General features: G+C 33.2%; 8 protein-coding genes and 2 pseudogenes across 9 annotated transcripts; 4 read left to right on the top strand and 6 right to left on the bottom strand.

The window, feature by feature from the left end:
• Positions 1–4358: 4358 nt before the first annotated feature.
• LOC120137649 (PLASMODESMATA CALLOSE-BINDING PROTEIN 5-like) lies at positions 4359–5438 on the top strand. Its single transcript, XM_039153348.1, has 3 exons — positions 4359–4920; positions 5023–5050; positions 5130–5438. Exons 1-3 carry the CDS (start codon positions 4584–4586, stop codon positions 5296–5298), a joined length of 534 nt encoding a protein of 177 aa, XP_039009279.1. The 5' UTR covers positions 4359–4583; the 3' UTR covers positions 5299–5438.
• Positions 5439–6872: 1434 nt separating this feature from the next.
• LOC120137928 lies at positions 6873–10331 on the bottom strand (annotated as a pseudogene).
• Positions 10332–14797: 4466 nt separating this feature from the next.
• LOC120137930 (protein trichome birefringence-like 39) lies at positions 14798–19089 on the top strand. The gene is made up of 5 exons (XM_039153567.1): positions 14798–15117; positions 15188–15359; positions 17311–17486; positions 17801–17959; positions 18650–19089. The coding sequence occupies exons 1-5, from the start codon at positions 14831–14833 to the stop codon at positions 18939–18941; spliced, it is 1086 nt and encodes a 361-aa protein (XP_039009498.1). The 5' UTR covers positions 14798–14830; the 3' UTR covers positions 18942–19089.
• A 1676-nt stretch (positions 19090–20765) lies between these two features.
• On the bottom strand, positions 20766–25135 carry LOC120137932 (vesicle transport protein SFT2B-like). Its single transcript, XM_039153568.1, has 6 exons — positions 24882–25135; positions 24385–24438; positions 22962–23035; positions 22061–22178; positions 21871–21929; positions 20766–21304 (listed from the first exon to the last, which is right to left on the bottom strand). Exons 1-6 carry the CDS (start codon positions 25029–25031, stop codon positions 21226–21228), a joined length of 534 nt encoding a protein of 177 aa, XP_039009499.1. The 5' UTR covers positions 25032–25135; the 3' UTR covers positions 20766–21225.
• Positions 25136–26733: 1598 nt separating this feature from the next.
• On the bottom strand, positions 26734–28492 carry LOC120137934 (peroxidase 47-like). The gene is made up of 3 exons (XM_039153569.1): positions 28281–28492; positions 28003–28190; positions 26734–27419 (listed from the first exon to the last, which is right to left on the bottom strand). Exons 1-3 carry the CDS (start codon positions 28479–28481, stop codon positions 27359–27361), a joined length of 450 nt encoding a protein of 149 aa, XP_039009500.1. The 5' UTR covers positions 28482–28492; the 3' UTR covers positions 26734–27358.
• Positions 28493–30544: 2052 nt separating this feature from the next.
• On the bottom strand, positions 30545–34431 carry LOC120137927 (PHD finger protein At1g33420-like). The gene is made up of 5 exons (XM_039153564.1): positions 33968–34431; positions 33191–33317; positions 32867–33082; positions 31679–32278; positions 30545–31486 (listed from the first exon to the last, which is right to left on the bottom strand). Exons 1-5 carry the CDS (start codon positions 34296–34298, stop codon positions 30676–30678), a joined length of 2085 nt encoding a protein of 694 aa, XP_039009495.1. The 5' UTR covers positions 34299–34431; the 3' UTR covers positions 30545–30675.
• A 7303-nt stretch (positions 34432–41734) lies between these two features.
• On the top strand, positions 41735–57121 carry LOC120137929 (protein SUPPRESSOR OF GENE SILENCING 3-like). Of its 2 annotated transcripts, XM_039153566.1 has the most exons (8): positions 41735–41873; positions 42495–43496; positions 43625–43919; positions 44084–44328; positions 45143–45300; positions 45481–45706; positions 54087–54092; positions 57110–57121. In XM_039153566.1, the coding sequence occupies exons 2-6, from the start codon at positions 42510–42512 to the stop codon at positions 45680–45682; spliced, it is 1887 nt and encodes a 628-aa protein (XP_039009497.1). In that variant the 5' UTR covers positions 41735–41873; positions 42495–42509; the 3' UTR covers positions 45683–45706; positions 54087–54092; positions 57110–57121. The 2 variants fall into 2 exon arrangements, with proteins under 2 accessions (XP_039009497.1, XP_039009496.1); XM_039153565.1 differs by lacking the exons at positions 54087–54092; positions 57110–57121 and having other exon boundaries at positions 45481–46007.
• On the top strand, positions 47206–50327 carry LOC120137926 (putative pentatricopeptide repeat-containing protein At5g08490). The gene is given in 2 exon segments (XM_039153563.1): positions 47206–49654; positions 49657–50327. Coding segments are annotated over 2 exon segments (2613 nt in total). The 5' UTR covers positions 47206–47295; the 3' UTR covers positions 49911–50327.
• Positions 51527–52054, bottom strand: LOC120137933 (annotated as a pseudogene).
• LOC120137935 (acyl-coenzyme A thioesterase 13-like) lies at positions 56839–57646 on the bottom strand. The gene is made up of 3 exons (XM_039153570.1): positions 57473–57646; positions 57238–57378; positions 56839–56982 (listed from the first exon to the last, which is right to left on the bottom strand). The coding sequence occupies exons 1-3, from the start codon at positions 57641–57643 to the stop codon at positions 56839–56841; spliced, it is 456 nt and encodes a 151-aa protein (XP_039009501.1). The 5' UTR covers positions 57644–57646.
• Between the last annotated feature and the right edge of the window lie 5839 nt (positions 57647–63485).

Raw genomic sequence — 63485 nt, 5'->3', positions numbered from 1 at the left:
ATCGGTTCCCTAAGTGTAAAATTCAAATATTTTGACAGTTGAACAGGGGGAATCGGTTCCCTCCGAGCATTCTGGAAATCTCGGAGCCAAACCATTCATGGGGAATCGGTACCCCCTTGAGGGTAATCGGTTCCCTCTGAGCAATCTGGAATTTTTGGCTTTGAAATTGTTCGAAATACTTTGAAAGATTATTTTGAAATTGTTTTAAGATTAAAACTTAATTTTACACTTAAGTAAGGATTAAAAATGTTTTTTGAAATATTTGGAGTAATATTTTGATATTCGAATAATTATATCGAATATACTTAGAAAATTATTTGGAAAATCTTAAAATTCATTTAACTTAATTTGTTATATCGAAATATCAAAATGTTTTCAACAAAATGTTACAGGAATTATATGTTGATATGGTATATAAAGAAATTAGTGATGATAAAATGAGAAATGATAAGCATGTTAATGATGTTATATTATATGATATGTGTATGTATGTATATATTACAGAAAAGAATATATGATTTGGTATGATAAGGTAATATCAAATGTTCATGCATTGTAGAAGTTACAGTTAGCATATAATTATGTTTTATATGCCTCAGTAAGTCAACGACTTAGCGTGTGATTGTTTCACACGTAGATTTGGAAAGCGAAAAAGAGAAGAGTGATAAAAGTTATGCAAGACATGTCAGTTTCTCATTTCCAAAGATCAGATCATAAAAGATATGTATAGTATGTATTTTGTAATAAGGATAGTGGTTGGCATGTAAATAAAGGATTAAATCAGATATGTTCTAATTGGTTTTGTAAAATCATATGATTGAATTTTATAATGTTTGGAATGTGTATATGTAAATGGAAATTTTATACGGATGAAACCTCATATTTTTATAAATTTATACGTATTTTACGGAAGTAATGTAGCAGTTTTGTAGTAGTACTGTAGCAGGGGAATCGGTTCCCCTCTTTGAATCCGGAAAATTTTAACATTCGGGTACTGTAGTAGGTACTGTTCAAATTTTTATAAATTTATATGTTTTTGACTCGAAATTTTATACGAAACATAATTTAATAGAATATTGTGGTATTTTCTTAAAATGAGTTCAAATATTTTGATATTTTTATAAGAATATCGTTTTTAAAAGTCAATGTGACATCTCGGACTCGTATTCGGGTCGGGTACGGGTTGGAGTATTACATTTAATGGTATCAAAGCTACGGTTTAGCCGATTCTAGGCTAACAACGAAGTTAAAAGTGTTTTAAAAAGTATACATGCCAACACAAAGTGAAAAATTTTCTGATCTGATAGTGTAAGGAGTATATTGTCTTGATAATAAAGTTAAAGTGTTATGTTATATTAGATGTATGATAATGAGAGTTTTCAAAGTGAAGCAAAAGGCAATAGAGTGAAGGTAATAGCATTCACCTGCCCTGGCCACGCATGGAGAATAGCGAAAAACCTCAGGGAGTGTCTGTACAAGATTAGAGAATGTTTCATGATGTTGAATGATATTATGATGTGTTTTCAATTTTATACTTCTATAATTCATAGAATGAATGTATCGAAATAGTTAAAAGAGTTAATAGCACCCGAGTTCAAGGGTGAATTTGAGAAATGTTCCATTGTTTATGGACAATTGATTAAATGATAGGAAGATAATGTTAGAAGGTTTTTATTTCTTCAAATTGGAGAAGTTAAATTGAGTAGTTTAGTTATTACATGGGCAATCTAGAAGTATGGTGAAAAAATATCACCATAAGAATGCTAAAAAATCAAGTGATGTGGTTATCCTTTGTAGAAGAGTTCAAGAACCAGTACATGAATTATCAATTCATAAAACAAATGAAGCTCGAATATATGAGCTTGAAGCAAGGAAATTACACATGCATATGTATGAGTATAAGTTTAATAAGTTACGCAGATGTATTGTTGAGTTGATTCTGATTAAGAATGATAGGAATGATACATGTGATTGGTCGTTTACGGCTTACACCTTAAATTAAAAATAGTGTTACGGGTTTTGAATTTGTTCTCATTTCAAGAAATGTTTAATCGCTTTAAAGCTCTAGAGAGAGCTCGGAATAAAAGGATTGGAGAATAAAAATCTCAGATGATTAAGAGAATTAGTGCTTCATAAAGTTAAGCGCCATCAAAGAAAGATAGAGATTATGGTTTTCAACTTTAAACCAGATATGAATTAGTTGTATTCTCCGCCAGAAAATAAAGCTAATCAGTTCAGATGGATTGGAAATTATAGTATTAAAGGAACTTTATCGTTCTGAAATAGAATAGTTCCTTTATAGCATGAACAAGATAAAGTGGAAGAGATTGATATTAATTGGAGAATATTAAAAGACCAAAGAATGGTTAAGAATAGATATATCAGTGTTCAGTTAAAAGACAAAGGTAAATGGAATGGTTGAATTAGAACCAAAGGAATTGTATTATGGATGAGTGAAAATGAAGTTTTGATAAGTGAAGGAATTAGAGGATGAATTATTTTGACCGTAAAGAATATATATATGGATAGTTTGATGAAGGTTTACGTTTTGATTGAAAAAATTAGTTGAATAATAAAGTAGTGTGATAGTGAATGTATTAAAGTTAAAGGATTTGTATGTTTGACAGAAACTAAGTATTGATAGAAAAGTTAAAAAGATAAAAAATGAAAAGTATAAATGATATGAGAGGAATGTAAAAGCATAAGGGAAAAGTTAATGAAATAATTAAAGAAATGAAGTGAAGTTTATGATAGCACGAAAGATTTATTGAAGAGGTGATATGTAAAAAGGAATAGTAGACATGTAAATAGTATTGTAAATAAGCAAGAGTGTGAATATGATAAGGGATTTGCATTATAGATGGAAAGAGTTAGCAATGGCTAACAAAATTATGTGATGGAAGTGTATTGGAATTATAAGATATTATTAGGTTATGATAACCAAATACGAAGTGGATTCGAATACAATGTATATTTTAATTATGTAATGTGATTTAGTGAAGGAGATAAGGATTCGAATGTTCAAGAGAATATAAAGAGTAATAAAAAAGTTTAAGAATGAGTATGTCGGTGAACAATTTATAAGATAAAGGAAGTTATAACGTTTGATTTTGAAACAGATGAATAATACTGTGTGTGAGTAAAAGTCCGAGTTTGAAAAAAATTGAGTAAGATACCGTTGAGGAAAATTTTACTGTTAATATCGTATTTTACTGTTCATAAATATGTTTTTGACTCGAAAATTTATACGAAACATAATTTAATAGAATATTGTGGTATTTTTTTTAAAATGAGTTCAAATGTTTTAATATTTTTATAATAATATCGTTTTTAAAAGTTATTGTGACATTTCGGACTCGTATTCGGGTCGAGTACGAGTTGGGGTGTTACATATAGTCTTAATTTGAACAAACTGCTTTGATGCTTTCATTGTGAAAGGATTCTCATAGTATTTTAATTGTAATTAACGGTGATAATCACTTAAAAAAATTGATTATCCAATTTTGGACAGTATTGATAATATGATTACTGGATTTTTATTCAAAAAATAGTTACTGAAGGATAAAATTGGTGGGGCAGTTATCTTCTATGCAGAAGTTATCTTCTTGGCCGCCGGTTACCATCGTTCTATCTTTGGGGGAGCGGTGGTGGCCGTACACTGCCATCACCCTATCCTTTTGTTCTTTTTTTTTTCGTTAATTCGTTTTACTTTTATTGGTTTTTCAATTTTAGTTTAACATGGTTTAATAATAATATTTTCTTTTGGTTCTTTTCTTTTTTTTAATTAATCATTGATCTTCGATGTATTGATTGATTAATTCAGATCATGTACTACATAGACGATGACGACCTTCGTAACCCAGTTTAAGTATCACGGCGACCGGTGTTTACAAACTTCTTTTATTTGTCTTCTTCTCGGTCTATGATTATACATGATTTATTATTTTCTTAATGCCTTGTTTCTCTATTAATTTGTACAAAATAATCCGTTGGTTATCACGTTTTTGTGTTGGATGAAATTACTATTAAGAGGAGATTATTTTTTTCGTTGGTCATTTTGACATTTCTTAAAAAAAATTATTTTATGTTTGGTTTTTGAAGCCGTTGATATGATTAGTTTATGTATGTCATTATCTCACTTAATTATGTTTTTGCTTATCAAGATATTATTGGACGATCATTGTTATATTTTACTTCTAATAATTATGATTGTATTTATTCAATCTATAATTAATAAGATGTTAGTGATATAATTTTCGATAAATGAATATCATGATATTATTTAAAAAATAATTACTTAATAAAAATGGTTGATCCGAACATGATAATCCAAGGATAAAGACCTAGGTTGATGGAAATACTGAAAGATAACAGAGACGCTACTCGACAAAGCACAACTCACAAAACGGTTCCCGAGTTCTGAGTGACTCAATAAATTTACTCTTTCGTATCCCCAGATCTCCTCTTTCTTCTCCGATTTTCCTTTGTTTTTTTTCCATTTTCCTGAGATCTCCCAACAGTCACTTTTCTCCCAGTTTTCTGTATTTAACATTATTACGAACAAATACAAGTCCCATATTACCATGTCCCCGAATCTCTTCCTTCCTCTAATCCTGTGTCTAGTTTTCGTGTCGGCGACGCGTTCGACGGCCCAGCGAGGCGGCGGAACGGTGGTCACGGAGCTTTGGTGCGTAGCAAAGAACAACGCGGAGGACACGGCGCTGCAGGGAGCGCTTGATTGGGCGTGCGGTCAAGGCGGGGCGAACTGCAACCCTATCCAGCAAGGCGGACCCTGTTCCGACCCAACCGATATCCAGAAAACGGCGTCTTATGCCTTCAATGACTACTACTTGAAGAACGGCATGACCGACGATGCTTGCTCCTTCTCCAACAATGCCGCCCTCACTTCTTTAAACCCCAGTGAGTTCTTTCTTCTTCTTCTTCTTCTTCAAATTTTGGCCGATTAGTGATTTCACAGTTGCCATTAAACCCTTTCATTTGCATGTGAATATTTTGTTTCAGGCTATGGAAATTGCAAGTTCCCTTCCAGGTAATGCTTTTCCCTATTGGGTTTCGAAAAATTGATGGGTTCTTTTTCTGGGTACTGAGTCAATTTATTTGAAATGCAGCAAGACAGTGAACAATGCAAGCATCTCTGAGTCAACCGGAACACTGGGGGTGGGGCCGGATTATACAGATCTGAGTGCTTCTCATCGCATTGCTCAATCCTGGCTGATTCTTGCTCTTTTCTTTCATTCATTTTGTTACTGTAAGGATCTTCCCACTAGCTTAGTGTGAAAATGAAGATTTAGTTTAGAATTTTGAAGCAGCAAAGGCAAATGGTAATTGGAGGACAAGTCGTATTTATTTGAACTTTTGGGTTGGATATTTAGTTTTGTCAACCTATTTAATGAATCTTTTTGCAAGTGTTTTCCACCTCTGCTTGCGGGCTTAGTTGGACTGTTAGTATGAACATCTTTTAGTTATTAAAAAAATGATTTTTTTGGGTAAATTACGTTTTTAAGTACCTAAACTATCAATTTTTCAAAACTATATTTAAAGTTTATTTTTTATTTTATTTTAGTGACAGTTCAAAATTCAACTTTAAGTTTTAAAAATTTTGGTACTAAAATAGACCAAAACTGATAGTTTAAGTGCTAAACACATTAAATTTTAACACGGGCACTGAAATGAAATAAAAATTTAAACGTTAGACATAATTTTCAAAAGGCATAATGCAAACAAATACCCATAACATTTGACACTATATGCATTTTTGCCCAAATGATTTTGTTTTTGAAACAGTTGTACCCACAACGTTTAAATATGAGGCATAAGTCCCCCATTTGATGGAAACTGTCAGTCAACTGATGGTCAACGGGTCTATCTGACTAAGCATTCACATATGGTCATCAATGATGACGGGGCACTCTCCTATTGGCGCGTATTTGATAGAAGGGATGAAAGGCTCCTAAACGCGGTGAATGAGATTCAAACCTGGTGCAAGGGCGTGAAATGTGATGGCCCTTGCCACCAAGCTAGACATGTTACTCGATAATTATGTGTAAAAAACTACTAATAAACCAAAAATAAATGTCCATGTTAAAAAAAATTGATACACTCGTTTAGCATACATATATGCTTCAAACGGTATTTACCCCAAACCCAGGTATCCCCAAATACAAATCAAACCAAATTCCTAATCGCATTTCCCCTTTCAATTTCGACTCCATCAAATCTCCTCTACAATAACGAATTTTCCTTCAAGCAGCAGCCTCAAACCGATTACAGAAGCGTATATTTTGAAGGTGAGTTGATTTGTTTGAATGGAATCATAAATTACATAAAATCGCATATCCCCTTTAAATTTTGACTCCATCAAATCTCCTCAATTTCGAATGGGTTTTTGATCGGTGACCACATGTGAATGCTTAATCAGATGGACCCGTTGACCGTCAGTTGACTGACGGTTTCCATCCAACGAGAGGACTTATGCCTCATATTTAAACGTTGTGGGTAAAACTGCTTTTAAAAAAAAACCATTTAAACAAAAATGCATATAACCCCAAACATTAGGGGTATTTGTTTGCATTATACCTTTTCAAAATATTAAAAGTTTAGGTACTAAAATAGATTAAAACTAATAATTTATGTACTAAATGCATAGTTTACCCTTTTTGTCTCTATCCATTTTTGTGTTTGTGCAATGACGACTTTTGTTTCAATTTCTTGCTGCAAAATATACCATACACCGAATCATTATTCCTAAATAATTCTCACATGCTAGCGGACTACATTAGATTATATTCCTAAATAATTCCAATATTCTAATTCGTGCCCAATTCTGAACCAACAGATAAGCAGGCAGAATCAATAAATCGGATTTCGCAGATGATTTCATGCGATGCAATTGTGAGTGATATTACAATGCCATTTCCGTGTATAACATCCTGAATCCTGAATCTGCCACCCATCTTATAAATAAACAAATGTTCCCTAAAACTATTATTAGCTTCACCAGCAGCGTTAGCAACGTACAAGTGCTCCACGAAAAAGAAAAAGAAAACCCCAATTCTCTTAAGCATTTGACACATCTACCCGTATTATACAAAATAGTCCACATCACGATGCCGTGCTGCGCCAGAAACACAACCCCGCACTCTGCAGTGGCTAAATGGCTGGCTGATGTCCCTCGACGTCCATGTTCAAAGGCACTGAAAGTTCTCCACCTAATGCAACTTCAAAAATCATAAAACGGAATCTGCAAAGCTTCAGGATCTAAATGGATCGGCACCCTACCCTAAATTCTCAGATCAGCCACTGCAAAGCATAGAAGAACATCACATGTTAGTAAAACAAACCTTGAATTGCACCAGTAGTTGGAAGTTCCGAAAAGCATCCATATAACACCATCTCCATCTTAGCAGTTTTAAGCAAGTACACGATCACCGGGACTTTGATGCAACATCCCAAAAGTACAACATTTGTAGCAAGTGTTATAAATTATAACAGAATTCTTTACTTGGCCAAAATGTAATGCTTGCATGCAATGACAGTTACCACCATTTTCATCAAATGTAACTTCATACTATTCAAATGAACCACAATATAAACAAAATTCGAAGATGCCACTTGAACACAAGCAAATAAAACCAAGGAACTTTGAAGAATCAAGTCAAGGAACATTTCACCATACCTGAATAAAAAAAAATCAAGACCTTGGTGAATGTCCAGTATCAGATTTAGATGCTGAGGAGCTTTCGCTATCAGAATCTGCAACGAAATTATATATGTTTAAAACAAGAAGAGAAAACAGGGGGAGGGGGGAGAAAAATAAATCTAGTTAGAAACAAATCACACTACCACTCGATGAAGATCCAGAATCACTGCTGGAGCTACTCGAACTACTTGCCCTACTAGCATTATCTCCCTGTTTACCCAATTCAACAGTTGATGTGAACATATTCTGATCATCTGTAGATAGAAGTAAGACAATTTTAGTTATCACTTATCAGTCCAACCTAGCATGAACCAACTAAAATACCATCATTCCTATTATATGAAAACTTACTAATTCTGGCTTCCTTTGCCACTTCAATCAAAACAGGCATTGGGGACTGCAACTAAATAAAATATAAGCATTCAGAACTCTTGGAAAAAAATTATTTTATAAGAAACTGACAAAAAAGCTTTACCTTCTCTTGCAAAGTCTGTTCAGCTTTTGCTCTAGCTTGAATGGCAAGTTCAGCTTTTCTCTTGTTTTTGCTTAAGCTTTTCTTGTAGTTGGTAATAAATCTATCTAGCTCCCAAAGAGTCTCAGTATCCACACTGTCAATGTCCACCTCAATTTCATCATCATGTTGGAAGAGAGACGAATTCCTTTTTTTAATAATCTGCACGATGTTGTCCAGCTTCTCTGAAGGCAAACTCTGAAGGTTGGTGCTAAGCTTCTCCTTCTCTTCGTAAGTCATATCCCTCTTATACAGATCCTTTGCCTTAGGCTTTTTGGAGTAGGTATCCTACTTGAAGGAGTAGCAGCAATGACTTTTGGCCTCAGATCAGGGCCCATCATTGACTTTGGTCTATCCAGGATCCTTCTCATATCGAGTGGTGGGGGAAGCATTGGAGGTGCCTTTCTTGGAGTTGGCATAGCAAGACTAGCTTCATATTCCATTGCAAGTCTCATATCTTGAATATAATCTGTCTCTATAGCAGCCCATTTGTCCTCAAATATCTGTGACAACTGCTCCGCCATAATATGAACATCTTGTCCCTTCGGATTATATGTCATAGCATTGCGAAATGTTAGTCTCACATCCTCTGCAAATTCTCTTGGCGACTTGTACCAGTTATTGTTAAGCCTTGATTTCACAGCACCCAAATCCATGGGATGCTTAATAATAGTATAGTAATCATGCAAACCCAAACCTTTGACATCAACAGGGGCATTAAAGACCCAACCATGCTTATGCTTCATTAGTCTTTCAAGCAAAGAGCTACAGCTCTTAAAGCACTTGTTACCCATACCAAAGCCACGATTTAATTCAACTCCTCCTCGCTTCTTCCCATTTAATTTCAACTTTTGTTACTCTCTGCTGAGGGAAGCTTATCTTTTGCAAGCAAAAACTCTGAATTCCGATAGAATTGGTTGGCCTTAGGTGTTCTCTTCTCCTTCTCCATATTTTCACTCACACCCTGACTAATCTCCAAGGAAGGAATATTCAACTGGTTCAAAGGCCTTAGATGCTTGACAGGCTCCTGAGTAATACCGACTGAAGTCACCTCTGGTTGAACCCTCTTGAATCCATAATCAACGCTGTCATTCACGGGAACATGTGAATTACTAATCTGCGCTTCTTTAACTTCAATCCTCTTCACCAAATTCCTCACCAAATCAAGCTCACTCTCCAACTTCCTCCTCAGTTCCCGCATCTCATGCTTCGACCTTGAAGCCAATTTGATCTTCAACCTGTTTTCTGAACTCGGCTTCACGGCTCCATTGCCAGCCACAACATGCTGCTTTTGAGGACTTGAAGAGTCACCAGACACAGAAGTATCTAAACGGGGTGCGGGCTGTTGGTGAGCCGAATCACTATGCTCTAAAGGAAGAGCCTGTGCTGGTGCTTCAGCAGAATTGTTGTTGTTCTTGTCATCACTGATACTTTTGTTCTCGTCATTCGTGTTCTCCTCATTGTGCACAATTGTGGTGACGACACTGTTGTTCACAGCAGTGCTACAGTTGTTGTTGTCCTCGTTATTAATGTCGTTGCTTTTGTTGTTGACGATATTGTTCTTGTTGTTGCCATCCTTGGCCGTGGTGATGTTGTTAGCGGTGATGTCGAGAAGATTATTTTTCTTGGGACCCTTAAACGCTTTCCTGGTGTAAACCTTGTTCTCCATGTACCGCTGCCTCTCTCTGTTTTCACCATCTTTACCTTCTCCAACTACCGTTCCCGAAGCCATACATCTAATAGGTTGGAAACCCTAATTCCCCCTTCTCCAGAATCCAGACCCAAAGAAGAAGAAGAAAATCAACTTTCCCCGATTAATCCAAATTAGGGATTAAGTTTAACCACCTCCGTTCCAAAACCCTAATTTCACCTCCAAACTTCAGATTTCCCACAAAGAAAAATACAACAAATTTAAATAACGAAACCCCTCCTCGATCTACAAAATTAAAACCACAACCATCTTTACAAGCCCAAAACAGAATCAAATTTCATAAAGGAAACAAGGAAAAGAGAGATTTCTCAACGCCTGACCTTCGCCGGTTCGATATCAGATCTTCGTCTGAGTATCTTTCTCTCTCTAGGGAAATTATGTTAGTTTTTTTTCCCTCTTCGTATTCTTTTTTCTCCCTCTCTCCCTCTATCCTTATCTTACAGCTGTACGGTGGAGCGTTCCCTCGTGGGTCCAACTGACTTGAGAGAAGCGTGTGGGTGCATCGAGAGAAGCGTGTGGGTGAATCCAGAGAGCCGTGCTGCCCAAGTATCATAGCGGGGATCGACTCACGCTCAGCTGCTCATCGTGTTTAACACGAACCAATTGAAAGAGCGGGGTGAAGACGACGTGAAGTGGAAGTTTAGTACTAAAACATGAATTACCCATTAATTTAGTAGATTTAACTAAATTCTCTCCTGAATTCCCTTTTTCGGTTAAATTAGTCCTGATATTTTTTGATCGAATTGTCTCATGAATTTAGTAAGTTTGATCAGTTTATCCCTTAATCTTAAAAGACACGTTTAATACCTAAACTACTTGAGATCCGATATATTTTTAGGGTAAATTATATATTTTATATTTAAATTATCAGTTTTGATCCGTTTTAATATTTATATTTTAGTTTTTTTAAAGTTATGTCTGACGTTTAATTTTCATTTTAGTAACTTGTCCTTAAAAAAATTAATGCGTTTAGCACCTAAACTATCAGTATGATATGTTTTAGTACCTAAACTTTCAAAATTTTCAAAACTTAATGTTAAATTTTGAACGATAGTACTAAAACGAAAAAAATGAAGTTTTTAACGTTATACTAAAATGAAACAAAAATTAAACTTTAGGTATGATTTTAAAAAATTTGAAAGATTGAGTATTAAAGTATATTAAAACTGATAATTTAAATATTAAATGCATAATTTACCCTATTTTTAATGGTCCTGTTGCTCTTGTTATCCGGGCTTGAAATCATACTTAGAACGCTAAATTAGAATAAACTTAATATGTATTTCCTAAACATGAATGCTTGTATGCTTCTCATAAAATAATATATTATTAACTGTCATATTCTTTTTTATAAGCAATTTTTTTCCATTCACAGTTAGGGATGCCGTAAACGAGTCAAGTCAAACTCAACTGTTGTTGAGTTAAAACTTTGAAATGAAATTCAACTCGACTCGAGAATTCGTGAACCTAAAATTTTTAAATTTTACTCGAACTCAAAATCATTATTTGAAGCTCATAAAAGCTCCAAAAGAGGAAAAAAAATCTTAAACATAACTTGAATAAAGCTACAAACTCAAGCTCGAACCTAAACCTTAAATACATGAAAATCTTATACTATATTTTTTTTAAAAAAACCAACACATAAATCTTAATATTATTAATAATTTATTTTTAAATAAAATCTTAATATATTATATTTCTAATATGCTCACTAGTTTTTCGAGTCGAATATCAAATAGTACCTTTCGGTTCGTTAAGAACTCGAGTCGAATAGACTATTTATCGAGTTTTGATCAAATCTATCTCATGTAACTCGCAATGTCTCGTTTAATTTACAGCTATATTCACACAAAAATTAACTGACCTTATTCTTATATATAATGGGGTAAGGGGAGGTAGGATACTAGGCTACCCCCAACGTCAGATTGAGAGCAACTTTCGTGGGAGACCTCCAATTATGAATTATCTACCGTAAAACTCGATCTCACGACCACAAAATTAAGAGCTTTACAACTATATTCACGGTCATTTCTAAACAAGAAACTCCAATATCTTCTATACATCTAACATGAGTAAAATTTGTGTTAGGCTGAAATCTTTCAATGAAAAATGTACTTATAAAATTTTACTAAAAATATATAAAAATTTAAAATTTATAAGAGAATGATAGTCGTTACCTGACCCTTAGTCCATCATTGTCTGCACAACAAACACCTATTGTGTCATTCTCACATCAAACTTTGTTCCCACTACTAGTGTTGTACAACCAGTTGCTACTGAAAAAAACGACGTCACCTCAAACCAACTGAACCATGCATTAGTCTTTCAACTATTCCCTTGGAAATAGGCCTTACATATTGATTACCTCAAATAACTATGATGGAGGCAAGATTTTACGTTAGTGGCGGATTTTCAAAATTTCAAAAGGAGTAAATTTATAAAAAATTTAAAGAAAAAAAATTTATTAAAATATATTTAAAATATATAATAATTTAATTTTTTTTCTGATTTTATTGTCCCAGTCTACTCCCTCAGTCCTTTCCTTTTAAGTTCAAACTTTACAACACTACAAAAATCGATCCTTTAGCTCATACATGTTACTCGAAGACTGTTAAATAAATTTTGAGTTTAAATCATTATGTATGTAAAAAAAAAATTATTGGGAGATTTACTTACTAAAATCAGATATACGACATATGTTAGTCTATGTTAATCAAAACAAAACCCTAAATTCGAGAAAAAATAGTAAAAAAAAAATTGGTGTGACAATATCTTTGCCAAATATAATACGGTAAGTTCTAGGTATCATTCCAAGTTCAACATCTTGAAATTAATACACGCTGATCAAATATAATTTAGTTCAAACTTGATTTATTTACAAATTTAAGTTAATTCGGTCAATTAAACTGGTTCTGTGTAGAATTTAATTTTTAAACATTTTACCACTTTTAAATGTAGGGAACGAATTTATATTTTGGTCAAACTAAGTACTAAAACTATTATATTGAATCATTTTTTGTCCTATAATTTTTCAACTATAAAAATGATTTTCGGACAATAAAATGTTGACATGTCACACAAAATTAGACACTTGTTTTGACAAAAATAGTTTAGAAGCTTAAAGCAAAAAAAGACATAGTTTAGGGACTTATTTTGACCAAAAAATAATTCAAATACTTAAAGTGGTTGCATATAATAGTTTAAAGACTTATTTAGACAAAAGACCCAACCTAAAAGGTTAGTAATTAGGTTAAACCCTAAATCAGTTCGTCTAGTAGGATGAGACACTAGGTCCTTTAAGCAAGGTCAGAGGTTCGAATCCTGACGTTTGCGAATGGAGTAAACTGGGTTGGAGGGTCACCCTCGCCTCTGCAGTACCCGATCTGAATTAATCGATCAATAGATCGAATACCAATGATTAATTCAAAAAAAAAAAGTCCCGGTAAACAAAAACTACCTATTTAATCACCATGAGTTGATATGAAGACGTAATCAATTATGTTTTAATGGGGATAAAAGCGATCTACCTCTTCCATTATTTGCTTTCCATTTTCCCTTCAATTCAACATTTAATAATGAGACGTATACTGGTAGCAAACCATGATACAATATAGTAATCACAAATTTTTCTATAATATTTATTATACATTTAAATTCTTACATTTTTTATTTTTACAAATTTTCAATTTTTTTACTATTTTAATGATGCAATACTTTGAGATCGTATCATATTATTAAAATAATTTAAATTTATTAATTTCGTTGAACTTAAAGATTATTACAGATAAAAATATCAAAAATTAAATATTATCGTACTTTCTATGAATCTTCTACGCAAATCACGTCTCCATTAGCATTTTTTCGTTTATCAAACTTTGAAGAGTTTCTTAAAACCTTCAAAGTTTTATATCCTTCGTAAAAATTACAATTACTTGACGTGATTCACAAACTAAATCTATTAGTTGAGAGTTAGATTTGCTCACACATTATATCTGACATCGACACTAAAGGTACGCTTATAAATCACGATACAAGGCCGATCTCTCTCTACTATTCATCAGACATTTTAACTTATTAAACAACTTACCGTAATTCATCGTTCAAATTAGAAGAGAAGAATCGATCAAAACCGCCACACATCTTCTACTGTTTTTGGAGTTTGATGGTTTTTCAAATGATGTTATGAGAGAAATGAAAGGTAAAAAGAGGGAAAGAAAAGTGAATTTGGAGGCGTCAGCTTGGAATAAAAGCAAAGCGAGAAAATATTGTATTGTTATACTTTTGTCTCCAAATGTAGGGGAAAAAGTGATCCTATTATTCTTATAATAAACCTCATAATGGCATGCTCCTAATTTTTCAAAGTGATTGGATCCCACCTCCCCCACACGACAAGGAAGATAACAAAAAGTTTACTATTTTATTTTAAAAATTGTAAGATTGGATCTTCTAATAAAAAACACAAGGGTAAATTACGTATTTAATATATACACTATCAGTTTTGGTCTTTTTTAAATACTTAAATTTCTCAAAATCATAGCTAAAGTTCAGTTGTTTGTTTTATTTTAGCACCACGTTCAAAATTTAACGTTAAATTTTTAAAAAAATTAAAACTTGAGGTACTAAAATAAAAAAAAAACGATAGCATAGATACTAAAACTAACTAAAATTGATAGTTTATAAAAAAATATCAATAACATATAAGTTGTTGTACTGACTTAATAAAAACTAATAAAAATTATACCAGATAGCATTGAGTTTAGGTACACTTGCATGTGAAAGCTTCTTCTTTTTCCTCTCATTCCCTCTTTATATAAGCTAACCACTTTTCCTTCTCAACTCCTCCCTTTCTCTTTAACAGTTTTGAGCAGCAAAAATAACCCAAACCCCCATGGGTATGGGCTTGGTGGTGTTCTCTCTGTTTTTGTTGTTTTTGCATCACACAAAAGGCGAGGGTTTCAATGCCATAAATAACAATGCAAACAACAACAGGAGCAGAGTCTTAGCCACGAGCTGCAACTGGTTCAGAGGGAAATGGGTTTACGACTCTTCGTATCCTCTCTACGACCCTTTCAAATGCCCCTTCATCGAGCCCGAGTTCGACTGCCAAAAGTACGGCCGGCCCGATAGCAATTATCTCAAGTACCGATGGCAGCCATTCTCCTGCAGTCTCCCCAGGTAAGTGATTGCGATTCGTCGATTCCATTTATGTAGAGTTTTTTGTGTGAAAGTTTTTTGAATTGTGTAGGTTCAATGGGTTGTATTTCTTGAGGAAATGGAAGGGGAAGAAGATCATGTTCGTGGGCGACTCACTGAGTTTGAATCAGTTCCAGTCTTTGACGTGTATGATTCAGGCCTGGGCTCCTAATTCCCAGATTTCGTACATCAAACGAGACGGGCTTACTTCGGTCAGCTTTCTGGTGAGTTCGATCTTCTTGATTTGATGGCTTATGAGTGGTGTTTGGTTAATAATGGTTAAATTGAATCTGGGTCGGGGGACAATGCATTCATGTCTGTCGTCTTCTTCCATTTTCTTTTTCGATCTTTTGGGAAGGAAAGCTTCCTTTGATTGGATTCCGTTGCTTAGAACAACAAACAAACAAACAAAGCAGTATCATCCCTTTCATAAAAGCAATATCACCTCGCTTTTTCAAAATCCTTTTTTCGGCGCATTGGTGGAAAAGAATAGTAATTCTTATTACTTAAAATTATGGGTATTTTACGTCTTTAATATCTAAACTATTAGTTTTAATAAATTTTTAATTTTTTAAAATTATACCTAAATTTTAGTTTTTGTTATATTTTAGTACACCATTAAAAATTTAACAATAAATTTTAATTTTTTTAAAAGTTCAAGTACTAAAACATACTATTTTAAGTACTAAATGTATTAAGTTTTTATATTAAACTAAATATTACATATGATTTAAAAATAAAAAATAAAAATTTAAGTACTAAAACAAATGCTTAGGTTACTGTACTTAAGATCATTACTATTTTTCTCACAAAATTTACAGTAAATTAATTGATTTTATTTTGTAATAGAAAGTCTACCTCGAAAGGAAGAAGTAAACAATATTATATTTTTAAAAAGGATAAAATAATACTTAGTTCTTGAATTTGTCATTTTTTTCAATTTAATTCGTGGAATTTTATTTTTTTTCCATATTAATAATTGAACTAGCATTTTTTATAATTTTAATGACTAGATACTTTGAGATATTGTCAAATTAAGTAATATTTGTTCAAAAAAAATCTAATAATATTAATGCACATAATTTATTGATACAACTACTCGATCCCATCTTCTCTAAGAAGAAATAATATATACTTTTTATTACTTAAATCATTCAATAAATTATCTATAAAGTAAAATTAAGGTCTTGAATTCTTGGTTTTTGTTATTTAAATCATAAAAAAATCTCACTATTTGATATTTTTCTTGGTAAATAATATACAGTTAAATAACTGTTTTTTTTATTAATAAAAGATCAAAATGGAGGGAAAAGATTGGAATTCACATCTTTCTAGGAGAGGGCTTTGGACATTGGTGGAAAATTACTTGACAAGTCTGACATGAGCAATAGAAAAAAGGGTATATTACGTATTTGGTACCTAATTTATTAGTTTTAGTTAGTTCTAATACTTAAATTTTAATTTTTTTTTTAAATCATACTTAACTTTAGTTTTTGTTTAATTTTAGTAACCCACTGTTAAAAATATAACACTTTTAGTATCTAAATTATTAATTTTGGTCTGTTTTAGAACCTAATTTTTAATTTTTTTTCAAAACTTAATGTTACTTTTTGAACAGTAATATTAAAATGAAACAAAAATTAAATTTTAAGTATGATTTTGAAAATTTTAAAAATTTAGTTACTAAAATATATCAAAATTGATATTTTAAATACTAAACCCGTAATTTACCATAGGAAAAAAAAAACAATTTGGAGAGAGTGAAAGTGAATTAAGGAGGTGGTGTTTTTGTTGAAAATAAGAGTGGAGAGAGGTAAACTGTTCATTAAAAGGGGGAGGCATTGCGTTTGCCATAGGACATCACATGACAGTCTGTTATTTTTATGTGGCTCTCACTTATCCATTCATACATGTTTTCAATTTTCATAAAAAAAGTCACCCATCCTTTTATCTCTAAATTAAAATTTAACCAAATTAATAATTTAATATTTTAAAAGTTACACGAATCAAATGATTTTAATGATAGAAAAATTGTTATTATCTTTTAGATTTTAGATTTTAAAAGTTAAATGATTGAGAGTTATCTTCGAATAAATATTATTATGTATTTATCTGGAATTAATAAAAAGTAATTTAAAAGTTATAAATTTATATATATTTAATAATATTTTGCAGGACTATGATGTAAAGATATACTTGTATAGAACGCCGTACCTTGTTGACGTAGTGAACGAGAGATTTGGAAGGGTGTTGAAGCTTGACTCGATCAGGGGCGGAGATTCATGGAAAGGGATGGACATGCTGATCTTCAACACTTGGCATTGGTGGACCCACACCGGAAGATCCCAGCCGTACGATCTCTCTCTCTCTTTTATTCTTCTTACATAGATCCCGCGCCCATTGGTCCCCGACATATTTCAAACAACAAGCTCCCCTGTGATCCCGCCCTGTCTATTTTCTCCTAACAAAATAATTCTAATTCTGTTATTTTAAAATTACTTACAAACTAAAATACATGTTTATGCCGTTTACTCTTTTCAGAAAACATTGCATGCATTTATAAAAATTCTCGCTCATCACATGATTGTTATTTTTTGAACTTATAATAATGGATCGACTAAAATCTAGTTTAATAATAATAATAATTGTTGCGGATATTGTGCAGATTTGATTACATAGAAGACGGTGGTAAAACGTGGAAAGACATGGACCGTATGATTGCATTCTACAAAGGATTAACCACGTGGGCCAGATGGGTGAACCGAAATGTTGATCCTTTCAAAACCAAGGTCTTTTTCCAGGGCATTTCTCCAACTCATTACGAGTAAGCAACCATAACTCTCTCTCCTAAATTTCTTTTAATGAATTCGGAATAATTATAAGGTAATATATGTTCAATTGAGGGTTCGTTTTCTCTTAAATTTCTCCTCTGCCTTGCATTTTTTACTACTAAGACCTTAAAGAATTACAACAGTTCTTTTACTACCGATCTCGTTTTAAATTAGTCATTAAACTTTTGAACATTTTCATTTCATCCCAAATTATGTCCCTCTTTCTAGAGTAATCCCCAAACTTTTAAATATTCCAATTTCATCCCTAAATTTGTCCAGATATGTAATTAATTTAAACCATAATTTAACCTAAATTTTGGTTATTTCAAACATATAACAATACAACTTGGTCTAATGATTTTATTAGAAAGGGGTGTGATTAGTATATAGTTATAGTTTGAGATGAAATTGGAATGCTAAAAATTTTTGGGTATCAATTTAAAATGAATGCCAGAGTATAGGGATGAAATTGAAGTGTTCAAAAGTTTGAAGACTAATTTAGAACGAAAGTTGTAATTTTAAGTATGAAATTGAAACACATAAAAAATTTAGAAAGAAATTTAAAATAAGAGTCATACATCGAAAACGTTTGATACAATTAACTCCAATTTTATAGATTCGTCTCGAAAACTAAAATTGTGTCCATGCCTGCTTATTACACGGAGAAATCATGTGATTTGCAGGGGGAAAGACTGGGACCAACCAACACAATCATGTACGGGACAGACGCAACCATTCTTCGGAATGAGTTATCCAGCAGGCACGCCCATGGCATGGGTTGTGGTGAAGAAGGTCATTGGTCGGATTAAGAAACCGGTGTATCTGCTCGACGTTACCGGACTCTCTCAGTACCGGAAAGACGCGCATCCGGCCGCGTACAGCGGCCTACACAACGGCAACGACTGTAGCCATTGGTGCCTTCCAGGTTTGCCAGATACTTGGAACCATATACTCTATGCAACTCTCTTTAGTTAAAAACAAAGCAAATGGAAGCTTCTTCGGAGAAAAAAATAGGTTTAGGACAGCTATAATCGATTGATTCTGGATGGTAAAAACTTCCATTTCTCTGATTTATGGTGTAGTGGGGGCAATAAGAGATAATTAATCGCATCATAATTCAACTGTAAATTCTAATTTGTTTGTTTCATAGGAAAGTTGAACAAATCTTGTCAGCCCATGTTGTTGTAATTTTCTTGTTCTTCTTAGGTCAATTAATTTGTGCGTCATTCATAAAAATAATTAGTCTCATTTTTCTCTCTTAGATTGCTGCTTTATGAATTTCTTCTTATATATACTTCTAATTATTCGTCATTTTAATAAAACAAATAATAATTATTCAGCATTTAATTTAAGTTGAGAATTGGTAGTACGTATAATTTTAGGACCAGGGATCCTACATTATTGCTTGCATATTTCATGGCGAAGCTCGGCAGGAGTGCGTTGCTCGGGTTGTCCATTTTCCAGCAACCTCCCCGGAAGGCTCGCAGCATTATTGAAGCTGATACCCCTTCCCCATCCCATACCCACCTAAAAAATCAAATACAGAGAGAAAAGAAATTTGATGCGATCCAAACTCCAAATTTGATTTTATAAAGATTGATGACCAATAATTTATCAACAGAGTTTCAATTTTTGATTGAATTAAAATAATTTGATTACAATAAAAATGTCTCACAGTAGGGATGGCAAACGAATAGAGCGGATGCGGATAATCCTTCCCCCATCCCTATACTCACCTAATATTTCATATACACCACCTACTCATTATTCATAATAGGCAAAATTTTTAAATTCACGCCCGTCCACACAAATACATTCTCAAATAGTTGTATGATTAAATACGTAGTTTACTCAAGAAGGAGAAAAAGCGAGGAACAGAAAGCAACGTCATATGGCCCAATGGCATGTCCTGATTGCTCCCATGATGTGAACTTCATTATCTTCCCCTCCCCCTTTGCTTGCTTCTCCTATAATTCCTTGTTTAACTTCTTTACCAAAAGAACATCATTAATCCTCAACGATATGTCGAGTGATAGAGGGAAGGATATAACCGAAGGGTCATCGACGATTAATGATCCCGGTGACGATCAGCAGCAACCACCGACACCGAGCCGATACGAGTCGCAGAAGATAAGGGATTGGAACACTTTCTGGCAGTACTTGAAGAACCGTCACCCCCAGTTCCGCTATCACAATGCAATTCCAACTATGTGCTAGACTTAATTCGGTACCTCGATCAGTTCGGGAGGACCAAGGTTCAATTTAAACTATATTTCAATACTTTCCCTTGAAAAGACGAAGATCAATTTAAACTAAAATAAATGAGTAGGACCAACGTGAAAAACTGTGTAAAAATTGAAGGGTTAAATTTATTAATATACTTAACAGTATATAAACTATCAATTTTGATTCGTTTTAGTACCTAAATTTTCAAAATTTTCAAAACTTATCATTAAATTCTAAACAGTTATACTAAAATGAAACAAAAACTAAACTTTATATATGATTTTGAAAAAAAATGAAAGTTTAGATACTAAAACAGACTAAAATTGATAGTTTACATACTAAACACATACCTTACCCATCTTTGTTATAAAAAAAACTAATTTAAATAACGACTAGACAATAAAAACTAAAAAAAAACTATTTTTCCAAGAAATGTTTTCTAATCTCTATAAACCAAAGAAAATTACGACTATGTTACGATAATTTTAATTATACCTAGAATTTAAGTCCTTTTAAGATGCTACATACAGGTTTTGAGTCTATTGATGAATGCATGGGTCATGGTCTTACCAGCTTTGAGGAATTCAGACTAATGATATGATGCACTACTAATTCATGGCCATGGACATGCTTCTCCCTCATTGCTCTGTATCTATGACTGATTCATATGTTTTGGGGTTCATCATTCATTAATGTATACATAAACAAGTAGAGATATAAACCACATCATACATTGCACATGATCAACGCCTCACCTTCTCTTCTAAACCAGATAGAATAATTTTCATCGCATTAAAATCACTTAACGACATGTACGCAAATCGAAAAAAAAATTGTTCAACCAAGTTGCCACTTCCATGATCGGAGCAACATCTCTCGTCATATCTAAGAAAATTTAAGAGCAGCAGAAGGGAAATCCGTCTTTGAGGTTTACTATTCGTACATAGATAGATAGAGATATATCACATACTTCAGTTTTATGGATCAGGACTAACCTCCCTTCTTTGCATGTACACGAAATTGCAACATGAGATTAAAATTCGGTGTCGAAACAAGATACCATGATCTTTGAAACCATGGACCTTGCGAATGGGATATAGCTCAAGCTGTACCTGTAGATCTTGTAAAGAAAGAGAATGAGTAAACATCATGATTTGCAGACACGCATATAATAGTTGATAGAAAAATAATGGCAATCAACCGATTCAACTTCCATACACGTGAACTTCATCTTACCTGAGAGGGAATTACAACAGTACTTAAGAAGTTTTTAATTCAATGGTTTTGTTTTATTGTTACTTACTTGGTCATTACCACAATGTGAACAATGTCATTTTAAGAACAATATTTGTTTAAGTTTACCAGGAGAACAATGCCATTGCAAACCAAACATCAGAATCTCACTGACATATGTAAGATTATAATGAAATACAAACTAAACCGTACTGCACTGACATATGTTTCCCACATTTGTAGCATGGCACTTTTGATAAGACAAGAAACTAACATATCCTTATCCAAAACCATTTTGCTTTCAGTAGAGGTATATGTTGCCTACTCATTTGTTTCAAATGCTATACGAGACGGATAACAACTGTTTGGTTCTTTGGAGAACCATAATTCTTTTGCAATAAGGAAATGTTTAAAAGCCATATATAGTGAATCGAGTTTGACATACCAAATCAGTGCACCAAATTCTAATATGATTGCCAGAAGTGTCAACAGCTTGTTACGAGCCTGTTCAGTAAGAAGGGAGTGCTAAGGTTATCACTTAACCTATTACATTCCACAATAAGCTAAAAAGAATGTAAAAGAAAGAGAGATGCAGAATTATATAAGTGGAAAGTAAAAGGATAATAGTAACTTACATAGAAGGCACAAAACAGAGCGATAATCATACTTGCAATATATATAGCTGTTGCATATATACGAACAGGATCAAGCATCATTGACACCTGCCTTTTTGGGCCAATGAGGAACGCTGTGCTGCCATACAAAAGACTCCAACTTAGCATCTGAAATAAACACAATATCCACAAAGAAAAATTATAAAAGAAATAGAGCAACTTTGACAAGGGGCTAAAACCAAAAGGCTGCATAATCGCTTAGGTATAAACAAGCAACAAAGAAATCAGCCATTTGTAAGAAGTTCAGAAACAACATAATATCTCAAAATAGAGGTTTATGAATAAGAATAGCAATTTTTCACATAAAGATTACAAAAGCAATAATAATAACTTAAAACGTGAAGAAAGTGACTAAATTTAATTCTTAAAGGAGCAAAAGTCACTAAACATTAGAGAATTATAGTCTGGCTCAGCACAGAACCAGCAAAACTTTTTTTTATAAGAATTGGAGGCCTCTTAAAAACCCCCTTCATAATCATCAACATAATAAACCGTATGTCAATGAAAATTGGAAGGAGGAAAAGTGTACCTCATGATTTATTAAATAATCAAACCAGTACACCTTAGAGGAAAGAACGCACCAATCTAGATACAGGAACCCATGATCAAGAAGCTCAGCATGAGTCCGGTTCAACTTTGCTAAAAGTAAGTATTAATAATAGCCTTCACTCAAATAATAATAAAAGATCACCTTAAAATCAACAGAATGCTGGAACAAGGCTCTCAAACACACATAAATGCTCAAACAATTAAACCTGTGACTACATGTGCTTCCAGAAACACAAAAATGAATAATGACATGCTATAGTTTAGCTAACAAATTAGAAGCTTGAAAAATAAATATATGAACTTAGATACAAACCTTCCAAGTGCAAGCAAATTGCCAAATGTAAATGTGATTCCAAACTTGATTGGATGGAAGAAAACAAAGATTGACTGTGAGATAAACAAGAAAAAAGAGAAATAAGATTGATATATTCAACATCAAATTCAATGAAGCAAAGTGAAGCAAGATAATAACTACATAAAAAATTTTAAGGCACTATCCTATTAACCAAAAAGTCTTGTGGACTGAACATCCAAATTTTCTAGCAACATAAAGAAACAATACCAATCACCATCTTGATATGTTGAAAAAGTGGGGCAAGTGTAACAACACTTCGAAACATTTACATTTCACAAGTAAATAATATTCTAGGGAAGCTGTCTTATCTTATCAATGGAAGCTGAGATAACTAAATTTCCAAACCTCTGATTAAAGGAATCTACACATATAAAATTAATGCAATAATACAAGAAAAAACATTAAAGAGAAACAATAGCAAACACTTGCCAATACTCGAGAGGATGCGAGGTTTAAAAATTAGCCATCATAATTATGAAGACGCACTATATCTTGTTTCACACAAATCTAAGTCTCCCGAGAAAAAGCAAGCTTCCACAGATAAAAACTCATAATTCTCGGAGAAAGCTTCAAAATATAAATATCAAGAGGAATGAAATATATATTTACATATACACACCTCATGGAACCTCATGCAAATATATTTATAGCTACCAACCCATATTTCAGAATATTATAAACTTTTAGTAGGTTTATTGTTGACGGAATTTAGAGCTTTGTATCAATATCTCATCCAGGATACATGCCTTGCATGATTTCCTTCAAGAAAAATTAATCACTTGGAAATGGTGATTTTCCAGAAAAGATCAATGCATAACAGCATGAGTCTTAATGAAGGCAACTCCATAACTATAATAGTCTAAAACACCTCAAAAGTAACACTTATGCACATTAAGAAAAAGTTCTTTCAATAAAGCACTTCAAAAGCGTCAATTTCAAATGTAGTAGTTTGTGATTTTGTGCAGCTCAGGTTTTTTGTTTTGTTCTCTCTTTTTTCAATTTTCTTTGCAGCTTCGCTTCATTTAAGCTTTTAAAATGAAACACTTATATGTAAAACAATGTGAACAATATCCGCTATCACTAAAGAACTTGAAAGAAGAAAATAGAGGGACCAGGGGAGGTGGTCAAACAAAGAGTATAACATGAAAACAGAGGAATGCAACCCTCGCAGTCATACATCTTTCTTTAGGATCTTATAGTAATTAAAATAATTTCTAAAATTAGAAATAAATCTTCAGTTTAGTTAGTTACCGCTTAAAAAACCTTTTATCTAAACAGTCATAGCTATTTGAAAGGAAATTGTTATTACTCATTATACTGAAAACAAATAGAAGAGAGTACATCTAGATACATAAATGAATATTATACGGTAAATACTTACCAGGAATGTACAAGCTAAGCCAGAAACCAAGCAGATCGCAAACCCATAAAACCTCTAAAGCACAAGAGAAAGAAAGTAATTAGTTAAAAGCAAATTAGGCTCCCTTTTCATCCTTACTTTTAACTTCTACAAGAGTACCGAAAAGCACAAGAAGACGATGGCAAACGAAACCAAACTGTTCAAAGAACGAGCAAAAATGAAGCTGAGGCAACTCTAATCAATATTACTCAACACCTAGCTGTTAATTTGGATATACATATATCTATGCAACGAAAAAAAATACAAAAATGAATTGTTGTTTCCAAAACAAAATTGCACTGACTATCATGGGTTGAAAAACGAGGAACGCAGATGGAATGTTTCTCGGATCTCAAGTTCAAGGAAGATTATGCGAATTCCAACCAATTTAAGCGAACTTCAGTGGGAAGAAGCAAGTAAGAGAAAGCAATACAAAGAGAAAGGATAATTATCCCAAAAAAAATACAAAGAAAGGAAACCTGCTGGGTGGACAAAGTGCACTGGCGATTGAAATCGTCCATGAAAGAGAATGAGTTTCCATCTTCGATCGCAGGCTGTTGTTGTTCATCGTCCACCTCCATTCCCACCAGCATTTTCATCTTCTCAAACGCATTGTTCATCTTCTCCATCTTTTCCCGGGAATTCCTTTGGTTAGATTGGATCTGATCCACTCCGCTTTACCCGTAAAAGAAATTGTTTAGTAATTTCCTCGGATTTATCATTTATCTCTGTTCTTTTAGCTTCGGTTTTAAGAAATTTCTGAAAGCTGTAGTTCTCCCAAATTCATGTTCTTTCATGGGCTGAATCTCATCTTGGGCTCATTTTCTGCACTTTTGTTGTATTCTATAAAGGCAACCCAATTGATTCAAATCCAAGTCAAATTCAATTTTATCATAAAAATCAACATTTAAATACAAACAATTCTAATCTAATTTGCATGAAAAAGTAATTGTTGTTAGGGTAAAGTACACAAATGGTCCAAAGACTATATGATACTACTTTATTAAGTCCCTCGACTATTAAAAGTTACAAAGTGGTCCTCCGACTATAGAGTGTTGTTTTGTCGAGTCATTCGACTATAAAAAGTTACAAAATGACCACCTGACTATTTTTTATGTTCCAAACTTTTCCTTTTCCATTAAAAAATTGGTGGTTTTCTAAGTCGAACGTTAACATGATGAATAGAATATGATAGTCGTTTGAGATTCTAAGATCATATTTTATCATATCATAATCAACAAGGTAATGTTCAATTCAGAATAACGTCAATTTTTAAAGAAAAAGGATGAGTTTGGAACATAATAAATAGTCGGGTGGCCATTTTGTAACTTTTTATGCTCGAGAGACTCGACAAAGCAACACTATATAGTTGGAGGACCACTTTGTAATTTTAATAGTCGAGGGACGTAATAAAGTAGTAGCTTATAGTCGAGGGACCATTTGTGTACTTTTCCCTTGTTATTCTTGAGGTCCCGGGTTCAAACACTAGGAATACTGGAGGTGTGAGCATTTAATATAAAATGGCTAAGAGTTATCTCTGTACAAATAATGTCTTATGTTTGTTTCATATTAATAAAAAAAACTTGCTCTATATTAAAAACAAGTAACAACTTAAATAATTGTAAATACTTCAGTTTATTATTTAGTTTTATTTGGGTTAATGTATAAAAGTGAAAAATGAAGAAAACATTTTCCACCTATGAACACACCCTAAATAAGTGATTTAACTCGAATTTACTAAAATTATTGTTGTTGTTTTTTATCTCAACTCTTAATGCATGATAAATAATTTTTTTTAAAAAAATAGTTTGATGTACAATACTTTATTTTAAAGTAAAATATTATACGTTGAATGAGAATTATAAGTTAACTAACCGTTAATGTATGTCATTATGATATATTAAAATAATGATATGATACATGTCACATATCAAAAGTGATGTTGTGGCATATATTATGTATTGAAAATGTGACATGATATTCTTATATTAATATTAAATATTTATCGACTAATAATTTCCGTTTTATCAATAATCATTTCATATTAAAATAGAATATTAAAAGTCAAAATACTTCAAATATTAAGAAACAAAATTACTATTCAATAGAATAGGTATTTTCTACATTATATCTATTCAGTAATATACAAATCTAACAACCGATAACGATCGTAATTTCTAATATAGTTGTAATTTCAAAATAATAAAAATAATAATTTAAACTTATTTTTAAAATAAAAATATAAAAATACATTTTTTTTGTTAAAAAAAATACATTTTCACCTATAACTGGTGTGATAAATTATAGTTTTGATTTAAATTGTAATTTATAATGCATTTTTAGTTGATACGATTTAGGTTACAGAAAATTAAATTATAGAATTGCAAATTTTCAGTTAATTTTGCGGCATTTCTTTCTCGCTTCTCCCTTGGGGCCTTCCTTAACATCAAGCCTCGCCATCTTCACCATTGCCTGCTGGAAATCAAGGAAAAACCTAGCTTGGTTCATGGTGTAACCATTAACAATCGCCCTCGTACTGGTCGTCATATACAACGCTTGATCCTAGAAAAGAACCCCGTTTTCCCTCGTCAACACATCAAAGTAATCATTGCCGAATCTGTTCGGCATGTCGTCGAAAGGTTGCTTGGCATTGCCGCCTGCTCTGCATGTTGTCGATAATGCCTTTTGCGAAATCGGAATCTAGGGTCGGATCTTGGTTACTCAACCTGTTCTTGAAAAATGAACACCTTGACACTCCTACTGTATGTGCCCCTGCATTAATGTACATGACCGATAATTAATTCGTGACATCATCTCAGTCAAACGGTTAACATATGGTATAGATATCGAGTATCGGACAAAGCAACCATATCCGTCGTAGTGAATCCTCGCTGCCCAAAGGCGTTAATGAGCTGAGAAGTGTTGAAGGAGGGAAAAAGCAAGTTGATTGTGTCTTCTATCTTAGACCTCCTTCGATCGCTTCTTCCTCTTGGTATATCATATATTGGACCCCCTGCCTGTTTGTCACCATTTAGTCTAACCGAGTTACGTATGTATTAGTGTATTATTCATGTAAATCATACACGCCGAGTTTTAACTAAATTAAAAAAATATTGAATATTATTGATGGGAACAAAAAGGTTTCATCAATTATAGACGATTCATCTTTTTTGATATGGGTAAAAAATTATAACGGTGGAAGTACGGTTATACATCAATAGGTTGATCGTGGAAAAAGAGAAGAGAGAAAAGATATAGAGGAAAAAAAGTGTAAAAAGTGTTAATCCATGTTTCAGTCGTGTTGAGAGGTATTTATAGTGGCTTTAGTTTACGTGTCAACCATAAGGTTCATGATGGTATTGATATATTGGACTTTAATGCGAGTGTTAGTCATAGAATTCATGATGGTTATTAGTAGGCTGAATTGCTAAGTAGTTAGGTAGTCAAATTTTGGATTTCGTTTTGATGAACTTATTAGAGATCTTATCTACGTGTAATAATTGCAGAGTACTGATAATTTTCATTGTGTTCAGTTTGGCGGAGGCCGGGACACTTCCGGAGGTGTAATAAATATATAACGTAGGTTAAGCAGTTAGGTACCTAAAAAATTGCATCTCTAGCAGCCATTGCAATAATATCGGCACACAGACAATGCCGGGGCATTGCTCTTCGAGCTGCTCCTTGGCATCATCAACAACCTCAAAGCCTCTCAAGCTCAAGTTCCCGGGGGAGTCCTTTTCGGCGGTGTTATCCTCCGTCGAATCGACGAGAACGGACCCATCGCATCCCTGTTCAATCCACCACACATTCGAATATGAGTTGGATCAGTCATTGGAAACGAAAAAGGAAAAGAAAATGAGAAGAGAGAAAATAGGGACCTCAACGAAGCAATCATGGAAATGCATTCGAAGCAAGGCAGCTGCCAGGGTTGGATCATTTCGCAATGCTTTGTTAACGGCGTTCTTCACGGTCGATTCGGCAAATGGGCAAATAGTGGAGTAGTCCATCTGGAGACTATTCGCAGCACCGATGCCGGTGCCGACGCCAACGCCAATCAGTAACACTAACAACATAGCCATCGCCAACTTTGCTAACTTTGCTAAACTCGAAGGCCAACCAATGAACTGAGAGTGGATTCAAAGAGAGTTTAGCTTGCTACAAAAGTGGACAGCAAATGCATATATATAAGTGTTGTAATGTTTTATTAAATAGTTAATTTAACCTTTGTTATTTGTTTTTAGAACATTTTAGCTTTAAATATTTTATTTTAAATAGGGTAAAAAATTATTAGTTTTTATAAGGTCTTGTCAAAATTATTTTCTGAGTTAGAGTGAATGTTATAGTGTCGGGGGACACAATGCGTTTTTTCCATTGTTCACCCAATTGAAACGTAAGCCTTCTAAAATAGAAAAACAGAAAACGGACTGTAGTCGTCGCGTCTCCCCGAAGACACATGATATTCTCGACCTCCTTTGACGAGTACTATAGTATTCATCCCATCTCTGAAAATAATTTCGACAAACCCCTACACGAGCTGATAATTTTCAACGCCCCATGAGAAAAATTTTGCCTGAAATAACAATAATGTTGTTATAAATTGTAGAAATGCTGTTAAAATGTAAAGTATAAAGGATTTTCATAATCAAACATGAATCGTGTTCGACTCCGTCCACCAACTTGGGTTACTGTTCACATAATAATGTTATGAAAATAGTTTTTATATTAATATGAAAGAAAAAAAATTGTAGAAAATATTCGGATAGGAATGAAATTAAGGGAAGTGGAGGTACGTGGAAATTGGCATGCAGCTGTTTTCCATGTTGAATGGCCTCATTGTCTTCCATAGTGGACGAAGATGGATCGAGAGGATAGTTAAAGTAGTTCTCCCTGAAAATTTTGAATTAATTCATATTTTAGATTTTTTTATGTAATTTTTATTGAAAATATGTTTTTATCCTGTGAAATTTTATAAATTTAAATTCCTACTTTTAATATAAAATTATTCGTTCCTATATGATAGTGGAATGGACTGTGGAGGGAGATGAGATGACTTTGTGCTGCTATTTTATGGGATTTGCCACTCAAATCCCATTATCCTATTTCTAAAAACAAATTGAGATTACTTGATTATAGTTTCTTTATCGAAATTATTATTAGATTAAAAATTGGTATGATTATAATACCAAACTTTAGTTTTACATGAAGTTCTATCATTGAGTGGTTAATCCATTAACAATTATATAATATGAAAATTTGGTGGTACGAAGCAAATAAAATATTATTTTTATTCTATCTCGCCGTCTTCTTTATTAAAATTATGATTTTTATTCATTTTTTATCGTAGAAAACATTGTTCTTGATGCCTTTTACAACCACCCTAAATACAGATGAACATGTTTTATTGTCTTCTATCATTTTGTTAATTCAGATTATGAATGAATTTCGTGAAAAATCAATCCCAAGAGAAGAAGAGTGAAATACAAATATTATGATACTGATATTACCGCAAAAGAGGACCGGTGACAAGCGATGACTAATTGTCGACGACCGCTGAAAAAGTACAGTGCAAAAATTTAAATTGTTTACAAGTTCAATGACAAAATTGATAAGCCCCTAAAATTTAGTACTTAAAATGATGTTTTAGATATCGATAGTCCACACTAAAAATGTCATTTTATTTACGTTATCACACGTTTGGATTTTAGTAGCACAATGACATGATTGAAATTAAAATCAAAATTTACTGTTATAATTAAAAAATAAAATAAAATTTGAATGATATAAACAATGTATCATCTACATAATTGAAGTTAAAATTAAAATTTAATGCTACAATTAAAAAAATTGAAGTTTGAATGATATAAACAATGTATCATCTAAAATTCAACGTATCAAATATAGTTTACTCATCTAATTATTCCAGCTTATATAAAATATGATGCTTAGAACTTGATGAAAACACAATGTGATTAGTCCATGTAACTTCATTTTGTGGAATTTCATTCACCAATTTTGATAATATAATCGAATTATTTTAGAGTTGAAAAAGAGACTTCACCAAAATAAAAAGCAAAACGGACAGAACAAGGAAGAAAGAAAAACCACAAAACGGGATCATAATTTCTTTCTACTTGATCTTCTTTTTTTTCAATTTTTTTTATAAAATTATATAAACTTGGCAAAAATATATACAAAGAACAAAACAACTGCCTTTAGGCCAGTTTCTTTTTATGTACACGTTGATGAAACCTGCCTTCAAAACACCCCTACATTTCAACCATCAAGAGGAGTTGTCGAGCTCTTTCTGTAGCTTCCGGTCTCATTCTTACACTGTCCAACACTTTCCGTAGTCCGCACCGACTCATGGCTGCATCGGTTGCAAACAAAATTGGCAGGCACTGCCTCGGAATCCTTAGTTCCGGAACACCTCGTGTGCTGCCACACCCCACATACATCACAAGCCAACATCCTTTCCCCGTCATCATCCTTGGCTCCACATTTGCAGTCCACAGACCACCTTTCCACCCCTCTTTCCAACCTATATTTACTAACCCCGATTTTCCCTGGGCATCGCACTCGGAGTCGAGCTGATCCAGTTGACCCTATCAAGAGCTTGACCTGGGTGGAATCCTCTACACCGCCAAAGCCAACCAGCTCTTCAGCTTGGAATCTTCTGAATGCCAAATATACTTCCTGGAAAGCCTTCAAGGCTTCGATCTTAAGATCTGATACAGTTGCTTTTACTGGTAAAACTACTAGTTCTGCAGGTGGATCCGGGGCGATTTCTTTATGTTGATCTGTAAGCTCCAACTCACATGAGATGCAAATTAAATCTCCATTCCTACTTGATTGCGTCTCGTTCTTGTAATGTTTCACAAATTGCTTGCAGTCGAGGAGTTTCTCGGCTGAGCTGATGGCAAGATTTCTTATGTCATCAGGAGGGCAGATCGACATGGTTTTAGGATGGAGTATGGATTGGTACAAGAATTTAAGATCCTGCCTAAGAATTTCCTCGCTCGGATGACAGTTAGGAACACAAGTATCATTCCCACTGGTGCTTGCAGAGATATTTCGAGGCTCAAGCCTGTGACAGATGAAAACAACATAATAGAGTATGTACTGTAAGAGATCATATTACAACTGCATTTTAGACAAGTAAAAGGAAAAATAATAATCCCACGACTAGTAAATTGTTCAGGGACTGAAAATATCTGATGGCTGCACGGGCAAGGCATGTTTGTATGAACAAGGTATTTAAAGACATCAAATCACATACCTATACTCGAAAGAACCCGAATCAGGATTGCGTCTTGCATTGACAACCCTTCCTTCTGCCGCCACTTTCCCACGAAGTTCGATTAGGCAATTCTCAAGGAGAGCTGGAGGAGCAACTCTGCAGACAGCTCCCCTAAGTGCACGTGAACTTACCCAATTGGACCCAGATACTGCCCGAAGCACTCTAAACATGGCCTCTTCAACGCGTGCAACATCAGCTGTACTCCATGATGAAGAAGTACGTTGTCTCTTGAAGGTAGGATCCCCAACCCTTGAGGTAGACTTAGCATCATGGATCAACTTCATTAGAAAGCGAAAGAGGTCCTTTATATTTGCAAGTTTGCTCTTTGATAAAGACTGGTAAAATGAGATAACATCCTGTAGTTGGGTGTTGGGTTTCAATCCTTGCAGCAGAAAGATGGATAATGGAAGGCTAGAAAGAGTTTCAACAGCTGATTTATAGGAATCAACCGTCAGGGCAAAACTACCAGTACCAAATTCATAACCCCATTCCCCATACCATGGACGACCTTTGGTAATGGCATGAAGCAGTCGGTACTCCAACCCATACTTTTTTGATACATCCATCACGCTTACCTTCCTGTTTCAGCAAACTATAACATGATTAAATTCAATCAAAAAGGTAAATGCAAACAAGTAAATATCCAAATGGATCAACCCGGGGGGGGGGAACCGATCATAATATTATCAAAGAAATTTCACTGCAAAGACTCTAAATAGGACAGACATAAACAGAAAACTATCAGCACCAAATGATATGCTCAACCATACTTTTAGCAAGAAAAAGATTCACACTGGCCAAATTAAATATCTGCAAATTACATATAAGGTATTTAAATAATTTGACAGTGTGTGTGTGTGTGTGTGTTTACTAATAACAGAAAATTTAAAGGAATCAATACCAATGTTGCCAAGTTGTTCTCCTGTTCCCTTCTTTCCGCCATAGAAAGAAGGGAGGTGTTGAGTTGTTGGTGGGATTTAAATTGATTATCTAACTCATCATATGTATATTGCAAAAACTACTTAAAAACAGTATAATTAATTTCATTATTTGCACTTATTCTAAGTACAAGCAATAACTTGAATACGATTTGCAAGACAAGGAGAGTGGTCATTCTTGGACATGAACTATCAAATTTGCAAGGAAACAAACACTTAGATATCTAACCTGACGGCAAGGGTTTTACATATTCGGTCCCAGAAGTCCATGATATGACATCCTGAAAGAACCCTTGAACCCCCTTCCCGGCCATTGACCCTAAGAAGGTGGCCATATCCATTAGAATGGATTACACCATGTAAAAGATGAGTTGTGTCCTCCAATTGGTGATACACCCATTCCTCAACATCATCTGTAGTTGTCACATGGCTGCATGACCTGCACCTTAAAAAAAATGATGCAAAAAGAAGTTAGACACGACAACTCGAACAAATCCATGCATGTCATGCACCATAGTTCATAACACAAGCATACGTACAGCAATGAAATTACCTTAATTCTGACAAGTGCAGGATATCTCCACAACGAACACATGGTTTACGGTTGCCACCAATGCAGTTACCATCAGCCGTTATGATGAAGTGGTAGCGTTTTGAACACACTGGATGGCCGCTCCACCCTGTAAAGACACCAACACAAAAACAATTAATATGACGTGTCAAGAAACATATGGATAATTTACTAAAAATGCCTGCAAATAAAATGATTTAAAAAAACATGGAAGAGAGAATAGGAATAGATAGTGACGCTTGCAGATGTTGATCAGTCTGATTTAGTAAATAACTAAAATAATAAGAAAGGAGATGGGTATAATGGTAAAAGAACAATGCAGGTCAACATCGAAACCAACCATTCAAGCACACGTGCCAACCCACCCACAGATTATAATAGTATTAAAATACTTTTAGTTCATTAATTATTCCTATCGACACAATCAAAAATCAAACAAGCTTATCGTTTTCGTTTATTTTCTCCCGAGAAAATCGCAGCTCACAAACATTGGCTTTTTGAACTCACCTAACACCATATCATTATTATTATTATTATCATCTTAATTCTACAAATTATCGAAAAATAATACTAACTAATATCAATTTTATTTTTAGTATTATTAGGAAGCATCATTTATTTAGGAAGTGTACGTATTCCCCGTTATCTAAGGAAACTGCCACCGGCGATATAACCGAGAAAAAAGGGGACACGGAGAAAGAGATTAGAGATGTGTGTAAGACAGAGAATCGGTCAATGACTCGGTCCGAGCCCACTTACCAACGACTCGGCATTGATCACAGTAGATAGATCTAGATCTAGCGACGTCCTCCTCCATCACGTCTAGGCAGACCACGGAGGATGGATCGGAGCTTTCCGTCTGGTCGCCGTTTCTCAAGACGATCTGCCACGTCATGACGTGAGGAAACAACGACGAGAGAGGCGGCATGAGCGCGTGCTTGGACAGGAAAGACCTGATGTTGGATCGAAAAGGCGTGGCGACTCCAGATCCAGAGGCGGAGGTGGAAGAGGAAGGGAAGGTGCGGAAGTCGTAGAGATCGGCAGTTACCCTCCTCTTCATCCTTTTCATCGGCAAACCGTTCACGACCATACTTCAAGCAATAGCGGCGCGTGTAGCGGATTCAGAGCGCGTGAGAGAAGATCGAAGAATAAACCAAGCGGATCTAACGGGTTATCCGGTGCAAAAGCTGGACGAAGGAAGTAGGGAAGAAGAAGAAGAAAGGATATGTGGTTTGTTTTAGGAGTTGGTGTTTAGATGAGGGAGAGAGCAGCTTCAATGTTTGATCATCAATCAATCAATCAACGTTAATATTAAAAAAATGATCCGATATTATATCGCGATATTATCTGCCGAGATTTATTAAACTCCGTTTCGTTTGAAATTGAAAACACAAAGGAGCGGATGTGGATGGGGTTATTATATCCACAATACCGCTGCTTTTAATCCTGTCCGTCCGATTGGCGAACTAAACGACAACCAGCTTGTTCCTTGTTCCCGAAGAATCCTAGTCATCGTCGAAGTTAATAATTGATGAAGATTATTTTAATAACCTCCTATTAAGTCGGCTATTGATGTTTTATTCGAGTATCTTGTTTAAAATTTAATGATAAATTTTAAAAAATATAAAGTTTAAGTATTAAAACGAATAAAATTGATAGTTTAGGTATTAAACTCGTTAAATTTTTAATGTCGAGTAATAAAATTAAATAAAAACTAAATGTTATATATGATTTTGAAAACATTGAAAAATTAAATATTAAAATAGATCAAAACTGATAGTTTTTATATTAAATGCATAATTTACATTTAATTCTATGATGTAATTTTTTATTATAATGATCCCTTAAAAATCATTTTATATGATAACATTAAAATTTGTTAACCCTTATTTCCATATGTAATGGGGTAAGGGGAGGTAGGATAGTAGGCTACCCTCAACGTCAGGTTGAGTGCAGCTTCCATATGAGACCTCCGAATTATGAAGTATTTTCCGTGGGACTCGATCCACGACCCAAAGGTAAGAACCTTGTGCTCTACCAACTGAGTTTGATGGTAATTTTTATATGATAACATTAAGTCATTGTTAAATTTAGGGTTATCTAATTCACTTACATTAATTGTTTATATATAAAATATAAAATATCATGAGCAAATTTGCAAGCGTAAACCATACAAATGATCGCTAGCATTAGGAGTAAAATTTATATTTTATGTAATAAATCCGTTAAGTTTTTAACGGCGGGTACTAAAATAAAATAAAAACTAAACGTTATGCATGATTTTGAAAACATTAAAAATTTAGATACTAAAATGAATCAAAACTGATAGTTTATGTACTAAATGAGTAACTTACCCTTAATTCTATGATGTAGTTATTTATTATAATGATCCCTTAAGTCATTTTATATTGCTAATATTGAGTCGTCGTTAAATTTAGGGTTACCCAATTAACTTACATTAACTGTTTATATATAAAATATAAAATACTAGGAGTAAATTTATAAGGGTAAATTATACAAATGATCGTTACTATTTAAGTAAATTTTTGTTTTTCTCATTGAAGTTTAAAAAATAGTAAAATACTCACTAACATTATCACTAACATTATCAACTTTAGTAAATTCGTAATTCTACCAAAAGTATTACGATATTAAATTTAACCAAATCAATAATTATTTAAATGTATATAAGACATAAACTTTTATTTTTAGGAATTAAAAATATTTTTATTCAACTTAAAAATTAAACATATATATGAGTCACTTTAAAAAAAAGTTAGATTTTTGTTTCAACATTAAATATATTTCTTCCCTAGTTCTCTCTTGCTCTCTTTAGTGAGTTTACTCAAATAATTTGCTTTTAGTTTATTTATCAACATTTTAAGTAATAATAACTTTTTTTCGCTTGCTTTTTTTAGTGATTTTACTCCGATATTTTTATTTAATTTACTCATCAACAATTATTTTTTTCAAAAGTAATAATTGCATACATAATTTTACATTATTACTATTTCATCACTTGCATAACATATCTATTGTATTTTCTTGATTAAGGGAAGACAAATGTTACACCCTCTTAAAAGTTCTTTGATATTATTCTCGTGGCTCATAATCACCAGAGAACCTTAAAACATCTTCGAATCTTCGACACATGGGAAGCTTCGGAAGACATAGAGGTAATATCTCTGGGAGAGGAACCTCAGGTATCTAACATTTATTGGGAAGTTGCGACATGTTGGCATGATATATGACAAGCACATGCGATCAACTAGAGCCGAAACCACCACCACTTGGTCATATCCACCAAGTCTGTTAGCCTATAGGTAGTCATGATGAGTCTAAGACTAACACATACATCAATGACCACTATAAAACCTCTCGAGCATGATCGAAATATGAGATAAGTCTGACCAATGATCTATCTACCACCAATTGTGACTCTTTACTAAAAAAACCCACTTACGGTCGGCACAACTCATTTGATCATAAAAAATATTTAAATTGAATAATGTAGAAATTCGTTACAAAGAAGATCCTTCAAGAATCAAACTATTTTATTGTTTATGAATTTTAACATCTCATTGTGTCATAAATTAGACTAACATTACAAAGACGTTGGTCTAGAACTAAGTTTGATTGAGAGAATCGATTCATACTAACCCTTTGCAACACATGATCTTGATTAGTTCATCACTTGATCAAATAAAAACCAATTAACATTAAAAATAATAATGATACCGTTGTTTTTTATTTCTCCCCCGAATTTCTTATAATTTTTTAGTTTTTTATAGGATTGTTTGAATTATATAATTATATTTAGTATTAAAATTTTTTTGTATATTATTTTATTTTTTAAGTCCTTTATCATTCACTTTTTTAAGGATTTTATTATTATTTAGTTAATTATAATTCAAAATATTTTATAAATTTATTATTATATTTAATAATTTATTATTTTTAGATTTTTTTAAAAAATTAAATGATTTTATTAAAAAACATATTACTATATTAATTATCAATTATGTCACTAACTTGTCATATGTGATGTGATTGACACAATTTACTATAGAACTTTTAATGGATTTAATACCAGAAAAATAAATAAAGGAAATAAGTTAAAATAGTATTTGAGCACATGCGAATTTTATAGTGAAGCAAATCTATTTAATGCCAGAAAAAGTAACCCTTCAAAAATCGGATCGGATCGGTCCGTTCAACCGGGAATCGTTGTTTAGTCATATTAAATCTAAATCGGTTGAACTGTTATTAGTGAATCGATCAGAACCGTTGAACCGTTCGAACCGGACCGGCTGAAAACCGGAAAAAACCGGTTTTTTTTTGTTTTTTTTTTAAATAAACTAAACAACGTTGTTTGTTAAACGAGCCAAGTCGAACTCGAGTATTGCTGAGCTCGACTAGAACTTACAAACTTTAAAAGTAAGCTCAACTCAACTCAAACTCAAAAGCTAAAAATTATCAAGTTCAACTCAAACTCGAAATATAATATTGAAACTTGAACTCAAAAAAAAATTAGAAGCTCGATTGAAGCCTAAAATTCGAGCTTGATTGAAGTGAAAGAATAGTTCACTCAATGCTCACCAAAAAGCTCTATGATTTTGAATGTCAAATTAACTCTATTATTTATAGAAGTTAGTTGTGATGCGCTTCTATGTTTCTTAGCAATGTGAGGTTGTTTTGTTCTCATATTTTTACTCTTTAGACTTTTGAGATGCTCTTCTATGTTTCTTAGCAATGTGAGATTGTTTTTTTAAAAAAAATTAAACCAAACAATATCATTTTGTTATGATTTTTTAATCCAAAATTTATTTTTTAATTATAGTTATATAATTATATTTATTATTTAATATTTTACCTTAAATATTATGTTGTAGTTAATTTGAATTTTGTTTCACTTGATTTTATGGTTTTTAACTTATATGTTATGACTTACTTTGAATATGACTTGTGATATAAAAAATTATTTTTATTAAATATTTTTGGTATTTTTATTTAATTTTTTAAATAATTATGACGTCGTCCGGTTCTTTCGACCGATCGAACCGATTCGACCGATTGAATCAATAAACTGATAGCATGACCGATTCATTAATCAATCCGGTTCCGAAAACCATGCCCTTCATGCATGAAAGTTGAGAACCAAGAGACGATACGATTACAAACTGGATTAATAAATAATAAAAAAACAATAACTTGTTTTCTTTGTTTATTTTTCTGACATTATATAATGTATATATTATATACCAAATTATGTAAAGTGTAAACCGTATCACATATGAAGTGTAAACCGTATCACATATGAAGGGTTGGCTTACGCGTTTGGATCGAGGAATATGAGATTCATATAAGAATATTATTACCTCCATTTGGTAATGTACGATTACTAATAGTGATTTTTTAAGATATATTATTGGGAATATCATTACCTCCCTATGGTAATGTAAGATTACCAATAGTGGATTTTTTGGAGTATATTACTGGGAATGTCATTACCTCCATTAAGTATTGTTATATTACCGGCGTTTTGGACTAAAATACCATTAATTTTTTTTCAAAATATCATTATTCTGTCATTGAATAATAAAAATTATACGAAGGTTAAATTACAAATTTATCCTTAAACTATTTTAGATTTACAAAAAAATTATATAATTAAAATTTTATATGAAGTTCAGGGGTTACAATAAAATTTTACCCTTTCATTAAACATTTTTATATTTTTAATTTTGTAAAAAAATTATATAAATTTATGAATTTGAATTTTTTAAAGAAAATATATAAATATTTTCCAACTTGTTAAAAAAATATATAATAAGGACAATTTGATCAAGTATACATTCGAATAATCTTTTATTCCTTTAACCAAATACGGTAATCTTACATTCCATCTAAGCCAACCAAACACAAAATACAACATTCTCAGTAATACTATTCCCTAGTAAACTTACATTCCGTGAACCAAACGCACCCTTAGCTTTGTTCCAAGTCATTGGTTCGGTCATTTTCCCATCACCTTTTTTCTTAAATGCTTAATATAGAAATAAGTGTTTAAATTATATCATTTTTTTATTTATGTGTGTAAAATATTTTTCGATCTCTAGGTAACTAACGTTTTCAACGTTATACTTTTAGATACTTTGACTGTCACAGCCATTAAATTTTGTCGTTAAATGACACATGTCGTCTTTATAAAGTTTTAAAAATTTTATATTTAAAAAAAATATATATATTTAAAGAAGCCTAAAATTTTCCCAAATCTTAAAATATCCAAAAGAATTTAAAACCCTAATTTCAATCTTTATACTCATGCCACTATCGCCGTTGTAGTCGACCGAACCTCCACCCGACGAATAACTGAACATAACGACCAAAAACCCATAAACCCGAAAAACCAAAGCTTGAAATTGTGATACCCAGCCGATCCGACGGTGCGTGCGATGGCAAAACCGACAACGTCCGATAAGGGAGATGTCAAGGGTGATGGAGGTGATGATGGTAGTGCCCAAAAATGGTGATGGTAAGGTTAGGGTTAAGATTTTTGGGATTTAATTTATGGATTTTTAGGGATTTGATTTTTTTAATCTTAGAGAAAATATTTGAAGGCGACACGTGTCACTTAACAGAGTAATTTATCGTATGTTACAGTCAAGACACCTAAAAGTATAACTTTGGAAATATTATGCACTTGGATTGACCGAGCAAAAGTTTAGGAACCTAAAATGGGAAAAATGATATAGTTTAGGCACTTTATTGTATTAAATATTTTTCAACTTATTTTTCTTTTACCATATGATTAGAGAAATACATTTATTAAATTAAAATTAAGACTAAATTGATAAAATATACAAATATAGATGACTAAATGTATAATTATATCATTTTTGTTTACTACCATACGTTAAAGTTAATAACCACGTGGCTTAATTGACATCATTTAAATAATTAAGTGAATTGATTGACAAAGTTAAAAGACTAATGGTCAAAATGAAAATGAATCATAATTAAGTGATCATAGTGTAGTTTACCCTAATTATGAATTGTTAAGTACACATTTAATTAAAATATTATTTAATTAATTATTACTTAATTCACTGAATGTTGGATTGTTATATAGCCTTATTCCTTTCGACACTGTAATATTCAACTTTCATTACTTATTTATCGTATCAGTGTACAATAGTACAAGGTGTAACATAAAAATAAATATTTAAATTATATCGTTTTTGGTTAGGTGTACAGTCTTTTTTCGATCAATTTATATTCTTAATGTTATAAACGTTACTATTTTAAGTTTTCTAACTATTTTTTTGGTACAACAAAGTTTAGGTCAGATGTTGTTTTTTAGTTTAGGGTCAGAACATACTTAAGACCCAATTAAGATTTATATTAAAATTTATAGTTTGCCCACTAAGAATGATGGTGTAAAATTCGAATTTGACCTTATAAACTTAAATTCCTTAATCTCAATCATGCTTACAACATTCGTTGGCCAAATTTTCTTACTACAACAACCATTAGAAAATCTATTTAAATGAAGTGTATTGTACTTTGTTAATTTTAAAGATTTTGTTTTAAAATAAAAACTTAAAAATAATATTATATTTAATTTTTTAATTTCTCCCCGTACTGTCCCATCCATAGCTCCCCCTCCCATCCTTCCTCTTTCACTCTCACCCACCGTCCCCTCACTTCCTTTACCTAATATTAACATTTAGTGGCAGTGGTTGGAATGATTTCAAAGGCTAACGATAGTGGTTGTGTTGTCGGACTCGGATGACCGTATGGTCGGTGGTTATTCAGTCAATTATAACGACAACAAGTAATGATGCCCAACGTGGATATAAAAACTAGAATAAAAAGTTCTTAAAGTTTCGAGTTTTTGTAGATTTCTAAAGATCTTGAGTTTTTTCAAAAAGAAATTATATTTTTAATTTTTTACTTTAAATGACAAATTGTTAAAATTATTAGAATTTGATAATTTCATTTAATATAATTTTTAATATTATTACAATCAGAATACTCAAAATAATAATTCTTATAACGTTAAACAATTAAATTAATAAAAAATAATTTAATCATTTAAAAATGACATTATTAAATGAAAAACCATCATTAATTATTTTTCTGAAAAATAATCTCGTGTTAAATTAGTTGAAAAAATAATTTCCGTATTGTCTACACATGATATATCGTCTTCTGTAAAAAGCGATATTAAATATCACATTTTACGAAAAACGAGTTTCACATAATTATTATTACTTTTATCTAAAAAATTAATGGGTCGTGCGTCTTATAAAATGCGACGTCTATTAAATGCGATTTATAAAACGCTAGATAATCTTAAGTAGAATGTTTAAGATTATTTTTCTAACTAATTGTTTTTAAAAAAACATATGAGGATTTTTCATTTAATAATACCTGAGAAAATAATATAATTTAGGCAATTATTTGTACAAAATGATTCTCAAGTTGTTTTCCACCTATTTATCTGTCCACCAAAACCTAAAGAGATTTGTCTCCAATTCTACTGGATCCCACACTCTTTCTCCAGTTCTCACACAGCGCACTAATCTGCTCTCATCCCTCACCGCCGCTCCTCCTCCTCATCGGAGTTAGCTTGCATCCTACATCTTTCCTATTCTTAGAGGTAAATTTCTTGTTTTTTTAACTATGTTTTTATGTGGTAAGCCTTGTTTTTGTTTCTTAGGTTTGGGGTAAATCATTTTGCGAGTTTCTTGATTATAATGATTTTTTTTTGTTATTTAATGGGTTTTCGTTGTTTTGTTCTCGTATTGTTGTTTTTGCGGGCCGTATTTCGTGCTACCATTTTTGTATAGGTTAGCAATTTTACTCCTGTTAATCTTGTCATACCTTGGAATATTTAAAAGTGTTTATTTTGAACATGTTGGCTGTGTTAGTATATGTCTAGGTTTGGCTTGTTTAACTTTAGCATTTCGTTTTATGTTGCCAAGTCTACCCTGAAGCAAATGCAGTGTGTAAATGTTTTGATCTTTGCAAGTAAAGTTTAAAAGAAACGTGCTTTGCGATTGAGTATATTGGGCACTTGTGTTGATGATTAGGAATATGATGATGGTACTACCAATTAATAGCTTAAGAAACTTGCTGGCCATTTACAGGCATTTTCATAGCTAACTGTTGTTGCTCTTTGTTTGTTTTTTGGGGTTTTTTTGGTTTTTTTGTGTGTGTGTGTGGGGGGGGGGGACTATCGTCTACTTCTAAGTGTCAATCTTATGGTGTGTTACAATAGGATTTTGTTGGGAGGATGAGTTCAAGAAAAGGGAATGGAAACCCATCTTCCAAGGGGAAAGACGTATCTGGGTTCTCTGGCTCCAAGTTCGAGCAGCTAAGCCAGGGTGTAGAGGACATGAACCTGGGTTTACCTCAAGACGATGGTGATTGGGAGGTTATTAAAAGGAAGTCCAAGATCAAAGCTGGGACCAGTGCTGCAAGACCCCGGGGTACTCAGAATTCCAATAGTAACTTGCGTGGAGGCATGTGGACCAATGCCGGATCAGGAAGAGCCTCTGGCAATGCTTGGGCTACACATAAAACTGATTCTTGGACAGCAACTGGCAGAGGAAATGCAAGGCCCCAAACATTCAACAAGACTTCTGAGAACAACAATGTGCCACCGAATGGTCCGAATCCTGTTATTCGCCCGTCTCCTCAGTATGGCTGGAACCGGCAATCTAGAGCTGGGTCCAGTCCATCTGAGGGGTCACAAGATGGTAGTGGGAAAAACAATGTCAGCGCTGAAGTTGAAGAGGACAATGATATTGATGATGACTCAGATGATAATGCTATCGATGATTCTGATGATGAACTTCTGACTGATGACTTTGATTCAGATTCAAGTCAAAAGAGCCACGACACAAGGAAGAATAATAGATGGTTTAAGAAATTTTTCTCAAGTTTGGATGCCTTGACCATTGAGGAAATCAGTGACCCAGCAAGGCAGTGGCACTGCCCAGCTTGCCAAGGTGGTCCTGGTGCCATTGACTGGTATCGAGGTCTCCAGCCTCTATTGACACATGCGAAAACGAAAGGAGCAAAAAGGGTGAAACTGCATCGTGAACTCGCTGAACTCTTGGATGAGGAGTTGAGTAGAAAGGGCACTTCGGTTGTTCCTGCAGGTGAAGCTTTTGGGAAGTGGAAGGGTTTAAAAGATGAAGAAAAAGATCATGAGATAGTCTGGCCACCTATGGTTATCATAATGAACACAAGGCTGGAACAAGATGAGAACGACAAGGTACTGCAATATCTTATGCAATTTTATTTTCAGATGTACTAAAATAATGAAGCTAATTATTTCCATTTGAAGTGGAAATACTGTATTTTCATAACCTACTATGACATTTTATTTCTATTGTACTTCAGTGGATTGGTATGGGAAACCAAGAGCTTCTTGATTATTTCAGCTCATATGCTGCTGTGAGGGCTCGCCACTCGTATGGTCCACAGGGGCATCGTGGAATGAGTGTTCTGATTTTTGAGAGCACGGCAAGGGGTTATTTAGAAGCTGAACGTTTACATAAGCATTTTGATGAGCAAGGAACACATAGGGAGGCTTGGGACAGACGTAGGGTCTTATTTTACCCAGGTGGGAAGCGCCAACTTTATGGTTACATAGCTACAAAGGAAGACCTTGACAGCTTCAACCAACACTCTCAAGGTTCTCTCTCTAAGAAAACGATTTGTATACATGCAGGGATATAATGCAAGATGATTTTAAATGCACGAGCTTTTTCTTTATCTTCCCCCCCCTATCACAAATAAGTAGTTCTGCAGAAACTTGTGCAGTTGGTTGATGTGCTGTATAACTGATCTGTTGATTAGGCAAATCTAGGCTGAAATTTGAGATGAGATCCTATCAAGAGATGGTTGTTAACCAAATCAGGCAAATGAGTGAGGACAACCAGCAGCTTACTTTTTACAAGAACAAAGTTGCAAAAGAGCAAAGGCTAAAGAATGCACTTGAAGAGTCTTTTGGTATTGTGACTGAGAAGCTTCGTAAGACCATGGAGGAGAATAGAATTGTAAGACAAAGAACCAAGATGCAGCATGAACAGAACAAAGAAGAGGTAATTACTTCAATTCTTGATAGTTTTATGTCTGGGTTGAGATGCAAGTCAGCAGCATTCTTCATATACCTGTTGCCAGAAATTTGGTTGTGGTGTATTTGTTACTAATTATATACTATAGTACATATTTGTAGCCTAGTGGTTTGTGATATCTTGCAAGGATTGATTAATAGCTCATGCTTGCAGTTTTTGATGGCATGTTTTGGTTCCATCGGTTCAAATGTAGTGCATTATTTATGTATGTTTTGTTCCAATTTTAGATACGTTGTCGTGTTATGTTTGTTTTGTTGCAGGCCAAAGAAAGTGATTAAACAGTTATATATTTTTTAGCTGGCTAGATATTTCACGGGATGCTGCTCTAGTTTATCATGAATTGCTTAACATTCATGACCTTTACCCCCAAAAACTATTGTTATGCCACAGATGTACTCACATACCGCTATATGTCCTCAAAAACAACTTGTTCATTCAAATGAGCTTTTTGTTGTTCACTAATTATTACCAGTAACCGATGGTTGTGGTGATCGTACAAGTTTGTATCTGGAACGAAAGTTCCAATTGGCATTGCATTTTTATTGTATTGAAGTTTCCAGGGTAAATCTAGCTATTTGCTGCCAGGCTTGCAGTTAAGGTATGTAGTCAGACTCGAAGCTGCTTCGGCTTGATATAGATTCATGTGGTAAACCATCTGTTCCGTGTCGGTTGATGTTCAAGTAGATGAAGATCGAGCGATTTTCTTCCCACTGATTTTTCTACTTGATAGAACGGTCCTATTTTCTGCTTATTTAACTATTTCCTGTTTTGATCTTCCCAGATGGATTTCCAAGAGCAATTCTTCCAGGAGCAAATCAAAATCATCCATGAAGCCAGGGATGAGAGGGAAGAGAGATTTGAGAAGCTGCAGCAGCAGCAGCGTGAGAATGTCAAGCTATCTAACCGCAATCCTTCAAACACAGAGGAATACAAGCGCAGGTACATATTTCTGTTACTTATGTGTATTTCCCTGTGATTTGACCGAACACGTGTTGCTGTTCTACATAAAAACAGAGTTTCATCTCATAAGACAAGATGCTATTTTGATCTCCCCTCTTCGTGTTGTCGTTGAATATTTATATGATTTTCTTTTCTTTCGGGGGGGGGGATGATTTGCAGGGTGGATGAAATTGCGAAATTCATAAAGTTCCAGGATGACGAGATGCAGGCTTTTGTGGGTGAGAGGGACAAGCTGATTAAAACTCATGAAGAGAAGATGGCTGCTATGAGACAGAGGCATTGGCAGGAAGAAGTTGAGCTGGAAAAGGAGTTTGATTCTGAATTGAGCCAACTCATGGAGAAGTACACTCCGGATGGCTAAGAAGTCGGCACCGATAATGCTTGACGACGATGGGTATGTAAGAAAGTGGTAACAGACTTTGAAGTCTGTGTTTCCCAAGGAACTTTTGTGATGATTTCTTCTCCACTCGAGCTATACAACTCTATAAAAAAGTAAGTTTTAACAGACTGGGTTATAAGGATTAAAACCCTGATTGTTATGCCTGTGTTGTTTGCTTGGACATGATTCAAATCAAATAGTAGTTTCTAACGACAAAATTGTACAAGATAGCTTGCACCGTTGCACGCATATGCCGTGCTTGAAATCTGAATCTCAAAGAAAGACAAATAGCTTGCATGCGTGGGTATTCGGAATCTCAAAAGATAACAATTAAGGTTGTTTGGTTCATATGTGCAAGAATGGTATATTTATTTTTTTATTCAATTTTTTACTAAATAGATCTTAGAGGTGTACACCAGACTTTTCCATTAAACTTTTAGGGGTAAGTAGGTATTATCCAAATCATAGCGGACTAACTGTATTTTACACCAAACATCGAGGTTAAGTGTCTTTTACTCAAAAATATAATGAATTACTTTCACAAAAATATATGTGATATGTAAAAAGACCTCTAACGTCCTTACTTTTGAAATTAAGAAAATCGGCAACTTTTTTTTAGAGTAAAATGGGCCCTGTTAAATTTTGAAGTAGGCAATTAAAGACGATTAACAAAACTTGTATTTACTATAAGAAGACAAAAAAGCAGATAGAGAAAGGGGATTGCATGCAATCCAAGTGTTATTTTTTCTATTAATTTTACATAATTTTTATTAATATTATACATTTAACCTTTAACCTTTATATGTTATGATACTTTAATTTTGATTCTAAAAATTCAACATATAATTTGCACATTTTGTAAATATTAAAGGGATGAAATACTATTTTTTTAATAACTAAGACCAAATTAATAATATATGAATTTTCAATAATTGCTCACTTTTGAATTTGATGGAGACTAAATTACTCGTATGTTATTGAAAGGACCAATTTACATAATGTCAAAATTAAAAGGACCTAAAATGTTCTTTTACCTATATATACGCATGTGTGTGGGCGCAAACAAGGGTTCGATCCGACAAGATATGATCAGATTTTTTTTTATAAAAAAAACATGGAGTTCGGGTTTGGATAGAGGGAGAAAAAATTAGACCCGACCCGACTTTATGTAATAATATAATTTTCTTAAAAATTTATATTTTTTAATTAAATATTTATTGTATACCGGGTCGAATCAAATTTATACTCTAAAATATCGGATTGAATCAAAATCTAATAGATGGTATTTATTTTTCGGATCGGATTTAGGTGGAGTATACATATTTTTCGGGTTGGGTCGATTAAAAATCCGACCCGACCCGTTGTCATCCCTGCCGCAAACAGACGAGATAACGACACGTTAAGACTACAAATTTCTATACTTCGATTCGCTTTACAAACAACCATCCTGTTTCTACACACCTGAACGATTTCAATTTGACTAATCAGTTATAAAGCCATTGTGTTTTTAATATCACAGTGAACCCAACGATCTCGGTGCGGGTCATATCTTTTTGTTTTGTTTTTTGTACTTTGCGCGAAAGCTGTTCGAGGGAATGCTTCAGCGAGATGCAGAGCACAAATGGATTAGTACGCTCAATGACTGTACCAGATATGGTAGGCATTGCGAAGCCTTATCCCTTTTCATTCACAAGGTGCGGTGTTCATCCAGTTTTGGACTTGATCACCAAGTTTTTGCACCCATTCTTAAATCTTGTGCTGCCCTTCGGACCACCGGTTTGGGAAGGGCTCTCCATAGTTGTATACTGAAACTGGGCCATTCCTATTGCCAATCCGTGTCCAAAGCACTGCTTAACATGTATGCTAAATCTGGAGCTCTCCTTGATTGCCATAAGTTATTCCGACAAATGCCGACTTCGGATACTGTGGTTTGGAACATTGTCTTATCCGGGTTGTCGGGTTATCGGGAGTATGATGATCAAGTTTTTGATTTGTTTAATTCAATGCGTGTTTCCAGTGAAGTAAAGCCAAATCCTGTTACGTTTTCCATTGCTCTTCCTGTGTATGCTCGGTTAGGAGATATAAATGGAGGGAGGATTCTGCATTCCTGTATGATAAAGTCTGGATTGGATGCACATACGAATGTTGGGAATGCTTTAATATCGATGTACGCAAAATGCGGACTAGTAAGATCCGATGCTTATGCTGCATTTTGTAGCATTTGTGACAAAGATGTTGTCTCGTGGAATGCAATCATTGCAGGTTTTTCTGAGAATAATTTATTGGATGACGCTTTTGGATTGTTCAGGGAGATGCTGAAAGGGCCAATAGCACCTAATGTTTCAACGATTGTGAGTATTCTACCTGTTTGTGCTTCTTTCACCAAGAATGTTGCCTGCTACTTGGGGAAGGAAATTCAATGTTTTTTACTGAGGACTGAGATGGGAGGAGATGTTTCTGTCTGCAATGCCTTGGTCAGCTTCTATTTGAGAGTTGGGCACATAGACAAAGCGGAATCAGTGTTCCGAAAGATGGAATCAAGAGATTTGGTTTCCTGGAATGCTATTATTGCTGGTTATGTGGCAAATGGTTATTGGCTGAGAGCTTTGGATTTGCTTCAAGAATTACTCTCTGCAAATATGTTTGAACCAAATGCTGCTACTCTTGTTAGTATTCTTTCGGCCTGTGCACACTTAAAGGATCTCCAGGTTGGAAAAGTGATCCACGGGTATATTCTTCGGCATTCTTGCTTATATGCAAATACACCGGTGTCAAATGCCCTTGTTAGTTTCTATGCAAAATGCAATGACATAGGAGCCGCATATCAGACATTTTCGATGATTCCTTGGAGAGACTTGGTTTCATGGAATTCTATTCTTGATGCGTTTGCATGGTGTGAATATGATGCTCAGTTTCAGGGACATTTAAACTGCATGCTGGGGGAAGGATTTAGGCCAGACTTCATCACTGTCTTAGCCATCATACGGTTTTGTGTCCGCGTTTCTAGCGTAGTAAAGGTTAAAGAAATTCATAGCTACTGCCTCAAGGCTGGTATGTTACTAGGTGATTGTGAACTTGCTGTTATAAATGCAATAATCGATGCATATGCCAAATGTGGTAAAATGGAATATGCTTCCAGGAATTTTCAGAATTTATCGAGAAAGAATTTGGTTACATTCAATTCAATAATTTCAGGTTACATGAATTCAGGATCGTATGATGATGCATTTATGATATTTAATGGGATGTCAATAAGGGATCTCACCTCTTGGAATTTGATGATTCAAGCATGTGCTGCAATTGATTGTCATGGTCAAGCTGTCAACCTTTTCCATGATTTACAAGCTCAGGGTCTGAAGCCTGATGCAATGACCGTCATGAGTATTCTTCCTGTCTGTGCTCAAATGGCCTCTGTATACTTGTTGAGGCAGTGCCATGGTTATGCTATAAGAGCTTGTGATCAAGATGCTCGATTGGAGGGAGCTCTTATAGATGCATATGCAAAAGGTGGTAGCATATGGATTGCTCATAAGCTTTTCCATTTAGCTCCTGTTAAGGATCTGGTTATGTTCACTTCAATGATTGGTGGGTACGCAATGCATGGCATGGGAAGTGAAGCACTTAGCCTTTTCTCTTATATGTTTGAGTTGGGGTTGAAGCCTGACCATGTTATCATTACTGCAATTTTATCTTCTTGCAGTCATGCTGGCCTCATAGATGAAGGGTTGAAAATATTTAAGTCACTAGAGACTTCTCATGGGATGAAACCAAGCATTGAGCAATATTCTTGCATTGTGGATCTTCTAGCTCGAGGAGGACGAATCAATGATGCGTATTCTTTAGTTGCTGGTATGTCTGTTGAAGCAAATGCCAGTGTGTGGGGTGCATTGTTGGGTGCCTGTAGGACTCATCACGAGGTGGAATTGGGTCGTGTTGTGGCAGATCACCTTTTTCGGTTGAAGCTAGTAATGTTGGGAACTATGTTGTAATTTCAAACCTATATGCGGCCGATGCTAGATGGGATAGTGTCATGGAGGTGAGAAAATTGATGAGAACAAGAGATTTGAAAAAACCTGCAGGATGCAGCTGGATTGTGGTGGAGAAGAGAAATAACGCCTTCATAGCTGGAGACTGTTTTCATCCTAGGAGAGAAATCATCTATAGTACTTTAAGTACCTTGGATCAACAAATGAAGGAACGTTTTATATGATAAGATCAATGTGTTCATGTATAGCACTTGAGCCTCATAAAAGAAGGATAATGCCATTAAATTGCCTATATCCTTAAAATGTTATTGATCAAAACCTTGATAGACTGAACACTTCTGTTGGTATGGGCATTCTACTTTAGTGGATCAGATCCATTGGAGCCTCGAGTGAATCTAGCCTTAGTGGTTCGAATTGATATTCCTCAACTTCAACAGATGAATTGGATAGAGGCAGCCAAGAGCAGAAGGTTTCAGTTAACTATCGATATTGATATTTTAATTTCTGCTGGGATTCAGTTAACTGTAAATAAATCATTTGACTTTCTATATACAGTTGCTGAATTGTAATTTTCATTTTGAAGGTGATCTACCAATGACAAGGACCAAGACATGTTGGACTACTACTCATTTTTGTTTCTGAAGTTGAACGAGTCCATAAGGTACTACTAGCATGCTATGCCTTCTTAAGGAGATGGGTGTCTTTTTTGTTCATTGTGTGAAATTTTAAATTGAATGCTTCAAGTTATATATTACTTTAATGTTCTATCTCGGAGAATTTTGTGTACCCTTTCTGCATAAGTTCAATATATATAAAAATTAAAATTTCTAACAATGTGCAGTGAGCTGAAGTGGTCTCACTCGCTAGTTTGCAACTTCAGAAATATCAGGTTCATCATACACTTCCTATTTTCTTATCTTCAGAAATATCAGGTTCATCATACACTTCCTATTTTCTTATCTTCAGAAATATCAGGTTCATCATATTATTTATGTTTTTAAAATTAAGATGATGTTATCATGTCATAATAATTAAGGTAACGCTCTCTTAACTTATTAGAGTGCTGTCTCATTAAGATAATGTTATTTTACTGCGATAATTAGCGAGGTAATCTTCTAATTCACTGCCTCATTAATTATTTATGATAGGAAGATATCATTCACAAAGTTTACATTTATTAAAGTATCATATATTTTTTTAAACGAGACAACATACAATTTTCTAGAAGGTACTCATTTTTGGACGTTATAGGGTGTTTTAACTTTCCTCAAGTGTAATTGACTCTCGAACTTAAGTTTTTATCCGATTTTAAATGCAGACAGTCAAAAATTATTTTTTTAAAAAAGAGAACATTTAAATTTTTTGAAAGGGTGATTTATGGATATCTAGTCTAAAGAGGATTCTATTTCTTTTCAATATATATATAAATTTCAAGAATATATTTTTCACACAAGTACAGGTAGATTAGTCCCTAATATCTAATCTGAATAAGAGGTACCGATTATGAGTCTAGATATTTTCAGTAATTCTTTACATACAAGGGTTAAATTCCCACAAATGAATTGAATCCAATTTTTCTTAGGGAAGGAAATCAGTTTTGCAAGTAAAAGACGGTACTTTAAAAGTTCATCATGCAAATAATAAGAATATTGATCACATATTCTGAAGGCAGGCAGAAGAGAAGTATGGTGTGATCCAAAGCAAATTACCGCTTGCAAAAAATCTTGAAGAGATTATAGCTTTAATGAGTATGACCTTTCCATTCCATGACTCCAATTTCATTGTAATTTTGAAGAACATGTCGATCTTATGATCCTTCCATGAATGCATGCATGGCAGAAAAAAAATCATGCTTTATCGTTTGTTCTTGGAGATGTAAGAGGGAACAGAACAAGTAATTCAGGGTCCATTTTTGCTGCTCTTGAGCGTGGTGAAGGATGCAGATAGAAGTGTCTCTCTTTGATAGCCTTTTCTTCTTCCTGTTCAATTGATCCCTTTTCACTAATTCTTCCAGCTTTTCGTCTATCAGCAAGGTTAGCTTGGAGAAAATTGATGATGGAGTTCCCACTGGACTCGTCAGAAGACTCGAGCTTCCGGATCTTCGTGGCGATGTACAAGGTTTAAGGCTTAATGAGGGTTTAACTATCTCGAGTTTCGGCCTCATCGTGTTTTTCCGTCTTTCATGGAGTTTGGGAACCGGCCTTTTCAAGGCGGCCGGACCCTTTGCGGCTGCTGCTGCTTGTGCTGGATCACTCTCCGACCGACCTGTTAATCGCTGCACGACCTCTTGGAAATTGTTGCAGTCTGTTTGCACGAATGTGGTCAAGGGTTTACAAGTGGTTGTAGCCTGGCTTGCAGGTTTTTCCATTCTCACCTCTCTCTCTTGAAACAAGCTTTTATTTCCAATTCTATGGTCAGGACCTGCGGTCAAGACGACATAAGATTTTATGTCAGAGAAAACTTATAAAATTTGATGAGAGCAAAATAAATTATTAATATAAATATTTTTAAAAAAATATAGGAGAATTTAAATAGGATAAAGTACATAAATGGTTCTGAATATATGATACTACTTTGTTAAACCCTCTACCTAGTAAAAATTACAAAATAGTCATCCGATTATAAGATGTTGTTTGTTAAGTTTTTACCATTAAGAGTTATAAAATGGTCAACCGACTATTCATATGTTCCAAACTTGACTTTTTTCGTTAAAAATTTGACGATCATCTAAGCTAGAAGTTAACATGCCGACTGAGATATGATAGTCGTTTGAGATTATGTGATCCAGTTTTATTATACCACAGTTAGCAGTTTAACGTCCAGTTCAGACTGTTATCAATTTTTTTAAACGGAAAATGACGAGTTTGGAACATATGAATAGTCAGGTGATCATTTTGTAACTTTTAACGGTTGAAGGATTTAACAAAGCAACATCCTATAATCGGAGGGATGGCCGACCTTAGTCCATCCCTGCATGCAACGGTTTACCCTTTGCAAATTTGTTAAATCATTTATTGAGCATGCGATCGGAAACCAAACATTCTAGTCTTGTGAATCAAAAAGAAAAAACGTACCTGGAATGTGGCTCTGGTAGTCGAGGAGAAATGAAAAACAAGAGATGGAATTAAGCTACGTTCAAAACCACCCATATATATATATATACACATACATTAATAAAAGCAAAAACAGATTGTAATGCTTGAGAAAGAAAGAGAATTGGTTATATGTCAAGTTAAAACCAAATTGAAGTTAGAAGGTTTTTATTTTGACCCATTAAGCTTTTTGTTCCAGCGTTTATGTTAATTTTGATGCCACGTGAAAGGGATTTTTCCAAGTTTTAGATGATGCTGGATATTAATTATATGTTGTATCTATTATAAGAGACAGCGAAGAGAGGTCTTATCGGCGATGATCTAGACTTCGTATCAAGTGTGTTTAAGAAAATCCAAGTGGGTTCTAATATATTTAATTTCTCTCTCTCAATTGTTTACAAGGATTTTCCAGACTCGAATAAGGTCAGATGATCACCTTCATTTAGATTAGCATGTTTACACTTGTGCGAAACAAGGATGGAACGAGGGGTTTGAAAATTTAAAATTACTATATATTTTAATTTTTTTAATGTATTTTTATTAAAAATTTGTTTTCACCTCCTAAAAATTTATTAATTCAAACTCATCCCCTGAAATTTTAAAAGTTCAAATTCACCTCACTTAGTATAAAATCATACGTCCGTGAATGTCTCAATGTTGACCCTCATCCATCGAAGGTGCTGCTTAGTAAGGAGAGGGCTCTTCTTTGTCTATTTTATCTGGTCATGCGATTGGCTCACCAAGGCTTTGATGTGTGCCCTCCTTATACCGCTTCGAATGGAGGCGTTCAATGTTTTCGAAATTGCTTCATGTTCACTACACCAAAATTTCGATGGTCAACATTGAAGGATGAATTTTGTAGTGGTTCGTCTCTTTTGATTTGAGTAGATAATCATAATTTTCAGGTATAATATCGAGACCTTGGCTCTGCTAAACCCGTGGGCTTACTAAAAATGTGTTGTTGGGCTAATATAACAATGCTAAAATTTAATAATTGATTTACTCTGGATGATGTCATTTCTATAACCCATTGTTAAAAAAAAATTGATTTGCAACATTTTCTTTTAAAGTATAAAGATTCGAAGGTCATATTTTTTCAAGAAAGTGAAAAGAACACAAAATTGGATACCATGCTTATATACATTACTTAGTTTAATTGAATGTATAGGATTTTCATAATACTTTTTCTTAAGATAAGTTTAGAAATTTTTATTATTTTATTTGAAAAAAAATAGGTAAAAAGGTATAAGAGGTTCATGTACTTTAAAAATAGTATGACCATCGTATTATTTTTTTCTTAATATGACTTTCTAACTCATAAAACAAACCTAATGTGACCATTGATCAACGTTTTTCGTCGTTTGACTGTTATGGTGCTGCATGGCAATCCACAGTGCTAATGTGACAGTTTATCTGCTATGTTTGAGTTACTTATTTACGGGGGCAGATGCACTAAGCCTCCTAGGGGCCAAGTGCATCCCATTATTTAGGAAAAATGTGAAATTTAGTTTAATATGTTAAGGGAAAATAGAAAAAAATAAAATTTTTTGCATACCCATTATTTTTAGGAAAAGAATATTAAAATTTTGGATTCTATTCTTAAATTTCTAGATCCGCCACTGTCTATTTAGCCCATCTGTCATATTATCCGCCACATTATCAATCACTATGGATTGTCATATCAACACTTTGAACTGACACATCAGCATTGTGAATTGTCACGCCAGCACAATAATGGTCGAAAGATAAAAAAAAACATTGATCAAATGGCCACATTGGATTTATTTTCTGAGTTGGAGGGCCGTATTGAGAGCAAAAATATAATACGATGACCACATCAATTTTTTTTTTCAAAATTACATATACCTCAGATGCCTTTTTGCTCAAAGAATATATATATATATATATATATGGAAAATTGATAGTCTTTATTTGTCTTGATACATAACTTAAGTAATGGGATTTTCAATAAATTTTCACAATATTTTCGGTAAACCAAAGAAAACAAAATAGCAACTTTTTGCCTTATCATGGAAAGAAATCCAAAGACCCAAATTGATTCACGTATACAGTGTATATAAAACTCAGAATCTCCAAAGGCCAAATCGGAACACTCTAAGCAATTCCCTAGAGAAATATCATGGCCAAATCTACTCTCATCCTCGCCCTTCTTTTTATTGGTATGTTTTCTTTACCCATAACAAACAAAATTTCTTAGGTTTATCGAATTCCTCGGATGACTTTAGAAATTTTCTTTGTTCAAGTAGAAAAATATAACGTTTTTCAGGATTCAAATCTACAAAAGACGGAATAACACGAGCATCCTTGACCACTCGAGTCATAATGAATTTCATCCGACTATTTAGAAATTAATTCGAATGTTTTATTCATTGCAGTCATTTCAATGGTACCCGAGATCGAAGGAGGAAGCTGCATGGATGTGTTGGATCAAACCACGAATTGTGTGATCAACGATTGCAAGAAGCTGTGTTTCCAAAAGCACCGATCAATGGATGGGCGATGCCTCGTGAACGGAGGATCACCGGCGGAACCGCATCGTATGTGTGTGTGTTTTTATGATTGTCCTCTTTAATTACCTTTTCTCTTAATCATTCTATATTTCAGTAATTAACGATATATTATTAATTAATAAAATTAAATAAGTATCATTTTATTTGATAAGAGGGAGGAGATGAATTGTCGGAGATCAAATCTGGAATATGTTGATGTTACGTAGTTGATCGAATTTAAATTTATCAGTGTGTTATAATTAATAAATTTTAGTTTTTATTTTTTTAATATTATAGTTTAAGAAATTAATCAACACATCAATTCGTAAATTTAATTTGAAATCCTGAAACAATGTTTTATTCTAAATATATATTTAAGGGTGAATTACGCAGTTAGTACCTAAATTATCAGGTTTGATCCGTTTTAGTACCTAAACTTTCATTTTTTCCAAAACCATACCTGAAATCTAGTTTTTGTTTCATTTTAGTACCATGTTCAAAAGTTAATGTTAAGCTTTGAAAAAAATTAAAGTTTAGTTCTAAAATGGACTAAAATTGATAGTTTAGGTACTAAACGCGTTAAGTTTTTAACAATGGAGTACTAAAATGAAAGAAAAACTAAACGTTAGGCATAGTTTTGAAAAATTTAAAGTTTAGATACCAAAACGAACCAAAATTGATAGTTTAAATACCAAATGTGTAATTTACCCTATGTTTAAAGGTATTAGTAATTCACAAATCAATTTACTACTTTGTATTCCACTGCTTAAGAAAATTTTGGAAAATATATTTTTCATTTTTATTTCTAAATAATATATATAATAGGGATGGACGAAACCAAGATTTAGTTCAAGGGTTAAAGTACAATTAACAATAAAAAATGAGAGATAAAATCAAAATAAATCACCTATATAGGAGCAGAATTCACTTACACAATCTAAAACTCTTTTAGTTTTACGTAAATTTAGGACTGTTGGATAAGTAAAAATAGATGGTTGATATTGACCCTTTCCCCGTAAATATCTATACATTTCCTACTTTTAATTTCAGTTATCTATTTTCACTCGTCCAATGGTCCTAAAATTGTGTAAAACTAAGAAAAGTTTACATTGTAAGAGGATCTTACCCTATCTCTCTCTCTCTATATATATATATGTGTGTAAACGAAATTATATATTTAGCTGTGTTTTTTCATATTCCAACCAGGGACGGACGCGAGATTTTATGTTAGAGTGATGAACTTAAACTTGGAGTTGAAAACAATTTTTCAATAAAAAATATATAGAAAAAAATCTAAAATATATGACAATTTTAAATTTTCATGGGGACTAAATTATTGTCTTGATTTTCGATTCCGATATATATGCTGCAGTCAAGATGGATATATACCAACAAAATCAACTTAATATATCACCTCTTGTATTAAGCCTTAGAAGAGAAGAGACTATTTATTTAACCCAAGGAAAGCATAGGTTCACATGGTAAACATGTCATCACATTCAACTAAATGACTCTTATTAGGATAGCGTGTGTGTGAGTATTATTTCATTCTACATTCTAGTTTGGGGAGGGAGGTACTTGGTATGACGAGCCTGTGCAAATATTCCGGCTGTCTTTTTCTTCCGAAACTCGACGTTCACGACGGCAACCGTCTTCCCTATACGCAACGCCCTGCCCTCGATCTCTATCTCCTCCTGCATCGCATCGCTAACAACAACATTACCGAACTGATATAAATAGACGAGGAAGAACATCAATCAAATGATCTCAGTGGTTCAGAGATTATTATTATTCCTTAAAGGTCTTGAGTTCGAACACGACGTTTGTAGGGATGTATGAGCATTCATCCTCATATGATCAAAGAGTATTTCGAATAAATATTATCTTACGTCCATCCTATACTGATAAAAAGAATAGAGGAAGAAGAAAAATGAAATGGAGTGACGTACATCAGCAAAAGCAGTGTCCAAATAAGAGACGGTAATCTCCACCGAAACTCCAGTGGGAAGTCCATAAGTGTGTATAACCGCAGAACCAATCAAGTCCACCAGTGATGCGGTGGCTCCGCCGTGCAACACGTTCATAGGATTCTTTTGCCCACCATGGACACAAAAACAAAACAATCCCGTGTTAGTATTCCAATTGCTTAATTGATTTAGCATTTCAATTGAGAGAGAAAGCAACCAGAAATCGAACTGGGATTTTCATGGAGCAAAGGAGTCGGCCCTGCTCGATCAACTCGACTCGGAGTCCCAGACCTTGCATGATGAAGTCGTCGAACAACCGAGAAAGTATGCCATTGCCATTGCCGTCGAGGCCTTTCTCCAAGTGTTTCTTCACTGTTTCAAACTCCATTTACTTTTGGGTCTTCCTCTTCCTCGCAATTGCCGGCAACAGGCGGCAAAAGAAATTCACTATATAATGTTTCCTGCGCCGGTGGCTTTTTATTTGTCCTATACTTCAAAAAGGAAATTTCACAATCTTTCATAAACTTTATCGAATCTAAGGTCAAACAATACCAAACTTATATTTTCAATGCTAAGCTCTTAAATTGAAGGGTAAAGTACACAAATGGTCCTCTGACTATAAGATAATGCTTTGTTGAATCACCAGACTATTAAAAGTTACAAAATGGTCCACCAACTATAGAGAATTGCTTTGTTGAGTCTCTTGACTATTGAAAGTTACAAAATGGTCACCCATTTATTCATTATATTCCAAAATCGTCATTTTTCGTTGAAAAATTAACAACAGCCTAAGATGGACATTAACCTACTGACTGAGATATGATAAAATCTGGTTTCATAATCTCAAACGACTATCATATCTTAGCCAAGTGTTAACGTCCAACTCAAATAATCATTAATTTTTTTAACGAAAAATCACGAGTTTGGAACATAATAAATAGTCGAGTGACTGTTTTGTAACTTTTAATAGTCGAGGGACTCAGCAAAGCAACTCTCTATAATCGAGAGATCATTTTATAATTTTTAATAGTCGGAAGACTCAACAAAACAATATCCTATTATCGGGGGACCATTTGTGTACTTTACCGTGAATTGAATATAATGATGGATCTATGCTTATGTGAGGATGGACATGTGTCATCTTAAAATTCAATTTTTTCGATAATTACTTATTTTTATTGATGCTTTCCATCCTGAAAATTTATTTGTGCATATTCGTATAAATGTTTCATGTTATTAATATCAGTGGCGGATGCACTAAGCCCCCATAGAGGCCAAGTGCATCTCTATTATTTTGGAAAAATGAATAATTTTAGCTTAATGTGTTATGGAAAAAAGAAAAGAAAAATACAATTTTTGCATACCCATTATTTTTAAGAAAAAAAAATTAAAATTTTGGACCTTCATTCTTAAATTTTTGAATCCGCCACTGATTAATATATATTTCTGAATCTACCCGTGATTAAATGAGACTTACATACTTACACTACATATACGGGTTAATTTAATTTCGTCCCTTTAGATTTATTAAAATTTTAAATTTACATAATGACACATTTTGATTAGATTCCTCCAAATATTAAGATTACAAATTAATCCCTTTAAAAATTGTACCATTAACTAAGGTGCGAAGGTTTCGGATTCACCCCATTATACACTCATCACGACGACACTTTTGAGAGGATGTATATTGGAAACTTTATTTAAACAAAAACAATTTTTTATATATTAATTTTTATTTTTGTTCGGAATTTAAATATAGTATAGATTGCAAGAATCACACAACTTTAGAGGGTAAATGATTATCGTTATCGTTTAAGGTTTAAGCTTTCAGGTTCAAATACAATGAATGTTTGAGTAAAATTTTATTTGTCTCATTGAAATTTTAAAAGTAATAAATTGGTCACTGATTTTATCGATTTATAATAAAATGATCACTCACCCCTCAACCGTCGTTACAGGAATAAGTTCTTTGACCAACTATTCGAATCTTCTTCTTTTTCTTTGCTGACGTGCCTATTAAAGGAACTAAATTTCGTCTCTGGATTAAACAGATTATCATCACGGATTTTGACCGACCGTTTGTGTTTGCTTCTACGTGAACATGAAAGCCTCACATTATTATTATTGTCTTGATTTAACTTCATGATTTAATCCACGAAGAAGAAGAAGATGATGATAACGATTATAATGATCATATGATGTGGCGCACGATGAATAATGCTACGGAAGGCGATGTGCTTTCAACTAATATATAATTGTATCGGTATCAAAACTTATGTACTATCGAATCCAAAGTTTATATTTTATATAAAATGTATAATTACAAAATTAATATCCAACATTTTTATCCGGCAAATGTTATTTTGATCAAAAATTAAAATTTTGGAAACTAAAATGCTTCATAAAAGAATAGGGAAAAGTGACCATTTTATTTAAACGTGGGATGCTAATTTTATAATTATGTCGTTTAAAATTTACTTATATATATATATGTATGTATGTATTAGTCTGGGGTGAATATAAGATATGAAGATAATATCTATTCAAAGAATCACAGTCATTTGACATTAAACTATCATACTCGTTACTACGGTCTAAAATGATTGGATATGATTCTATTTTATGTAACTGGAGTTTGATTTTGGAAAAAGTCTCCTATTTAATCACGGGCTTCATCTTTTAATATGGTCAGATAAGTACTGGATTTAGTTCTTTTATTCTTAAGGTAATGGACTGGGGTTTTCTCTATTCTCCAAGCAATGCCTTCTTATTATGAGCTTGCCCCATTAGAGAAGTGAGCTAGTTCACAAGAACATGCTACAAGCGCTAGGGGTGTGCAAAATTACCCGACTCGGTTGACTCGACCCGTCGATCTAGATAAAAAAATTAGGTAATTTTTTTAAAAATACCCGGCCGGGTTAGTACCCGACCCGACACTTTCTGGGTTGAGCCCGGGTCACAAAAATTGATTTTTCCAGATACCCGGTTACCCGAGTACCCGGTTAAGTTTTTCCACCCTTTGCAGATTCACTCTGGTTTGGCCCTTTTCTACCTACAACCATGCCTTCAGCAGCCTTGCCTTTTCCATTCCATTTCTGGCTCAGATGAATTTCACCTGTGTTATTTTCTTTCCCAAAACCTATCACTTTGCTGCCAACTCCCACATTCTCTCTAGCTTTTGTAGCACCAGCAAGTGACTTTTGTTCATTGACTTTGTTTAGCAATGAAAGTTTGGAACGATGAGTCTGAGAACTAACCTGCAAAAAGTTACACCAATGGGTTCTTCAACATGATCCAGTGTTTGGAATATGGTTTATTTTTCATCTTAAAGTAACTTCTGGACATACATAAACCAGTTGAAAAAAATTCTATATCAGATAAAAATTAAATTATGTAAATTCTATGTGTCCCGCCCGTATTAAGTATCTAAGTTCAAAACTGTGTATTTTGCACAGAAAGCACAATACATACAAATGTACATGCACAAGCACACAAGTTTCTGAAGGTACCAAGTGCTTCTTATCTTTGATTTTATGGCTTCCTCCCAAGTTTGCTTTGTAACTATTTCAAATCTTACCTCTAAGTTTTTGTGTTTTTTTATTTAATAATTTGAAAAAAATCTGGGTATTCGGATAACCGAAAACCGGATACTCAGAACATCCGGTCAGGACACGGGCCGAAAAATCGTTGACTCAAATGTTCCGGGTATCCGAATTTACACACCCTAACAAGCGCATTGTTTGCTGAATGATAAGAGGGAGAGGAAGCACTTGTTTGTAGTAGAAGGTAAAAGAAAAAAAAGGGTAAATTATATAATGGAATAATCATATTATAACTTTTAATAATCGTAAGATTGTTTTGACAATGTCATATAATCAAAATATTATTTCGTAATTTTTAATAGTTAAAAATAATATTTTTTTAATTTAAAGACTATTGGTATAATTTATCCTAATTTTTAATTAATCGTTTTTTATTGGTGACAGTAAAATTGGAAAGTGAAATCAGTAAAACACGTTGAAAGGAAAGCAACCCAAATCCCCCACATGGCTCTGCCGTTTCTCTGCACTTTGACTTAGCCTTTTGTCCCCACTCTTCCCATTATTAAAGGATATCATTAGTACACTTAAATAAAAAGTTGTTATTTTTAGAGTTTTTAAATTTAAATATCAATGAATTGTAGTATAAACAATTGAATGATTATTGTTAAAATGATTGAACGTATTTGTAACATATATTATTTTATAATAATTTTAATTTAATCAAATAAAAAATAAATTTGGTTTGTTCAATTTTCCTAGTTTTTTTGAAAATAAATTTACCTAGTTTAATATACATGTTATAATTTTCTTTTTGTATTTATAAATGACTAATTATAATTTATTTTTATTAAATATTTAATAACTAGTTTTTTGATAAATCTGGATGAATATTCTTCAAATACTCACAATTATTTAACAATCAAAGTTCATATCCCTACATACTTAGTATAGAGGATATAAAGATTGGTCCTAACAATAATATAACTATGTAATGTCACGATCTTCATCTACCTCCATTTTTACCTTATGCTTAACATTTAGAATTATTGGGTTATTGAGTTGTACAGTTCACGAGTTGTGTAAATTTAATTTTATTAAAATTTGATTAATGTTTAATTTGAGTTGACTCGAATAGAATTCGACTCGGAATTCTAAAGAGTTGAATTGAATAAGGTCCAACTTGACTCGATAAGTTCGCAAACAGTTTGTTAATTTAGTTTATAATTTTTTAGTAGTTATTTGAAAAAATATTCAATTAAAGAAAAATATAATTTATAATTGTTAATTTGTTCATAAATGATAAGAAAGATGATAATTTATTAATTAATAACTATTAATTTATTAATTTTATAATAAACAATAATAAACATGAATCAACTTGCTTTAGTGGTTAAATGAATTATTATTGTTTCTAAATGTCACGGGTTCAATTACCAATGACTTCAATAAGGTGATTGAGTGTTCATTGTCAAATAGTTGAAAGTATTTTATAATAAATACTATTTTCATCTTAACTTAATAAAATAATAATAAAAAAGATACTAAATTATTAATTATTAATTAATAATTTACTAGATTTTATATATAATTTAAAAATATGGTAAAAATTTTGGCGAACTTAACGAGTAAAGAATTGAGTCAAGCAACAAAAATTTTCAACTAGCACAAGTCGAACAAAATTTTATCAAGTTTAACGAGCAACGTGTCAACTTGAATAATAAATCTTTTTAACAAGCACAAATCAAACATTGTTTAGCTCACAATCGAGTAGTTTGATAAGCACTCGTACTCCCCACGGCTAAGCTATGCACTTAGTATCTAAACTATTTTGATTCATTTTAGTAATTAAACTTTTAAAATTTTCAAAATTATACACAACGTTTAATTTTCATTTTATTTTAGTGTCTGCGGTTAAGAACTTAACGCGTTTAGTACTTAAACTATTAGTTTTTATCCGTTTAAGTACCTAAACTTTTAATCATTTCAGAACTTAATGTTAAATTTTGAACGAGATACTAAAATGAAACAAAAATTAAAGTTTTTGACGGCAGGTACTAAAATAAAACAATAACTACATTTTAAGTATGGTTTTGAAAAAACTGAAAGTTAAGGTACTAAAATGAACTAAAACTGAAAATTTAGGTACTAAACATATATTTTACCCAATATTTTATACATAACACCCTTAGAACATTAACCGAAAATTTCAGGCCTTTGGAGAAGATAATTGAAGTGTTAATGGCTGGAATGAGGGAAGTACAAAACAAGTGGGGGCTTTACTGAAATAAAAATACTAAGCCAAAACAAAAGATTTCTTTCAAAACAGTAAAAAAAAAGAAAAAGAAAAAGGAGCGGCTGTTTCATTCTTTGCCTTTATCTCTTTTATGCCTAAAAAGTCCCCAAATTGAATATAAAAGATCATGATTAAGTTATGAAATGAAATAGTGATTCAATTATTAGAATTTTAAAGGTTAATGTATATTTAAAACGACTATAAAATTTTAAAAAAAAGTTTGAAATATAGGAATAATCGAGTGACTATTTTGTAACTTTTAAAGTTGAGAGATTCAACAAAATAATATCATATAATTAAGGATCATTTTGTAGCATTTAATAGACATAAAACTCAACAAAATAACACCCCTTAATAGGGGACTATGTTGCACTTTACCCTTTATATAAATA

This window comes from Hibiscus syriacus, unplaced genomic scaffold (genome assembly GCF_006381635.1).
Source record: "Hibiscus syriacus cultivar Baekdansim isolate YM2019G1 unplaced genomic scaffold, ASM638163v2 tig00110676_pilon, whole genome shotgun sequence".
Classification (NCBI taxonomy): Eukaryota; Viridiplantae; Streptophyta; class Magnoliopsida; order Malvales; family Malvaceae; genus Hibiscus; species Hibiscus syriacus.
Note: the sequence above shows the minus strand (reverse complement) of the source record. Positions and strands in the feature narration are given on the sequence as shown.

Coding starts and splice junctions, on each gene's coding strand:
- LOC120137649 (XM_039153348.1), top strand. CDS start 4,584: ATGTCCCCGAATCTCTTCCTTCCTCTAATCCTGTGTCTAGTTTTCGTG. Junction 4,921..5,022: donor CCTCACTTCTTTAAACCCCA/GTGAGTTCTTTC, acceptor ATTTTGTTTCAG/GCTATGGAAATTGCAAGTTC. Junction 5,051..5,129: donor AATTGCAAGTTCCCTTCCAG/GTAATGCTTTTC, acceptor TTTGAAATGCAG/CAAGACAGTGAACAATGCAA.
- LOC120137930 (XM_039153567.1), top strand. CDS start 14,831: ATGGGTATGGGCTTGGTGGTGTTCTCTCTGTTTTTGTTGTTTTTGCAT. Junction 15,118..15,187: donor TTCTCCTGCAGTCTCCCCAG/GTAAGTGATTGC, acceptor TGAATTGTGTAG/GTTCAATGGGTTGTATTTCT. Junction 17,960..18,649: donor ATTTCTCCAACTCATTACGA/GTAAGCAACCAT, acceptor TGTGATTTGCAG/GGGGAAAGACTGGGACCAAC.
- LOC120137932 (XM_039153568.1), bottom strand. CDS start 25,031: ATGGAGAAGATGAACAATGCGTTTGAGAAGATGAAAATGCTGGTGGGA. Junction 22,179..22,961: donor AATTTGCTTGCACTTGGAAG/GTTTGTATCTAA, acceptor TTTGTATGGCAG/CACAGCGTTCCTCATTGGCC. Junction 21,305..21,870: donor GAATTTGGTGCACTGATTTG/GTATGTCAAACT, acceptor CAAGATCTACAG/GTACAGCTTGAGCTATATCC.
- LOC120137934 (XM_039153569.1), bottom strand. CDS start 28,481: ATGGCTATGTTGTTAGTGTTACTGATTGGCGTTGGCGTCGGCACCGGC. Junction 28,191..28,280: donor TCCATGATTGCTTCGTTGAG/GTCCCTATTTTC, acceptor TGGATTGAACAG/GGATGCGATGGGTCCGTTCT. Junction 27,420..28,002: donor CTAGAGATGCAATTTTTTAG/GTACCTAACTGC, acceptor GGTGACAAACAG/GCAGGGGGTCCAATATATGA.
- LOC120137927 (XM_039153564.1), bottom strand. CDS start 34,298: ATGGTCGTGAACGGTTTGCCGATGAAAAGGATGAAGAGGAGGGTAACT. Junction 33,318..33,967: donor TGATCAATGCCGAGTCGTTG/GTAAGTGGGCTC, acceptor GTGTCTTTACAG/GGTGGAGCGGCCATCCAGTG. Junction 33,083..33,190: donor CTGCACTTGTCAGAATTAAG/GTAATTTCATTG, acceptor ATTTTTTTTAAG/GTGCAGGTCATGCAGCCATG.
- LOC120137929 (XM_039153566.1), top strand. CDS start 42,510: ATGAGTTCAAGAAAAGGGAATGGAAACCCATCTTCCAAGGGGAAAGAC. Junction 43,497..43,624: donor AACAAGATGAGAACGACAAG/GTACTGCAATAT, acceptor ATTGTACTTCAG/TGGATTGGTATGGGAAACCA. Junction 43,920..44,083: donor CTTCAACCAACACTCTCAAG/GTTCTCTCTCTA, acceptor TCTGTTGATTAG/GCAAATCTAGGCTGAAATTT.
- LOC120137935 (XM_039153570.1), bottom strand. CDS start 57,643: ATGGAGTTTGAAACAGTGAAGAAACACTTGGAGAAAGGCCTCGACGGC. Junction 57,379..57,472: donor AAATCCCAGTTCGATTTCTG/GTTGCTTTCTCT, acceptor GGTGGGCAAAAG/AATCCTATGAACGTGTTGCA. Junction 56,983..57,237: donor TGGACACTGCTTTTGCTGAT/GTACGTCACTCC, acceptor GATGCGATGCAG/GAGGAGATAGAGATCGAGGG.